Raw genomic sequence first — 72,089 nt, forward strand, 5'->3', positions numbered from 1 at the left:
TGCTTTTTGTGTGTTTATCTTTAGAACCTGAGATTTAAATTAAAAACAAACAAGCTGCAGACTAAAACCAAACACATGCACATCTTCTCCATCTCCGTTCACCAAATCCAATCCCTTGCAGGACTCCCTAGCCCTACAATAAAATACCAGATGAGGCTATGCCTCATCTCCTGTGGATCCCATAAACCATCCCCTTCTAAGTTTTCTTCCCTGTATTGTTGCTAATCTATGAAGGTGACTGTAATGAGGACTCCTAGAAATGGAGGACACAGAGTCTCAACTAGCCATTTCTTATACCCAGGAGAGGCTTCCTGTGGCAGATTTGACTTATATTCAATTGAGTTATTTGTTAAAGGGTCCCATGAAATCCCCCAAACAACCCAGGCTGCTTCTAAAAAATAAAAAGGGTTGCCCTTTGGAAACTCAGATAAGGAAACCTTCCATACAATTGGTTGAATATGGAGAATTCAAGCTGGTACCTGTGAGGAGCCTTTATTGCTGAGTTCTAGTTTCTTAGGTGCAGGTAGGTACTTAGCAAACTACTGAAAGAGAATCATGGACACCAGAACTTGTGCGAGTAGCCTACTGAAGTCTTATTTGACTTAAGCCCTGCCCACAAATAGGAACCCATATGTGGCACTGCTTGAGTAACCAATAACCAGAGACTAGATAGACAAGAGTTTTAGTGTAAAACCAAACTCTGAGGTCTAAAATACCATAAAATCAATAAAATGATTCCTAATGATAGTTTGCTATACTCATAGATAGTACAATGCCTTGTCCAGTCATCATCAGAGAGTCATCCTCAGGTAGCAGATGGTAACAGATGCAGAGGCCTCCATCAGATCCCTCCCCTCAGAGCTCAGGGAGTCCATGGATGACAAGGTGAAAGACTGTAAAACCAGAGGGAAAGGAGGACCCCAGGTGAACAAGGCTATCTGAATCAACTAAGCAAGGAGCATATGAACTCACAGATACCTAAGTGGTAAGCACAGGGCCTAATGAGCCTACACTAGGTTCTCTTCATACATATTAAAGCTATTAGCTTAGTATTTTTACAGGACTCCTAATTGTGAGAACAAGTTGGTTTCTGAAACTTGTGCCTGTTCTTGGGACTCTTTGGTTCATGTAAGGTTGCCATGTACAACTTCAATATGATATTTTTTGCTTCATTTATTGTACTTTATTTTGTCAGAATTGTTTGTTATCTCTTAGAAGCCTGTTCTTTTCTAATGGGAGACAGACAGGGAGTGGATGTGGGCTAGAGGGGAAGTAGAAAGGAACTGGGGGGAGTAGAGGGTAGGGGAAGTATGATCAGAATCTATGATATAGGAAAATATACTATATTAAATAAAAAACAAAACAAAGCTCTGGCAATTTTGTTAAAGCTTTACAAATGTTAGTTGCTAATGTCAAAATTGTAGGAGAACATCATGCTCAGTGATGGCTGAAAATACTTCATGAAATTGAAAAGTAAAACAAAGATCCTGCTGCAATTAATTAACCATTGCTCAACTGGCAGCATTCAGAAGGCATGCCTACTCTGCTGATGTCCACCAGCCATTGGCAAAGTGCTCAGCTTTTACTCCTTCAGGGAAAGATATTTTCTGTTTTCTTGTTCAGCACTGTCTAAAAAGTTTGGCAGAGCAGGCTATCAATTAATTTTGTCTGAGCTACGTAGAATAAGCTCTGGAAATTGTCTTCATATAAAAATAGACACAATCTTAGTCATCATAATATTTAACTTGTCTGTGTGGAAGGAAACATTCTATTTGATTCTCCATGATAGGAAAGTGTGAAGGGGATTAAACTACAATACCAAAGTATTATGATAACCCCTACAAAGGCTCACCACATAAGGCTGGCTTGCTCTCTACAGGCAACTCTCTCCTTTGCTCTCTGTTTGAAAGTGCTTCTATGAATGAAATTCTCTTTCATGTGTGAGCAGGTGATTGGATTCTTTCATGACTTGGACATAGTTAAATAATGAGTTGAAAGTTCAGGATTCATATCCTAGTGATATTTGCTTCTTTCAGAGGACACAAGGCACAGTAAAATGTCCTTTTTCTTAAAAAAAAACACCCCAATGCTTTAGTAAGGATGGGGAGTTTCAAGTGCTAATTAATTAATTGTATCATAGGACACCAAGGTCACCTGATGAGACATCCACAGAAAACATCAAAAATTTCCTTTTCATGGGAGGTCCTACATGCTGTTTGTTGGGAGTGCAAATTGATACAAATTTCCAGAAGAACTATATTCAAGTTATTTATTAAAAATTTAATTGACCTATACTACAAAGCAGCAATCCCAGCACTTAGAATATATTTTGTGAATATACAGGTATAAGTGAGCCAGCATAAGACTCCAATACATAACTTTTCATCTTGTCTACCATGTCATTTTCTGTGGTTTCTTTTATTTTCTAATACTGATGGGAAATATGAAGTTGAAAAATGACAGGAATAATTCACAAGTTTTAAATTTCACTATCAATAATATGATAAAAACTTTTCTTGTCTAGGATAAATATCATCTTCTTATTTAGCATGTGGAACATACTATAGCAAAAGAGAGGAGAGGGGTTAAAAGGGGGAGAGGGGAGAAAGAAAGAAGAGAGCATGACAGAAGGAGGGAAGGAGGGAGAAAGAAGAGGAGAGGACAGAGAGATTGCAGTTACTTTTATTATGTATTTTCTTTATAATTGTTCTATTTTACAGTGCTTTGTTATTAATCTTTTATCTTGTTTTACTGGAAAATATTCCATAGTTTGTATTGGTTAATTTTTGTCAACTTGACATAAACTAGAGTCTTTCAGGAAGAACAAGCCCCAACGGAGAAAATGACTCCATTAGATTGGTCTGTAGGCAAATGTATGGGACATTTTTCTTAGTTAATGGTTGATTATGAGGGCCCACTGGGGACATTGCCACTCATGGGAAGATGGTCCTGGATTGTATAAGAAATCAGGCTGAAGAAGCCATGGGGAGGAAGCCAGTAAAGCAGCATTCCTTAGTGATCTCTGCTTCAGTTCCTGCCTCCAGGTCCCTATCCTGCCCCAACTTCCCCTCATGGTGCACTTTTCCTTTCTTTCTTTCTTTCTTTCTTTCTTTCTTTCTTTCTTTCTTTCTTTCTTTCTTTCTTTCTTCCTTCCTTCCTTCCTTTCCTTTTGCTCATGGTATTTATTATAGCAATAGAAGGCAAACTAAGGCATAGATAATATATGCACAGGAAATATATAACAAATACATGATTCTATTCTGTTCATAGCTTTGGGTGTTCAGTATGGATTTTAGACTATCTTCCTTATAGAGAAAGGAGAACACTGTACATAAGATATACTTCAATTTATCATTTTATATTACCAAAATAATAGACAAAATTATTGAACATATTGTGATATTGATGAAAATTATCATAGAAGATTTGTGCCACAGAATTTATGAAGACAGACATAAAATGCCAACACTGTTGAATCTTGGTGGTGAATAGATGGGTGTTTATTTTGCTATTTTTATTTTTCTCCTGTTGAAATGTTTGATAATGAAAAGTAAAAACCAGAGTCCATTAAGAAGAAACTGAAAAAATAAATTATGGCCTTCCTACACAATGATAATTTTGTTCTTGTCAGATATGTCAAAATAAGTATTGGGTACATCTTCAGTAAGGTGATAAATTATAGAAAAGTATTCATTCCATGCAGAGCATTTTCAGAGTTACTTGTTTTAAAATAATACCGACTCTACTTTCCTTCTGGTCTTCTCATATGTGAGCAAGCAGCTGCCACACACTCTCACTACCTCAGAGCCCCCAATACCATGCTTTACCTGCAATGGTGGAATACATCCTCTCAAACCCTTAGTCAAAAACAAAAACAAAATCCACAGACAAACAGAAGAACTTTCTGCTCCCCCTGAGCTTCATTTTAACAGCTATTTAGTCACAACAATAAAATGTAGTATAGAAATTGGTACTGAGACAAATAGGATGATAGCTAGTATAAATGTGGCCATATCGATTACATGATTTTGGAACTAGATCATGGAAGAAATGTAGAAAAATTTAGAGCTGTGGGCTAGCAAAGTCTTTGAATGCTATTCACACACACACACACACACACACACACACACACACACACACACACACACACACCTTAGTGAGCAATTTTGCTAGTACAAAAGACCAGAATTTCAACAGAAATTTAGAAAATAGTCTATGCATATGAGAGTTTAGAAGGAAACAAGAACTCTATCAGTTTTATGATAAAGGCATTTCACATTGTATTTTGGCAATGAATTTGGCTGTATTGTGCCCATGTGTGGAAAATTTGTGTGAGGCACATGAAAAGAGTGAACTAATTGTTTTAATTTAAAGACAGTAGAACATTTAGGCTGTAAAGTGGTTACTGCTCAGTGCCCTTACCCAGATTTAGCATGAAAGGTAATGGAATGTAGAGGAGAATGGCATTTTAAAAAAATGTATAGTTTCATTAGGAAAGGAGTCTGATCCAGTTAAAGTTGAGAACAGGGAGGTACACATAAAAGTTCTATAATTATTATAGAGATGAGTGCCTTTAAGGAGAAATTTGGATTCTCCACTATGACAATAGGAAAGGTGCCTTGTGGATAAGACTCCATTCATTGAATGCTCCTGGATATAGAAAAACAAACCCATTTGAAGGAAAATTCTCTAAGAAGACAGAGTCCTAGGATATTCTGTGAGATAAACAGATAGCCACTGATGTGCCTTGCCAGGCTTCACTATGAAGGCATACAGAGGCAACTGCAGATGTGGGCCAAGAGAAGCAGGCTATGACATAAGCTGCCAATGGAAATACCTGATGTCCATATGTTTTTGGGTTTGCATGCATAGAAGATAAAAAAGTGATCATATTCTGCCTGCTAATACCACAGATCCAGCAAGATTGTATTCCCTGTGGGGAGATCCTTATTAGGTTGTAAAAAATTGAGAAGGTGAAACCTCCAGTGCAGTGGAGACATTCAGATATTAGAGATGACAGAAACATGGGAATACTGCAGACAACAAGCAGAGCTTACCCAAGAGAACAAACCCTTTGTGCCAAAGGCAACAAACTCGAGAGGCAAGGCTACCCAAACTTATTCAAAGTCAGATGATATCTTCAAAAGTCTCAGATGCTGGCTGGACCTGAAGCTCCAGACTTTGTTCCTTACCCTGCTGCATGCTGGTGTTACATGAGTCAGATCTTTTGTTGCTATTCACATATTCTTACCTTTTAAATCTGAATATTTAGTCTTTACCATTGTAAACAGTAAATATGGAACTTGGTTTTTGCTTCTATCTTGTTTTTTCAGTCTTTCACTCTCTTTCTCTGTTTCTACTTTTGTGGATGTACATGTGTATGTGCTGGGTATGTGTCTTTAAATGAAGATACACACACCTGTGTATGCATGGAGAGCAAAGGAGGACATTGGATGCCCTATTCTATCACTTTCCACCTTATTCCTTTGAGACAGGTTCTCTCACTGAAGCTAGAGCAGCAAGCCCCAGAAATCCCATCTCTGTCCCACCCTCACCACAGGGCCTAAAGATACTTGCAGTCACATCTGGCTTTATAAGTTTATGTCTCTGACTTGTATTCAAGTCTTCAGGATGAAACAGCAAGGCTTCTTCACTAGGAGCCAGTAATTACTTACTCATCACTTGCTTTTATTTTAATGAGCTTTCACAGTTAAGAGAATGCCTTAAGTCTCAGAAAAGGCTGTGTATACGTTTTAACTTTTTAAGTAATTTTTATGTGTCTAAGTGATTTGTCTGTATATATGTCTGTTTACCACAGACAGACTGTGCCTGGTGCTTGTTTAGGCAAGAAGATGGTGTCAGAAGCCCTGAACCTTGAGTTATAGATGACTGTGAATACCATGTGGGCCTGGGAACCAAACCTGGGTCCTCTGTAAGAGCATCAAGTTCTCTAAAGAACAAAACTAAGTCTTGAAGTACAGCATTGATATGTTTGAATGGTGTTGGAACTGTTAATCTCTATGCTGATTTCTGTAGCTGTAGTAAATTTGTTTCATATTCTGAGGCAGCCATGAGCAGATTGTCCAGGATTGGAGTTTCCACAAGCTCATATGTTTTAAGACCTGATCTCTACCTGGTCTTACAGGGGAAATTGTGAAATCTTTGGGAAGGAGTTAATGTCTGAGTTCTGGGTACCAAGTTTTATGGAGCTTTTTTCTTCCTGTCATTTCTCTGTTTTCTGGTCCACTGAGCTGTGAGCAATCATATGCCACATGTTCCTGATAGCACAGATGCCACTACCTTAGGCTGTCCCCACTCACTAGACTGCACATATTAAAACCTGAACTAAAACACATGCAGCCTCCTTTGAAATTATGAAATACAATGAGATGCTGGCCCTATGATGGAACATCATGAAGAAGATACCCCCTGATGGCAACAATTAAAAAGATGGATAGAAAACAATAACAGAATGAAGCAAAACCATAGCAACCAGGATGCAAAGTTTCAAAGTCTTAGAGAGATGAAAACCTTGAAGTAACTGTTCTTTCCTCAGGGCATTTGCTTTTCCTTAGTACTCAGCAGGGACCAGAGGTAGAAGTCAGGTGGATTTAGCAAACAGATGAAAGAGAAACTGGCAGGTGCCATAGGTGCATATAAATTGGAGTTGTGAAAGCCAGGACAGTATGATCACTGTTGCATCCTAATTCAAGATTCTGGTGAAAATAAAGACACAGATAAGTAAAGTCATCATTGTAAGTGTCAGTACTTACTTATTTATCCAGGTTCACCTGATATGGTCATGAGGACTTAAACCAGGCTAGCTGGATTGGCCACAGCAAGACTGAGACTGTGACATTTTTGTTGATAGCAATCAGACTTTTTATACCTTTATCAGAAACATAATATAATGTCAATTTCCAAGATCAATACAATTGTAGTTTCAGGATACAAAGATGTTTGTAATTTATACCAGGTATACAAGATTAATGGCTAAGAACAATTGTCCTGTCAAGCTTCCATGCTTCTTTGACTTCTGAGGGAACCATACAGAGAGAGACAAAATGGCCTGAATTCTTCACTGCCTAAGGGAGTACATCGGTCTTTCAGCAACAAGAGGGCACATTGTGCTCCAGGAGCCTTGGACTCTCACCTGAAAAACCTATGACAACTTCATGATTACCTGTGTACTATGTGGCTTGTTCTTTGTCCTTGAGACATTTCTCAGTTTCTTAAACAGCACAAGTCGTTATGTAAGTGTTAGGATGAAGGCTCTCAGATAGAACTAAGTTTCCTACACTCTCATGAGTGACATAAAATTCTTACATTTATAAGACTTCTCAGAAAGGCTATGGGTAGTGATGAGTATGAGAAAGTAAAACTTTATAAAGCTTATAACTCAAATTAAGGCAGCCCAGTCCCTGAATGGATGGAATCTAAGGAAACAGCTTCAGAAAAAAAAGGTTTATCTTGTGCAATGTCCAATAATCCCTGGGAAATTACTATACACACCAATAACTAAGAACATGAAAGAAAAAACAACCTCCTGAGGGCCTAGATATTAGAGTTATGAGATAGGGATTCAAAATTGTTGTGTCCTCTAGTTTAAAAAGATAGATAATTTTATTAAACTGAAAAATAGTTGTTGAAAAATGAAATAATCAAAGGAACATAACAGATGTCATAGTTCCTTTCCTTATTACTGTAATCAAATCCTTGAACAAACAACTTCAGGATGAGGGGTTTCTTTTGATTCACAGCCTGAAGTGATATAGTCATCACAGCTCAGGGGTGAGCAGGGTAGAGGATAAGGTGTCTGGTTACATTGCCCTGCAATCAGGAGGCAGAGGGAGATGCATGCAAGTGATTTACCTACAGTCTCTGTCTTAGTTAGGGTTTACTGTTGAGGTGAAGAGACACCATGACCAAGGTAACTCTTATAAATACAGAAAACATTTAATTGAGGGGGCTTCCTTACAATTTTAGAGGTTCAGTCCATCCTAGGATCATGAAGTGGAGCATGGCAGTGTGCAGGCAGACATGATGCTGGAGCTGAGAATGCTACATCTTAGAGGAATAGGAGGTTAACTGACTTTGACACTGAGTGAACCTTAAGAAAAAGACTTCAAGCTCACCTCCATAGGGACACACTTTTTCCAACAAGACCACACCTCCTAATAGTGCCACTCTCTCCTCTGGGGGGGCATTTTATCTCAAACCAGCACAGTCTCAGTCTCTCTCTCTCTTTCTCTCTCTCTCTCCCTCTCTTTTATTCAGTTTGAGATCTTAGACTTTGAAATGGTGCAGCCATGTTTAAGGTGGGTCATTTCAGCATAGAGAAGAAAATACTGCAAAAGATGTCTGCAAAAGAGTTGTGATGCATGACAAAAGAGGCCAGCTAACATACATAACACATGGTGATAGATAGAAAGTACAAGGCAAGCAATCCTCAGGAAATCATGGCTGTATATTTTCTAGAAATCTGAAAAAAATATAGATTTTATAGTTCTTTGACCTTCAATCATAAAGATACAAAAAAGGATACATAGGACATTATAAATGGTAAAAACTGTGGACAAAGCAAATCTGTAAAAGAAACTATAGAAAAAGGTAAACCTGAAACTGAAAACCTACAAGACTGACAGTTGTGGTCTCAAAAGAAATGAAGAAAAGTAGAATTTAATGGAAACATGTCTTTTAAACACAAATAGAAAGTAAAATTGACTTACCATCTGAATACACTAGGAATTTCTCCCCATCACCCCACTACTGGTGAGTGAACCAAGGGCATTTCAAATGCTGGGATAGTATTTTAACACCAACCTACTGTCCTGACCCCTAGAATAATTTTCAGGATAGATTAAAGGTGTTTTCACTTAAACAAAATTGAAATTTGCTTGGGAGCATTTGCTAAATAAAAGAAATACTAAGTGTAGTAGGAAAAATTATCTCAGAAATAGATACGGCCATGAAGCAAAAGCAACCTGAAGAGCCAAAATTACATATCAATGGCTACAATACATTGTGAGGTTTAAAATGTATTAAATTAATGCACATAAAAACAAATTGCCACCAGAAGGTGGTGAAGGGGACTCCAGTATATTAAGATTTAGAGCTGGTAGCATGGATACTACTTCATGACAGCCATAAAAGGATATATATCTGAAATTACATAAGGCCTAATTGACTAAACTACATAACACTGATTTATTGAATTTAAAGCAAACATCCAACAGCTTTCTGACTGCAAGAAACTTGCCTTAAGTATGTAGACACACAAGAGTTCAAAAGAAGGGTTCATAAATATAAGCCATGCAAATGTTAACCTGAAGGCTAGGTGGCATAGGAATACTAAAAATAGATAAATTTATATAAGACAAAATTTAATCTTACAGAAAACATAAGTATGGCTGGGAGACGGTTCAGTAGATAAAACATTCTCTCCACAACTGTGAGGAGCTGAATTCATATCTCTAGCAACTGTGAGATTGTCAGCCTGGCCTGGTGGCTTGCTTGTAATCACAGAAAGTAGTGACAGGGGACTCCTGTGTCAAACCAGCTGGTTAGAGTAGTTCAGTATACAAACTCCAGGTTCAATTTCAGTTAATAAAAATCCAGACCAATTGAGAAAGACACCCATTGTCAGCATCAAACTGTTATGTGCCCCTGAGCCCACACACATGTGAACATAAACACATAAATATATAAACACATACATCCATATAAATAAAGAAATAAATGCAAGTGTGCTACAGTACTATGAATATATCAATAATAGATAATTCTAAATTGTCATACTCAGAATGATGCATTATTCAGACACAAGAAAGCATGAAATTCTATTATGTGTGGCTACATGAATGTACTTGGAGGGCATTATCTTAAATGAGATAAACCAGATACAGAATAACAACTATTGCACATTATTGCTCATGCATGGAATAATTATAATTTGATTTATACAGTGGAGATTAGAGTGGTGAGTATCAGAGATAGGGAATGGGAGGTGGGCAGGAAAAGTACATGGAGGTTAGTCATAGGGCACAAAATTATAACTATATGGAGGCATTGATTAATTAATGGCCAAGGAAGATTATAAAAAGGGAGGGCTTATAGTTCCAGAGGGATAGGAGTCTATGATCATGATGGGGAGCATGGTGGCAGGCAGGCAGGCATGGCAGTAGAGTACCCAAGAGCCTACATTCCAATCCACAACCAGAAGAGAGAGCATTTAATGGGGATAGCAGGAGGCTTTTAAAGACTTATGCCCAGCCACAGTGACATACCTACCCTCTTTCAAAAAGGACACTCTTTCTAATCCTTCATAGAGAGCCATCAGCTGGAGCTGATGCCAGAGACTTATGAGGGACAATCTCATTCAAACCACTGCTGTCAGTCTAGCTATTTGTAATATATTGTGTATGACAAATTGGCTTTGAGAAAAATATGAATGTTCTTAGAAAAAAAAAAGATAGATGTCCAGGTTGACAGATACATCAATTACTCCTATTGAATCAGCCAAAATTATAGATATGTGTTGAAATATCTCACTGCACCCTCAAAATGCATGTAATTATTTTGTTACCTGAGTGTGAATGTGTCTGCATATGTAATTTCAAAACAGATAGAGCAAAATTGGAAGAATCAAATAACTAGACAAATTTGTTATCTATAATCACTTTGAAAGAATACAGAACATTAGAAAGACAAACTGAAAACATTTAGAATTAGTTAATACACACATTTAGAAATTAATACCTACAAAAGAATGATAAATATTTTCTACATGGGACACACACCAATTTGGGTGTTTGGAACCATATATTAAGACTCATAAGGATAAGATGATTTTCCTAAGGAAGTTTGTAGTTTGTATTTGCAGAAAATAACAAGATAGAGTGATGTTACTTCTAAAGGCTTTGAGGATGAACACATTTCCTTGTCTTTTGTTTTGTTTTGTTTCATCTTCTCAGATTTGTTAACTAGTAGTTCTCTTTTCCATTTCCAAAGGACACACTGTTATCATAGCTTATTCTCTGAATTGCCATCATTGCCACTAGGAAAATCTGTGAAAATGGTCACAGTTGGGATGTTTTCTTTAAGAACACATTTAATTAGAATAGGCACACATGGACTATCTTGGATCATCTCTGTATTACAAATGCTTTCCCTTTACTTGCATCTATAGAATTCCTTTTGTCTTAAAAGGTATTGTATTTACAAATTCTGGGAACTAGGTCATGGGTTTCTCTGGGACCTGGTATCTGTCTTCCACAAAGACATGGTAAGTATACTCAACATGGTACTAGAGAGCTCAGCCAGTTAAATAAGGCAGGAAACAGACATTAAGTCACAAGATATAAAAAGCAGAGCAACACTAAAACTGTCTTTAAGTAGCTGTGTGTTGAGTTTGTGTACAGGGATGTGTTTTTAAGTAAACATTTCTGAGTCAATTCTGATCTTCATATGAAATCAAGGTATTTTAATACTTAGGACACTGATGTGAAAAAAATCAATTCCAGATGGTTTGCATAGTCAAGTGTAAAGAGAAAAGCAATGAATCTTTTAGAAGTAAATACACCAGAATCGTACAGATATCTGTAGGGTATCCAAATAATTCTGAAACAGAACACAGAACTAAACCATTGAAATACACTAAAATGAAGGAATGTCATAAGAACTCACTATTAGATGGAAAGGCATATGAAGAAATTGTTGATACCAGAAAGAAAGTAGCAGAAAAGTTAATATAAATGAATAAAAGATTTTATCATATACTTAACCACTAGCCCATGAAAATGGGTGATAAAGAAATAAAGACTATTAAATTTCATTGCTTACTGGAAAATACATATTAAAAGTCATAAATTCGATCTGACGCAAATGACCTGCATGCAGGACACAGATCAGGGGCGGTGGGATCCAAACACTGAACACCCAGAGGCAGCCCAGCCTCCATCTGCCAGCCCAGGTAGGCCAGGAACTGTTTCTGGTTCTGGTTCGTCATCACTGCTCACAGTCATCTGAGGCATGCGTACTGGATCCAGTTTGGTGGTGGTGGGTTACGAACACCGAACACCCAGAGGCAGCCCCGCCTCCATCTGATTGCCCGGTAGGCCAGGAGATGTTTTCGGCTCCTGCTCATCGTTGCTGCTCAGAGTCATCTGACACAAGCTACCTGCATGCCATACCGAGTTTGGCAGCTGGATCCAATACCCCGAGGCCCTGCCTCCAACTGCTGCCCTGCGGGACTTGGCACTCCTGAACAATGCCGACACCTGGGAAACAGTGACACCTCCATCCACAGCAGAGGACCAACATTAGAGTATTGGATCTGTTTGCATCTACCAGAAGGGAACCGTGGTCCCACACCCACCAGGAGAACAAGAAACACTTGCTACATGCACCAGAAGAAAGGATGAGAAGAGGACAAGGTAAAAGCATATCCAACAACAGAAAACCCAATATGATACCACCACCGGACACTAGGAACCATACACCAGTAAGACCTCAACATCACGATGCAGGTGAACCAGAAGAGAATGACCTTAAAAACATCTTCAGGAAAATGATAGAGGACCTCAAAGAGGACCTCAAAGAGGACATAAGAAAATCCCTTAAAGAAATTGAAGACAAAACAAACCAAAAAATACAAGAAACATTTCAAGACCTAAAAACTGAAATAGAGACAATAAAGAAAACACAATCTGAGAGAATGCTGGAAATAGAAAAGCAGGGTAAACTATCAGGAACTACAGATGTAAGCATAACCAACAGAATACAAGAGATGGAAGAGAGAATCTCAGGAGTTGAAGACACACTAGCAGAAATAGATTCATCAACCAAAGAAAATCTTAAGTCTAACAAATCCCTAACACAAATTATCTAGGAAATATGGGATACCGTGAAAAGACCAAACCTAAAAATAATAGGTATAGAAGAAGGTGAAGAAATCCAACTCAAAGGTGCAGAAAACATATTCAACAAAATCATAGAAGAAAACTTTCCCAACCTAAAGAAAGACATGCCTATGAAAATACAAGAAGCCTACAGAACACCAAATAGACGGAACCAAAAAAAAAAAAAAAAGGTCACCTCGCCACATAATAATCAAAACACCAAGCACACACAACAAAGAGAAAATATTAAGAGCAGCAAAGGAAAAAGGTCAAGTAACCTATAAAGCAAACCTATCAGAATCACACCTGACTTTTCCTTGGAAACTCTGAAAGCCAGATGGTCCTGGACTGATATTCTACCTACACTAAGAGACTCTGGATGCCAGCCCAGATGATATACAAAGCTTTTAATCATTATAGATGGAGAAAACAAGATATTCCATGACAAAATCAGATTCAAACAATACATATCCACCAATCCAGCCCTACAGAAAGTACTGGAAGGTAAACTGCAACCCAGGGAAGTTAACTACAACCAGAAAAACATAGGCAATAGATAATCCCAATTTACCAACAGTCAAAAGAAAAAAGGGATAGAATCCCACACATAATCTTGCCACCATCACCAAATCAAAAACAAAAAAGAATAAACAATAATCAATGGTCATTAATATCGATCAACATTAATGGTCCTAACTCCCCTGTAAAAAGACACAGATTAGCTGAATTGATAAGAAGACAGAATCCTTCCTTATGTTGCATACAAGAAACTCACTTCACCCTCAAAGACAGACAATACCAAAGAATTAAAGGTAGGGAAAAGATCTTCCAATCAAATGGACCCAAGAAACAAGCAGGGGTAGCAAACCTAATATCCAATAAATTGGACTTTAAACTAAAATCAGTCAAAAGAGATCAATAAGGTCATTTCCTACTCATCACAGGAGAAATCCATCAGGATGAAGTCTCAATTCTGAACATTGATGCCCCAAATACAAAGGCATCCACGTTTGTAAAAGAAACTTTACTAAAACTCAAATCACACATAAAACTGCAGAAACTTATAGTGGGAGATTTCAACACCTCACTCTCACCACTGGACAGGAACACAAACAGAAACTTAACAAAGAAACAGAAGAACTAATAGAAGTTATGGTGCAATTGGACTTAACAGATATGTATAGAACATTCCACCCAAATACAAAACAATTTACCTTCATCTCAGCACCACATGGAACCTTCTCTAAAATCCACCACATACTTGGCAATACAGCAAACCTCAACAAGTACAAAAAAAATTGAAATAATCCCCTGTGTCTTCTCAGACTACCATGCTGTAAAATTAGAATTCAACAACAACATGAACTACAGAAAACCTACAAACTCATGGAAATTAAGTAACACCCAATTCCACAATTCATGAGTCCAGGAAGAAATAAAAAAAGAAATTAAAGATTTCCTAGAATTCAATGAGAATTAGGACACAACATGTCCAAACCTATGTGATACTCTGAAAGCAGTGCTAAGAGGAAAATTCATAGTGCTAAGTGCCCACATGAAGTAACAGGAGAATAATCACACTAGAGAATTAGTAGCACAACTGAAAGGTTTAGAAAACAAAGAAGCCAATACACCCCAGAGGAGTAGATGCCAGGAAATAATCAAATTGAGGGCTGAAATCAATGAAATGGAAACTAGGAGAACAATACAAAGAATCAATATAATAAAGAGTTGGTTCTTCGAGAAAATCAACAAGATAGACAGACCTTTAGCCAAACTTACCAAACAACAAAGAGTGAGCATGCAAATTAATAAAATCAGGAATGAAAGGGGGTCATAACAACAGACACAGCAGAAATCCAGAAAATCATCAGGTCATACTTTGAAAACCTATATTCTTCAAAATTTGAAAATCTAAAGGAAATGGACAATTTTATGGACAGATTTCACTTTCCAAAATTAAATCAAGAACAGATAAGCAACTTAAATAGACCTATAACCTCTAATGAAATTGAAGCAGTCAATAGAAGTCTCCCAACCAAAAAAAGCCCAGGGCCAGATGGCTTCAGTGCAGAATTCTACCAGAAATTCAAAGTACAGCTAATACCAATTCTCCTCAAAGTATTCCACACAATAGAAGCAGAAGAGTCATTACCAAACTCTTTTTATGAGGCCACAATAACCTTGATACCCAAGCCACACAAAGACACAACTAAGAAAGAGAACTATAGACAAATACCCTCATGAACATTGATGCAAAAATTCTCAATAAAACATTGGCAAATTGAAGCCAAGAGCACATCAGAGACATCATCCATCCTGATCAAGTAGGCTTCATCCCAGGGATGAAAGGAGGTTCAACTTATGAAAATCCATCAATGTAATCCACCATATAAACAGACTGAGGAAAAAAATCAGATGATCATCTCACTAGATGCCAAAAAAGCCTTTGACAAAATCCAACATCCCCTCATGATAAAGGTCCTGGAGAAATCAGGGATAACAGGAACATACCTCAACATAATAAAAGCAATATACAGCAAGTCCACAGCCAACATCAAGTTAAATGGAGAGAAACTCAATGCAATTCCTCTAAAATCAGGTACAAGACATGGTTGTCCACTCTCTCCATACCTCTTCAATATTGTCCATGAGGTTCTAGCTAGAGCAATAAGACAACAAAAGGAGATCAAGGGAATACAAATCAGAAAGAAAGAAGTCAAACTCTCACTATTTGCAGATGATATGATAGTCTACATAAGTGACCTGAAAAACTCTACCAGGGAGTTCCTACAGCTGATAAACACCTTCAGCAAAGTGGCAGGATAGAAGATTAACTCAAAAAAATCTGTAGCCCTACTATATACAGATGACACATTGGTAGAGAAAGAAATCAGAGAAGCATCACCCTTTACAATTGCCACAAACAATATAAAATACCTTGGAGTAACACTAACCAGAAAAGTGAAAGACCTGTACCTTAAGAATTTTGAGTCTCTAAAGAAAGAAATTAAAGAAGATACCAGAAAATGGAAAGATCTCCCATGCTCTTGGATAGGCAGGATCAACATAATAAAAATGGGAATCATGCCAAAAGCAATCTACAGATTCAATGCAATCCCCATCAAAATCCCAACACAATTCTTCACTGACCTTGAAAGAACAATTCTCAACTTTATATGGAGAAACAAAAGACACAGGATAGCCAAAACAACCCTGTACAATAGAGGAACTTCTGGAGGCTTCTCCATCCCTGACTTCAAGCTCTATTACAGAGCCTTAGTCCTGAAAACAGCTTGGTATTGGCACAAAAATAGACAGGTAGACCAATGGAATAGAGTTGAAAAACCTGATATTAACCCACACACCTATGAACACCTGATTTTGGACAAACAATCCAAATATATATGCTGGAACAAAGAGAACATCTTCAACAAATGGTGCTGGCATAACTGTATGCAAACATGTAGAAGACTACAGATAGATCCAAAAGTGTCACCCTGCAGAAAAGTTAAGTCAAAATGGATCAAAGCCCTCCACATAAACCCAGCCACACTGAACCTACTAGAAGATAAAGTGGGAAATACCTGAATTAATTGGTACAAGAGACCTATTCCTGAACATAACACCAGTAGCACAGACACTGAGATCAACAATTAATAAATGGGACCTCCTAAAACTGAGAAGTTTCTGTAAGGCAAAGGACATAGTCAGCAAGACAAAAATGACAGCCCACAGACTGGGAAAAGATATTCACCAACCCCACATCTGACAGAGGGCTGATCTCCAAAATATACAAAGAATTCAAGAAGCTATTCTCTAAAACACCAAACAATCCAATTAAAAAATGGGGTACAGAACTTAATAGACAATTCTCAATAGAGGAATCTAAAATGGCTGAAAGACACATAAGAAATTGTTCAACACTCTTAGCCATCAGGGAAATGTAAATCAAAACAATTCTGAGATACCATCTTACTCCTTTCAGAATGGCTAAAATTAAAAATACCAATGACAGTTTATGCTGGAGAGGATTCAGAGAAAGAGGAATACTCCTCCACTGCTGGTGGGAGTGCCAACTTGTACAGCCACTTTGGAAATCAGTATGGTGACTCCTCAAGAAAATGGGGATGAGTCTACCACATGATCCAGCAATTCCACTCCTAGTCATATACCCAAAAGAAGCACATTCATATAATAAGGACATCTGTTCAACCATGTTCATAGCAGCATTATTTGTAATAGCCAGAAACTGGAAGGAGCCTAGATGCCCCTCAATGGAAGAATGGATATTGAAAATGTGGTAAATTTACACAATTGAGTACTACTCTGCAGAAAAAAAAACAATGGAATCATGAAATTTGCAGGAAAATGGATGGAACTCGAAGAAACCATTCTGAGTGAGGTAACCCAATCACAAAAAGACAAACATGATATGTACTCACTCATATGTGGACCTGCTTTATGATACATAGTAGTGACTGTGCTTTATCAGAGCTGTTTTTAATGATGTTGCTCAGAATGGTTTCCTTCCAGATGATGACTGAGAAGCTAATTTAAAAAAAATGGTGCCAGGTACCACAAGAGTAACAGAACTGTGCTGTTTTTCTGGGATTTTGTTTTTTACTTTTTTTTTTTTTTTAAATGGAGAGTGCTGGATGTCTCTACAATTTTGTTCAAATGACTGCAGAACCTGGAAAAGCTGTTGCTGCTATTGATGCATAACATACTGCCATTATTTGTATATATATATATATATATATATATATATATATATATATATTGAAAAAATAGTCATAAATTCAATCTACTGCACTTATCTATGTTTTTGAAAGTTTATTTTTAATGCATGTGTCTGTGTGTGTGGTGTGTGTGTATACATATCAAGTGCAGATGCCCAACTAAGGGAGAAAAAGGTATCACATCCCTTGAAACTGGAAATACAGGCAGTTGTGAGTTGTCTGATGTGGGTACTTGGAACCAAACTCAGGTCTCCTGGAAGAGTAGAAAGTTCTCTAAGCTTCTGGATGTTTTTCTCCAGCTCATTATAATAACTAAAATGGTATGCACAGAAAATATTGTTGACCATGATGTAGAACACCTAGAATTTTATGACTATTGCTGATGGTATATTTACTTTGAACAATTGACAGTACCAACTATAGTTCAGCAGTTCTAGCAGTAGACACAGAATGAAATGTGCAGGTACAAACCCATTTTGCTTGTGTTTCAATAGAAAATAAAAAGCTATGTATTCCTTCCAGACTAATGTGGTTTGATCAAGCAAGACCCCCTGAAGCAGTGGCCCAACTGATCCTGCATCCAAAACAGATGCGATGATGCAGTCATAGACAACTACAGCCAGGATTTCTGTGTTTTATCATGATTTCCATTGTATGGACATTGCCCCAACTAGCAGGATGCAGTTTGGAATGAACAACACCAAAATTCCAAAATATTGTTTATAAATGTTTATTTTCATTTAAATGGGGTTGATTATAAATGGTAATGTTCACAGTCAATCTCTTTTTAAAGGAAAGAAGGGGTATATGATATAGAAATGAATACTTTGCATTGGTATGGATTTTTATTTATTGATACAAATTTAAGGTTAATTTTGTGACATGTTTATCCTCTTGTTTAGGTATTGCATTTATATAGATCTTTTAAAATGTAATGCATAGTTAAATACAGATTATGTAGTCACCTATAATAGTTAAAACTTACAGTCAAGTTAGTTAGGTTTTCTAGATATACAGAGATTTATTTGAGATGGATAAGTATTCTTCAAACCTTTCAAAGACCCCCAGAATATATGGCATGTAAATGGTTGAGAGTTTTTCATGACAATGAGACACAACTGCTCCTGGCACAGCAATTACAGCAGAAAGGAGAAAGGGCATCAAAGAAACTCGTTATGGAGTTTGCCATCAACATGTCAAGAACAGTTTGGGCAAGAAACTGTTCTTGCCTAGACTCTTTGATAAACTGGACATGCAGGACCCACAGGAAAGTGATTGCTGAAGTTGCAAAACAAGACAGTCCCTAAGGGTTCCTGCTTCACTGAGAAGTTTGCCCTGTATACATTGTGGTCTCTAGGCTGAAGATGGATGCCCCAACATTACAGAGGAACTTTAGGTGACTGTCCAGGCAGCAAGATGCCTCTGTCAGTTCTAGAGTTTATATATTATACTTTTGTGGTCTTTGATGGAGTTGAAGACAGATAGTTATGGATATAGTTCTCTTTAGTTATTATAAAAGATAAGTTACATATAAGGAACTTAGACTCACAAGGCTAGGATAGATGATAGAATATTTTCTATAAATCTTGCTAAATGTTAATGGACTAAATATTGTATCTTTAGTTCTTACTTGATAACTCTTTTGTTATGTATTTTCCTATGTTAATGTTAAAACCTTTCTTTTTATTTAGACAGAAAAGAGGAGATGATGGGGGGGGGGTCCTTCTTGGTTGATAAATAAAATACTGTTGGCCAATAGGGAAACAAGTTACTTGGGACTAGGAGTCGAGGAGAATTCTGAGAAATGTAGTATAGAGAAGTCTTCTGATCCAGACAGGAAGTTACATAGCAGGCAGACTAAGAATATAAGCAGGGACAAGCAAGAACTCATTGTCTTCCTCTTCCCCTCCACCTCTTCTCTGGAGCTGCCATGTGAGCCCGACAAGAGAGGATGCATGCCACCAGCATCCTCAATCAGTAAGCCTTTATAAAATAAATAGATTAATAATTATGGTTGATACTTAAGACAGAGATAGCAGATAAGAAATCCTAGTTTTGGCCAGGAGCATTGTAACTAATATAAGTCTCTCTGTGTTATTTTGGGGGTCCTATCATTGTGGCTGAAGTGGGTGGCTGGCAGTAAGAGTTATACTTACACCCAAGAATAATGTATCCATATTTAATCTAATGTACATATATCATATATATGTATTTTATTCTAGTATGATGTAATGAATTAGTACAATGTATTATGTGATATTTTTCCTAAAAATTATAGCTTTGGGCAAAACATATACAATAAAATACACAAGTGTTGTGGGGAAAATTAAGTGAGAAAAAACAATAAAAATTTTGATGACCAACACACATAAGATAAGTAACTTAATTATAATTGGTCATGTGATTTTACATATATAGTTTTATATCACATAATTTCATAATTAATCTGTGAGCATTATACAGTTTTCTTTCAGAGATGGACATCAAGGCCTGCAGCTTGTCTGTTATTGTTAAGTAGATGGTCGTGCCTATTTCTCTCCCAAGGTTTATATATTGAGTTATCACGAATTTAACATCCTAAAATAGCTTATCCTATCATAGTCTTAGAGACCAGAAACCCCAAAATGAGATGACTGCAGTGTGGTCCTCCCTCTAGAATTCAGAAGGGAGGATTACTTCCTGAATATTTCAGCTCTTTTGTCTCTCAGAATTCTTAGAATGAAGTTTGTTTCCCTATAACCACTGTCTTCATAATCACTTTATAGTACTTTTTCCATGTGTATATACATGTGTCTGTGTGTGCATGTGCCAGAGGGGAGAGAGTGAAAGCAAGGTCAAGATGGAGAGAGAGAGGAAGGACGAAAGGAAGAAGGGAGGAAGGAGAGAGCTGGGGATATATGCACCTGTGTGTGGCCATAGGTTAGAAAATAACATTGGGTGTCCAACTCTGTCATATTCTTCCTTATTTCTCTGAAACAGGGTCTCTAACTGAACCATAGCTAGGACTGCAGCAAGGCAATGTTGATCTCCTGTAACTCAACAGCATTGGAGTTACAGGTAGGCATGTATATGCCATCTCTTCACATGGTTCCTGGGATCTGAATTCAGATGCTCATACTTCCATAGAAATTTATTTTTATCTTTTCAGACATCTGGCATCTCTCCAGCTCCCACATGATGTGCTTATCTCTGTCTTTTCCTTCTTTGTTTTCTACAAGAACTGACTGGAAGAGATAACCTAATTGTATCTACAAAGACCTCTTTCTAAATAATGAGATTGTAACTTGTCTGGGCTTTGGGGAATGAGTACATCTTTTTTTTTTTTTTGGTGGGAGAATTGGGGCACCATTCAACACATTTCAAGAAAGTTATCAAATATAGAGTCTTTGAAAAGGCATCCCCTATAGTATGTGTTTAGCACAGACACTTGATTCATCAAAAGCAAACAATACCAGAACTCCTAGTAGGGTGCAGTTTCTCCTAAGCTGACCATTTTTCTGTGTTACTGCTGGGAATTTCCCTGGTTGGAATTTCCTTTATCTGAAAGCAGACAGATTTAAAAATTATTGCATTTTTGCAGCTATTAAATAGTTACTGTGAGCACAAAAGAGACACTTTAGTAGTTTCTGGAAATATATGCTTACTGTTTGTGGGTATAGATGGTGCTTTGTCTTGGATTGTTAGTGATGTCCCTTGTTTTTCAGTCTCATATACATTTAGAAACTTTCTTTTGATCGTTGTTCTTCTTGAATTCATAAAATTCAGAGTTCTCTCAAGCTTTATGTGAAATAAATGTCAATCATGTAATTGTCTCCCATAGTCCAAATATGGAAACAAACGATGACTGCTTGTGACTTATTTTTCAAAATGCTTACTTTCAAGGTTCTCTTAAATGTTCTTTTTTTCCTTCAGTGGTGTGTGTGTTCTGTGGTTGTGTGTGTGTGTGTGTGTGTGTGTGTGTGTGTGTGTGTGTGTGTGTGTGTGTGTGTCTGTGTGTGTCTGTGTCTGTGTGTGTGTGTGTGTGTGTGTGTGTGTGTGTGTGTGTGTGTGTGTGTGTATGCATGTGCTCTCCCTGGTGATTTAGGAGCATGGTGCTTACTTAGATTATGATTCAGTGTCTGATATGTTGAGTATATTTCTACTATAGAGAAGATCACAACTGAAAAAAGAAAATAAAAGTCAAGCTTTTGTGGTGAATTGAGGTAAAATAGATATTTATGTCATGTGCTCATGTATGTTTCGTGTGATCTTCTACAGACCTGTTTACAGGTAGATAAGTGACAGGTTTTTGACTTGTTTGGTTTTGTATTTTTGAGATGGAGTTTGTTATTTAGGCAAGGCTGGCCTATGAACTTGTGGTCCTACTACCTCAGCCATTGAATGCTAGGATTACAGGAGTCATCATACCCAATTAACTATTGTTTTCATTTTCTACTTAACTGTTTTTACAAATAATGTCTTATATAAAACACAAATGTTGGGACCCAGCCCCTACAGTGTCTCTGTGAGTTGTTTTCCAGCATAACCACAGGTACCTCCTATTTTTCTAAGCCTTGCCCACTAACATCCTGTTAGGAACTTTATGCCTTGCCCCCATTCCCTTCTTGTTTTGTTAGCTGTGGGAGGGGGTTGTGGTTTACTTGTTCATGATGGGGCATGGAAGTGCATTCTGCTCCCATCTCCTCTTGTTTATAAACTGGTAGTTGCAATAAACTGATAGCATTTGCTTCTACCGAACGACCTGAGGTGTGTCCTTCTTAATCCACAGATTCTTGCCTGGTCTGGTTGTTCAGTCGCTGGTGCTGGTGACAAAGAAATTAAAAAAAAATGTATATTTTCCTTAAAATACTAGTCAACTTAAAACATGTTGGTGTTTCCAAAGCAAGCCCTCTAGCACAATCAACTTTATTTAAAAGTTCATGGCAACATTTCTAAGAACCCAAGTTGAAATTCTATCAACAGCAAAATGGGTAAATAAAGTTTGAAAGAAATCCCTGAGAGGAAATAGTGACCAGCAAAAGGAATGAATGTTCTGGAATGTCCACAAAAAATATGGGTGAATCTGACAGCATAAAACTGAACAAAGGCAAATAAAAAAGCATATACAATACATCTTTTATTTGTAAAAGACATGAAATAGGAAGATTATTTTATATTCTTAGGAGCCAGGGTGGTGACTACCTTTGGGTGTGAAGAGGTACTCCCTGTTGGTAAGTCCACCATAACAAGTGTCTCAGCTACACACTTAAATTATGTACACTTTTATATGTATATTTAAATCCCACTACTTATACCTGGTAGACATAATCTAATCCTGGAGAGCTTAAGCAGTTATAATGCCACTCATCTATGGAAAACCTAAATTCATACCATTCAGAGCCATATCTGGTTCAACCTAGGTGCTGGGAGAACAGTTAAAACTACTTGCCTTCTGTTCTGTAGCCTGTTTTCTTACTATAATTATGTTTTGGGGTCATCTTAACTCTGTCTGGTTGCATCTTTAAGTTTTAAGAGATAAGGGCAGAACTTTAGTTTCTCTAAGTTTCCCATTCTTGATGGTAAGACTCTTAAAATTGGTTAAAGAAATAGATCAAATGGTGGGCTATGGCTAATTTTATTCAAGTTATTATTTCCTATTTCTGTTCACTATATTTTGTCCAATTTTTGACATTTTGGGTGCACTGATTTATATGGATTACTCCCTCGAAAGCTATCTTCCTTTTGGTGACTACATGCCTTTAGACCAAGTTTTTTTTACCATTAAATTTGTATGTTCTCCATAATGCTCCATTTTGTGTTCTCCTATTCCCAAATTTTTCTGGCAAAGACATTTCTATGTATTTATAGCTACCTCTACCCTTAAATTTATGTTTTCCCACTTTCTGTGTGTACTCATGTTCTTTTTATGCCAACAACTCTCACTCACTTGTATTTTTATTTTGATTTATCTTTCATTGAGTACAACTTTTTAAAGAACAACATTTTTTAGAATACTACAGGAATATTTATGTATCATTTTACATTTGAAAAACATGTATCCCTGTTGTCTTGAAAGGAAATAAATGAAGCAAGGTAATATAGCTGAAGATCGAACAACTGTGTTGTAGGTTTTCCTTCAAACTGCTATATTATTTTTGTTCAATCTCTGCTCTTACATTTGATCTGTCTTTGTCTTCCTCTGTGACACAGGCCACCCTACCTATCAGTTTGCTACTGTGAATGGGAGGTGTATCTTTGGATGTCCTTGGAACAGAAGTTGAGAAGGGGCTGCCCACTTACCAATGCTTAAAGACAGGACACAGCCTGGAGAGTGCTCAGTGTGAATGATGTATACATTTCCTGCACCCACTATTTTATGGGATCATGATTGTAGTGCTGGCTTCCTTTCCCTACCCTAGTCGTTATGTCAGTGTGAGTAATGAAATAGAAATCCAATTTATTTTCACATAATTCCCTGATAGAATATTACACAGAACTAAATTTTGTGTAATAAGGACAATTTCTAAATACAAGAAAAGTTCTGCTCCCAGAGGCAAATATTGCCTTCATTCCTTTTGATGCATGTAAGAGATTGAGAAAGAATAATCCACAGGACCTAGGATTTGGCGACAAGTTCATGGTATGGGAGGGACAGAGAACTCTATAGGAAAGGGAGGCCAGGAAAGCAAACAGAGGAGGAGCTGAGGAGTGTGAGCCCATATGTCCCCAAACAATGCCATTCAGTTATTTTCTTAGTCCTTCCACAGAGAAAGAGAGTCTGGAGAAAGTCAGGAGGCTCTACTGCCTGACTGGAAGCCACATGTCCCCATCAGCCTTCATTCAAGTTTACTGTTACAAATGTCCTCTGACATGTCTCTGTTCACTTTGGAGTATCTAGAAAAATTATTTAGTGAGTCCTAGAGAGCTACCTGTTTCTTGTTCTAGGCATAAGTGTTGGAATTTAGCTTTAGAGTGCTCCAGAGACACCTGTATGGGTAATCCCAGTTAAGACATACAAAAGATATAGCATCTAAAATAAAAGCCAATGACAATCCTACATAAATTCCTGGGCTGCAGACACAGATTCAGACACCCCTAACTGCACATGTTCACATCTAAAGTCATCAAATTTATTCCTCTCTTTTCTAGGGTTGCTTGTAACAGACCCAAAGGCAATGAGGAAGATAACCTCTCTGACACAGATGGGTAGTTAATGTTGCTGGATTTGGTTTGCTACTATTTTAGTTGTTACTCAATTTTTGTGAAAACCAAGGTAACTTATAGGAGTAAACATTTAATTGGGGGCTTGTTTACAACTTCTGGGGTCTAGTCCATCATCATCATAGAAGGGGCATAAAGTTGCATGCAAAGAGTCAAGAAGCAGGAGCAGTAGCTGGGAGCTTAATATCCTTATCTGCAGGGAGGGCTGGGAGGGTGGAGTGCAGAGACAGAAACAGAGAAAGAGACACTGGGCTTGGTGTGGGCTTTTGGCTCCTCAAAGCCCACCCCATTGCCACACCTCCTCCAACTAGGCCACCCCTCCTCCAGCATAGACACAGCTCCCAGTGCTTTCAAACAGTTCATCAACTGGGGACTAAGCAAGCAAATAGAGAGCAGTTTTATTCGAGCGATCACAGCTACAATCTTAAGTATTCTTGTTTCTTTTATTTTTTAGACAGAGTCTCATTATATAGCCTGTCTGGCTTTGAATTTATAATTCTGTTTCAGCTTCCCAAATGACATGTGTCACCAAATGTGTATAATAATAATAATAATAATAATAATAATAATAATAATAATATAGTAATAATAATAAATACTTATTAGTGGCTATATTTCTTTTATTTAGCTTTTGTTTCAGGTTAATGTCAGACTCATGATACCATTTTTGAAGTAATTTTGATAAAATTGCATCAATTTTTCTTCCTGTGCTCTATATAATTCACCAGTGAAGCCATCTAGGCCAGAGCTTTTCATGTTGAGCTTTGCTTTGATTGCAAATTTACTTTCTTTACTATAGGTTTAGATTACTATTTAGATTACTTTCTTTATTATAAGTTTATCTAGATTCTTTTGTCATCTTCTGGAGTCAGTCTTCATGGTTGGTACCTTTCTAGGAATTTGTACATTTTACATAAACTAGCTAAAATTTTGGAATGTAGTTGGTCATAGTATTTACTTGTACCCTTTATTCTGTAGGAAGATAGTAGTGTCTTGTATTTTCATCTGTAATTTCAATATTTTGAGACATCTTTTTTCTTTTTTATTCTAGCTAAATTTCTTCATTTTGTAATATTTTCTAAGAAATGACTTTTAAAAGTTTCTCTATTGTTCCTCTTCTTTCTATGTTATTTAATTTCACTCTGACGTTTTCACCATGCTTCTTCCTTTTTGTGTTTTAATTTTAATTTGCTTTTTTCTTTCCAGAGATTTAAGATGAAAATGTAGGCTACTGATTATCATTTTTAGTTGTTTTTGTGTTAGCAGAGAGTGGAACTGGGGCTTTCTGTATGCTAGGAAAGCACTGTACCACAGAGCACCACTCCCAGCCCCAGAAGTTCCATTTTACTGTAGAAATTGATTGTTTAAGTTTTTCTATCTATCTATCTATCTATCTATCTATCTATCTATCTATCTATCTATCTGTCTATCTATCTATCTATCATCTATCCTATTATCTGTCACAGTTTGCTTTTGTTTGCTGTAATAAATACTGTGACCAAAAGCAATTTTGGAAGAAAAAGGCCTGTATAATATCCAATAAATTTTGTATGCTATATCTCTATATAATTCAGCTCAAAATAATCTTTAATTTTCTTTTGAATGTATTCTTAGTCTTTGGTTGGGATGTTTTTAAATTAATATATATCAAACATTCCATTTTTTCTGTTAGTATTTTCTAATTTCATTCCACTTTTGGAATAGATGATATTTTGTATGATTTGGAAAGCAGCTTGTCCTATGTATGGCAAAGCCTGTAGACTGACCTGGAAGATTTTCTGTGTGTGCACTGCTGGTTTTGGTATTGTTCATGTTCTGTTTCCTTGTTGATGATTTGCCTATATATTCAAAGGATTATAAGAAGTTAAATATTATAATCTGTAACCTTTGTTTTTTAACTACTGTCAGAATTTGTGCCATGTATTTGATTTCATGTTGGTTTCTGCTAGCTGTAGCCTAGAAAATAAACATGAAAACCTTGGTTTCTTATCTATGCCTCTGCTATAACAGAAGAGTTTTAATGGAATTTCCCCACAGTTAGGCCACATTATCTGAATGAATACTTAAAACTTTGGCCTTTGAATGAGGTCCACTCTACTGAGACCATGGAGCTTTTAGCAAAACCCTCAAGCCCAGCCAAATAAGGCAAGCCCAACTTATTGATATCAATTATGAAATTGAACAAATAACCATACAAAAGATCTAGTTCACTGTGGATGGCTTCTAGTGTGTTGTGCATATGTCAGTTCCGAGAAAAGAGGAATTTCGCATGGACATGTTTAAAAGAAAGTTATTAATAGTCAATTTTATATAAATTATAAGCATACAAATTATATAATGGTTTCATTAATTTTCTTTCTTAATCCTCTTGCCCTTTTGTTCCCTCCGTTACAGATTTTGCTAATACGAATCTACTCATTTTTATTGTAACATAGCATCTAGGTGTCTCAATACAACTTACTTAATTCATTTATTCACAATTCAGTAATGAGAAAAATTGAGCTAACAACTGAGTTTCTACCCTAATAATGTTTAACAGTCTCAAAACCTTAGCTTAGTCATGGAAAAATATGTAAAGTTATATTTTATAGTGTAACTTAGTTTTTCTCTTATTCACGATGATATATCTTCACTAATTAACTTTTTTGCTTGTAATAGAATATTATTGTTAACTTTTATGATCTTCCTCATCTGCACCAGGAGTTCATTTGTTTCCATGCTGGAATGTTTACTGCCATCCATGTAAAATAACATGTTTCAGGAGATGAAATCCATTTCAAAAGATGATTATGGTAAATAATCATTCTTTTGAAATAAAATTTTGTTCTATTCATAGCTAACTCTATACCCAGTACCAACAACCTTTGACATTTTAAGAGATGAATTTTTTTTACAATATTTTAATTCATTTAGCATTTCTTTAAAAAACAGAGTACTTAAAAAAACACTGTTTACTTGCCTTTAAATTTATATAATTGTTTTGCTGAAGAGGAATTTAGTCTATCAAAATAACAAATAGGTTTCCTGGCATGGGTGGATTATTATAAAAGCTAACGAGAATGTTTTCAGTTACCAAAATCAAAGTTTGCCTTCAGTAGTTAAAAATAAACTAATAGTTCACTCAGATACATTTGTTGAAAAAAGACAGCATGTTTATAAATTTGAGAGTGCTACAAGCATCCTGGATGGGACAAAAAACACCTTCCACTCTTCCCTTGGAACAGTGTTGACATAAGGGAATAATTTCACAGTTGCCACCTTGTGGGGGTGGGAGGTGGTCTCTGCAAACACCTTTGCTAGCAGAGCATAGGTCTGCATAGGGCAGGAAGGAAATCCAGTTCAGCATGACTCAGTAGATGGTGTTGCTTCAAAGTACTAGAGTTTGATACTGGACAATTTGTTTTAAGCATATTTAAGTATAGTACAATTTGGAAAAAGAAAGTTTCCTGGTGTAACACCCTTGTGCAAAGTAAAGCTTAAGTTTAATTACATAGAAACTTCCCAAAGTACAAGAAACCTTTTGAATAAAGATTGGTCCTATAGATAGACTACACATGTTATCTTAAGGGCCTGGGGAGGATCTGGTGTGGTTTCAGTCATACTGATACCACAAAGGTCAACTAGGCTATTGACCACCTCTGGTCCTGATTGTAAGTGGTGGAGAAGGTGTGGCCTAGCACTACAGGTAGTACAGAGGTCACCAGGCTATTAACCACGTTCATTCTCAGCCTTCTGGTTGGAAAACAGATTATGCATTTCTTCCATTAAAGAGACACCCCTGTGAAATTAACATTCCTGGTTTCTTTAGTGCCTATCTGTAAGTAAAAGAACTTCCTACCCTCTACATCTCTTCATCATCAATAGAGAGGATACAGATATGGTCTGAATATTACTAAAAGGAATCTGGAGTAGAAGGTCTTAAGAAAATTGGACCTGGCAATACTTTGTCATTTAAAGAGAGAGTTTTCAAAGACACCCAAATTCCCTGCAGATTTATTCCCAGTTAAAGATTGATGGGGGAGAGAAAAACATTTTCTTTAGTGGCATGCCAACCAGGAAGGTGCCCATGCTACTGTAAATGAATTTTCACTCATGATCCTGTAAACAGATCTAATGAAACTCATTGGGTCACATGCACACAGAAAAAAGTACATAAACGTAGAAGCAAAGCTAGTTGGGGAGAGGAAGGGGATTAGTGGGAATGGGAAGGAGATAAGAGAGGTCAATAAGATATGAATACAATTAAAACATGTTATAAATGTATGAATATATAATAAACTTGACATTATACAGAAGTACATGCTAATATAATATTTCTCAAAAAGATTTTGGAGGCTGGGGGATGTCTGGGTTGGTAAAGTACTTGTGGAATCCTAAGTATCTAAGATTGGTTGTATAGTGATCAATCTCATATGTAAACCCAGCACTAGGGAGGCAGAGACAGGAGGATCGCTCAGGTTCGCTGGCCAGCTAGTATAGAATCAGTGAGCTTCAGGCTCACTGAGAGATCCTCTCTCAAAAAAATATGGTGGGGGAATGTACCAACTTTTCTTTAGACCACCAACCACCTGCTCTGTCCAGCTTAGGCTCATTTCTGGCTAGCTCTTTTAACTTAAACTGTTTCTCTTTATCCATGTTTTGCCTTGGGGCTTTTTACCTTTCTTCCTTCTGTATATCTTACTTTCACTTGCTTCTCTTGTCTGACTGGTTGGTGGCTGCCTAGGCCACCAGCATCTCCCTTTTTTTCTTCCTTGTTCTCATTCTTGTACTTCTCATTCTTCTCTAAGATTCTTCCTCTTATAAATTCTCTCTGTCTGCCAGCCCTGCCTGTCTCTCTCTCTCTACCTGGCTATTGGCCATCCAGCTTTTTATTAGATCAATTAGGCACCTTAGGCAGACAATGGGAAACAAATGCAACATATCTTCACATAATTAAACACACATCCTTACATCCTTCAACAAATACAGCATAAACATATGTAATAATACCTTTACACAAATTAAAGGAATATTCTACAGCACAAAAAAGTAACACGTGTTTGCCCAGTTAAAATAATATTACACAACAGGAGAGTAATTGAGGAAGACTTCCAATGTCAGTCTCTGGGCCGTCTTTTACACACACACACACACACACACACACACACACACACACACACACAGCCAACAAGTTTTATAGACATGCTTATGCTTTGCTTTAATTCTGAGTAAGCATTAGTAAGCATTATTTATAATTGTATTCATTTCCACTGAAGCAATACAAGTTTTATTAACTCTTTACTTACAGAAATTTCTACAAAGATGCTCTTTTGGTTTCTGATGCCTTGTTTGGATTTTGCTTGGCCAGCCTTCTTATGAGAAAAACATTGGGCACACAGCAGGATTTTTTTCCCACTGATTAGTGGCAATCATGCAATCATGAAAAGGTGAGACATTTGGATTTTGATAATCTCTGTAGCAGCAAGCAGAGCTCTTAACATTTGTTGTTGCAGTAGATTTCATCCTGGCACTTGAAAGTTTGCTTGCATTTGGGAATCTGAAAATACTTATGCTCCAGTATGCTCACACAGTTTTCTGAGCCCAATGACTGAGTGGAAGACATAAAACTTCTGTGATTGTCTTATCTGGAGCTTATCTTAATAAAAAAATTGCTATTTTATCACTGCCTTTGGAGGTATTGGGGAAATTGTATATCTCTTAAGCTTTCTGTAAGCGTTCTTCTGACTTGCAGTCTTCAACACTGAATAACAGTTGTTTATTGTTGAAAGAGATCTTGACTCTTTGTTTTGCATACTAGAGAATGATTACTATTTGAATCAGTGGAGAAGATATTTTTTCACCTAATAAATGTTCATTGTTTAAAATTGCATCACAAAATTTCCACATAGCTTTTGGCATTTGAGAATTCACATAGATATGTACAGAGTAGGAATTGACAATTGATCAAACTAATCTTAGCCTGCTCTCTACTGTGTGTGTCATTCTCAAGTCTAAATTAACACAGAACAGTCAGTAAACACATGTCAAACTGGTGGAATGACTGAGAACGTGTGTGTGTGTGTGTGTGTGTGTGTGTGTGTGTGTGTGTGTGTGTGTGTGTGTTATGATGTGTAAATTTGGATGTTTACCTGTGAAACCTAGGGGACAATGTTAGACATAATTTCTTTTTTTTATTTTTTATATATTTGAATTACAAACAAGATTGAATTACATGATGATCCCAGTTTCCTTCTTGCTCCCTTCCTCCTCTATCCCCCCAACTAAAATCCAACCTGTCATATGTCCTTTCTTCTAATCTACACCTGACTCAAAATTTCTGCTTCCTCATAACCTCTGCATCCTTCCTTTTCTTCCCTTCTTACTCTCGGAGCTTCCTCCCCCCTCTTCTCATGTTCTCATTTTGCTCAGGGGATGGTGACCCTTTCCCCTCCTCCAGGGGTCAAAGTTTGTCTCTTTTAGGGTCTTCCTTGTTTACCAGTATCTCTGGCAGTGTGAATTGTAGGATGGTAATCCCTTACTCTATGTCTAAAATCCACAAACAAGTGAGTACACATTATGTTTGTCTTTTTGTGATTGGGTTACCTCACTCAGAATGGTTTCTTCAAGTTCCATCCATTTTCCTGGAAATTTCAAAATTCCATTTCAAAATTTTTTCTGCTGAGTAGTACTCCATAGTGTAAATGTACCACATTTTCTGTATCCATTCTTCCATTGAGGGGCATCTAGGCTCCTTCCAGTTTCTGGCTATTACAAATAATGCTGCTATGAACATGATTGAACAGATGTCCTTGTTGTAAGAATGTGCTTCTTTTGGGTATATGCCTAGAAGTGGAATTGCTGGATCTTGTGGTAGACTCATTGCCATTTCCTTGAGGAGACCCATACTGATTTCCAAAGTGGCTGTACAAGTTGGCACTCCCACCAGCAGTGGAGGAGTGTTTCTCTTTCTCCAAATCCTCTCCAGCATAAACTGTCATTGGTATTTTTGATTTTAGCCATTCTGAAAGGAGTAAGATGGTATCTCAGAGTTGTTTTGATTTGCATTTCCCTGATGGCTAAGAGTGTTGAACAATTTCTTATGTGTCTTTCAGCCATTTAAATTCCTCTAATGAGAATTGTCTATTTAGTTCTATATCCCATTTTTAATTGGATTGTTTGGTGTTTTGGAGAATAGCTTCTTGAGTTCTTTGTATATTTTGGAGATCAGACCTCTGTCAGATGTGGGGTTGGTGAATATCTTTTCCCAGTCTGTGGGCTGTCATTTTGTCTTGCTGACTATGTCCTTTGCCTTACAGAAACTTCTCAGTTTCAGGAGGTCCCATTTATTAATTGTTGATCTCAGTGTCTGTGCTACTGGTGTTATGTTCAGGAAGCAGGCTCCTGTACTGATTAATTCAAGGGTATTTCCCTCTTTATCTTCTAGTAGGTTCAATGTGGCTGGGTTTATGTTGAGGTCTTTGATCCATTTTGACTTAAGTTTTGTGCTGGGTGAAAGGCTTGGATCTTTAACCTTGATACCCAAGCCACACAAAGACACAACTAAGAAAGAGAACTGTAGACCAATAGCCTTCATGAACATTGTTGCAAAAATTCTCAATAAAATATTGGCAAATCGAATCCAGAACACATCAGAGAAATCATCCATCCCAATCAAGTAGGCTTCGTCCCCGGGATGCAAGGATTGTTCCACATATGAAAATCATCAATGTAATCCACCATATAAACAGACTGAAGAAAAAATCAGATGATCATCTCACTAGATGCCAAAAAAGCCTTTGACAAAATCCAACACCCCTTTATGATAAAGGTCTTGGAGAAATCAGGGATAACAGGAACATACCTCAATATAATAAAAGCAACATACAGCAAGCTGACAGCCAACATCAAATTAAATGGACAGAAACTCAATGCAATTCCTCTAAAATCAGGAACAAGACAAGGCTGTCCACTCTTTCCATATGTCTTCAATATTGTCCTTGAAGTTCTAGCCAGAGCAATAAGAAAACAAAAGGAGATCAAGGGAATACAAATCGGAAATAAAGAAGTCAAACCCTCACTATTTGCAGATAATATGATAGTCTACATACATGACCAAAAAAACTCTACCAGGGAACTCCAACTCCTACAGCTGATAAACACCTTCAGCAAAGTGGCAGGATACAAGATTAACTCAAAAACATCTGTAGCCCTACTACATACGGATGACACATTGGTGGAGAAAGAAGCCAGAGAAGCATCACCCTTTACAATTGCCACAAACAACATAGAATACCTTGGAGTAAGACTAACCAAAAAAGTGAAAGACCTATACCATAAGAATTTTGAGTCTCTAAAGAAATAAATTTAAAAAGATGCCAGAAAATGGAAAGACTTCCCATGCACTTGGACAGGCAGGATCAACATAGTAAAAATAGCAATCTTGCCAAAAGCAATCTACAGATTCAATGCAATCCTCATCAATATCTCAACACAATTCTTCACTGACCTTGAAAGAACAATTCTCAACTTTATATGGAGACCCAGGATAGCCAAAATAACCCTGTACAATAGAGGAAGTTCTGGAGGCATCACCATCCCTAACTTTAAGCTCTATTACATAGCTATAGTTCTGAAAACATCTTGGTATTGCCACAAAAATAGACAGGTAGACCAATGGAATAGAGTTGAAAACCCTGATGTTAACCCACACACCTACAAACACCTGATTTTTAACAAACAATTCAAATATATACGCTGGAACAAAGAGAACATCTTCAACAAATGGTGCTGGCATAACTGGATGCAAACATGTAGACATCATTTCTTAAGATGATATCTGCCTTGTAATTTGAGAAGGGATCTTGCAGTGTCCTGAAACTTGACCAGTAGGCTAGATTGGCTGGGCAGCAAGCCACAAGGGATCTTCTTATTTCTGCCACCCAAGATCTGGTATTACAATAATGTACCACCACAAATTTTCATGTTTGCTTATAAAATACTTCATCCACTGCTCTATTTCTCTAACCTTTTGCTTAAGAACTTTTGAATAAACAATAAATTAGAATTTATACTTAGCAAAATTGTCCTGCATGTTGCCCGTAAGGAGGAACTGAGTTTGTCAATGAAGGCAGAGCTGAACTTACAGGAGATTTTGGGAAGTATGCTGTTTAGGAATTGATGGACTTCTACCTTTGTTGGTGTATTTGAAAATTAGCACTGCTCTTCACAGTTTCAAGAATAAGGTGCCCAGAGTGGTGTGGTTGATGAGTAGCATTTGTTTTGAAGGCTGGTCCTGTTTCTGATGGACTAACTCCACTAGCAAATCAGTACAGTGATTTTGTTGCTGGCTGGCTGGGATAAGAATATATCCTTAATGGTATCCCTTATTCTACTCTCCTATATTTTTCCCCCTACATGCCTTCCTAGATCCTTCATCCAGCAGCTGATTGAAGTAGAAGCAGATACCCACAGCTTAACACTGAACTGAACTGGAATCCAGTTGCAGAGAGGGAGGAGTGATGAGCAATGGGGTCAAGATCAGACTGGAAAACCCACTGAAACAGCTGACCTGAACAAGGGGGAGCTCTTGGTCCCCAAGCTGATCATTGGGAAACCAGCATGAAACTGATCCAGACTCCATCAATGTGGGTGTCAGTGAGGAGGCCTCTGAAATGTATGGGGCCTCTTGTAGTAGATCAGTACTTATCCCTAGCATAGGAATGGACTTTGGGAGCCCATTTCACATAGAGGGATACTCCCTCAGCCTAGACATATGGGGTGGGTGTCTAGGCCATATCCCAAAGGATATTACAGACTCTAAAGACCACCTATAGAAGTCCTCACTCTCTCTGGAGAGCAGAAATGGTATGGGATCGGTAGGGTTTTAGTTGGGGGAGCAAGGAAGGAGGGGAAGGAAAGGGAACTGGGATTGACCTGTAAAACAATCTTGTTTCTAATTTAAATAAAAAATTGAGAAAAATACAAAAAAGCGTCTGTCATTCATTCAAAGTTACTTTTTTCTGAAAAGGCTGCTTGTCACTATTTGACACATTGATAAGAGGAAAACCTTTTCATTTCTTGACATGAGAGGTATTTTTAATGCCCAGGATCATTAATGCCCATCCCTACCAACTCCCCTATCTCCTCCATTAGCCTCAATGTCATTAAGGGTACATCAGATCTTCATTTATATAGGTATAATGTTTAACTGGCATTTCTTAAATGATGTAGGGTCCAAATTCTGTGACAGAACAGTATGTGTAAGTGCTGACTTCTTGCAAATAATTGAAAGGAAATTCTTCTCACTGAATACTTAGGTTCTTGTCAAGTTGATACAAGATGCAGGCAAAATCAGGGACAGTATGTGTTCTGCATACAAAATCCTTGTAAAGAATAAATGTGATGATAGATGGCAGACATGGGCTTTTCAAAGAGATCTCTCTGTCCCAGTATTGACCCTTATGACAGAGTAAATGGACCTTTGTTTCCCACTGTCTTTAAGTCTGTCTAGGTTGACCAGTCTCATGACTCTTTGGCATGGAGTATTTGTGTTCTATCAGTACTCGTGGACTTCTATCAGACAAGATTACATATACATTTCATCTTAATAACAGAAGACATTTTAATGTACTCTAGGCTTGTGAACTTCCAGAGTTGACTGTGCCAACCACATTCTTTTCTTAATGGTGATTTAATTTCAGCTTTTAAAATTTTAACTTCATAGTCTTCATTGCATTCAAATCCCTTCATTCTGCTTGTTCTCTATCTTAAATCTATTGATTTATCAAATAAATTTTTATTTATTTTGTTTAGTCTACTTTGCTTTTGATGTGAACACAAAATCAGTATGAACTAGAAGACATTTATAGTTTGTATCCATAAATCCTCTCCTCTTCATGATATACTATTTTCCCTTAGTTACTATTTCTGTTTTTGTTTTTATAGAGAGTCTTGCTATATAGTTCTGCCTATAGCTTGGTATTGTATGGCAAGCTGGCATTGAACTCACAATACCTGATTCTGTCTCCAAAGTGCTGGGATTATGGGTATGCACTATCATACACAGATCACTATCTTTAATATATTTCCTTCAATCCTGTTCAAGTTTTCTTTTCCTTGAAACATTATCTCTCTATCAATTACCTATTTGTCTATTTGTCTGTCTATCTTCTATCTACCTATCATCTATCTTCTTCTTTGTCTACATTTATCTATCTAATCATCTGTCTGTTATCGACATATCTGTCTTTCTGTGTATAAACCATTTTTTCTATTCTGTTTTATCTCCTTCATTATCAACCAGACCTATTATCTGATTCTTCTCTGTGTGATTTGAATTTAGCCTTTTCATTTGAGGAAGGAATAAGCTGAGACTAAAAGTAGCCTCTGCTTTGTCTTATTCCCCTGGCACAGTTTAGTCTCTCTATTTATTGATGCTTCTACAAAGGATCCAATTTTCCATCCTGTTCCTTACCCTCATGTTCTAACACACTATATTTCCTGATTCTCATCCTCTTTGTTGCCATGGAGAACAATTTCCCTTCTTCACTTCAAAGAACTCAAGCTGAATTTCACTTTAACTACTGGTTCCTGGTACACTGAAGGGTGGATGACCACAGGCAACAAGTCTAGTCTTGATTGTTAGTTATATAAGACAATGCCAGAGGGGTGACCCTTCTTTTCTGTGCTCTCCTCCTTCCATAAACTATAATTTTTCTTCATTGAACAGTACCCGTTTTTCCTTTTTGCTTCTTTATCTCTTTCCTGTTGGAGCTCAAATCCAGGGCCTTGTGCATGCTAACCCTGGGCTTTTTTCCTGCTATGTGTGTTGATTTTCAACTCAGCTGAATGTTGTTTTTTTAAACAAGAAATTTGCTTCTGTACTTTTTGATCATAGTTATGAACCTACTTATCTTGTATGTAGAAAAAAATGTTAAGATGTCTCATAAATGAGTGGGATCCTTTCCTCAGATTAAGGCATTTGACTATTTTATATGACTATTTCAATTTTCATAGGAGCAATATTTCATATTTTGCATTTCGATTTCACTGAATATTTTGGTAGAGATCCAAACCATATTTTCCAAGATATCCATTCTGCAATGCTAGAATTGTAGTTTGTTTTCTACAAACATTAACTAGATATTATTTGAAGAAAATTTAAGGTATGTTAACTTCATAGTTCTCCTATTTGTTCCTGTTGTATTTCCTATGTAATGACCTTAAAAATTCTTTAAAAGAAAGGCCTTACTTTTCAAAATGGATCCAGTTGTGTCTTACTGTGTAGTTAGACATACAGAGAGATGATGTCCCAAACTCCTGCCTGTGATCTAGTGTGGGAGGTGATGCTATCTAAGCAGACCAAATTGATGGGAGCTGGGCAAAAACAGACAGAAAGTGGTCGTCCTGAGTCATCAGTGACCCTGAAGGCTTAATTATAGATATATTTATTAGCTTATATTTAATTTTATTTATCATTATTATCATTATTACTGTTGGTTTTAGGTACTCATTATGAAGTCCCAACTAGCTTTAAACCGCCCATTTTTCTGCCTCAGCCTGGAAAATACTAGGGTTCCAATATTTTTAACTGTACTGGGCCTATGATCTTGTTTTGTGTGAAATAAGTGGCTTTGGTTCTGCAAGGCAAGGGCTGTGTGACTGAGGAACATCCACAGCCTTTTGCAACTTGTTGATGGTGATTTGGATGAATGATGGTAGACTTTATGTTCAAAGAGTCAGATGGTAAATTCATAGGCTTTCCAACCCAACTTCTCTCTGTGCAACTGGACAGTCCTGTTGTTGTGCTATGAACACAATCAACAAGGCTTTGTGAATTTTTGAAAAGTATTAAAAACACAGATAATGAGCTAGAATTGATATGTGAATCACAGACTGTTGATATCTGATTTAATAGTTATTAACAAACATTTTAAGCTGTTAACATGGCTCATCAGGCAACACCATCTGCTATGCATGCCTGATGATCTAAGTTTTATATTTGGAATGTACCATGGAATGAGAGAATTGACTCCTGGAAAGTTGGCCTCTGACCTCCATATGCAAGCTTATTCTTCTGCTCTCTCTCTCTCTCTCTCTCTCTCTCTCTCTCTCTCTCTCTGACACACACACACACACACACACACACCAGCACCACTTCCACAATAATAAATAAAATAACACAATAAAAAAGCAATTTTTGCAGTCCTTAGAGAAGATGAAATGTACTGCTTATCTTTGGATTAGATTACTAAGGTGAGGGCCATCTAATACATATGCAGGTGGTATATGAGTGTGTAGATATGTAGACATATGAAAATGGCACTAAGGATATATAGCCATATTCATATTATGGCTCCCTTTAAGCTTTGGTTTCAAGACTATTACTTTCTTCAATGAATGGATATGCTACAAACTGATCATTTTTATTTTTATGGTTTATTTTATTTATGTACATAGATGTTTTATCTATTTGCAAGTCTGTGTACCATGAACATGCCAAGTGCCCAGTGAATCCAGAAATGAGTAGTACAAGTTCTCCTGGAATTGGAGTTACAGATGGTTGTGATTAACCATGTGAGCATTAGGAATTAAACCCAGGTCCTCTGCTTGAGCAACAAGTACTCTTAACTGCTGAGTGATTTCTTTATCACAGTACTTCAAATTATTATTGGTATGTTTTCTTAATTTTTCAAAAATTATTTGAGAATTTAATTCATGAGCACATTACATGTACATTCTTTTTAACTCTTTCTCCAACTCCTTTCTTGCCTGCCAACAAAATTCTCTCAAATTCATGAACTCTTCCTCTGTATTTATTTTTGTTTCATATTTATTATTCATATGTGTGTGTATAAAACCTACTGAATCCAATTAATGTTACTATAACTTGCATGTGTTTAGAGTTGATCCCTTGGGATTAGGGTATGATTCATAAAAGGAGAAAACCTGGTTCTTTTTCTCTTAGAAACCATTAAATGACTGTAACTCTCCATCTTAGGGTGAAGCTTTTGAAATTTTCCTCCACATGGCATGCATTTTTAGGTTTTGGAAAGGCAGCCATATTGTTGAAAGATCATGGAGCAACATGAAGAAGAATCTATCTCTCAGGAATCACCTCTGTCTTTAGGCTCCTATATCTTTCCTAATCCTCTTCCATGGCATTCCCTGAGCCTTAGATGTAGGTATTATGTTACATAAGTTCTGTTGAGGACTGGGTACTCCAATATGCTTCTGTATTTTGGACAGTTGTGGATCTCTGTAACAGCCTCATCTACTGTAAAAAGAAGTTTCTTTGGTGGAAGGTAAGACCTCTGGTGATCTATGGGTATAAGGGTGAATATTTTGAAGAAAGTTGGGAACTATGTGGCGTCATATATTAGTGCATTCTATTTGGGGACGTATGCCCTCTTCAGCCATCAACTCCTAGATAGATTTACAGTACCTGTCATGAGTTCCCTCCAATTGAGTGGATTTTAGGTTCAATTAGACAACTGCCGATTACAAAGGCCACCATTGCACATTTGGGGATATCTTGCTAGTCTCATCCTTGGAATTTTCAGGATTTGTAACTGGTAGTACTTTTGATAACTTTTCACCCTTGGCAGCTTGCATAGCACCTTTGAACCTTCTGAGAAGTAGTCCTCTGAAATGTTATCCAGGTCACCACCAAGTTGATTTCTCCAAATCTTGTGACCAGACTATGTAATATCTTCAGCAGTAAGGTCTTATCTTCATGTTCTGTCAGGCAACCAAGAGAAAGGAAAACAATATATGTTGTTTTGGGAGTCTCTTGGATCTCCCTGATGAACAGCTTGATGGGTGGTATTCCTTGCCTGGCTCTGAGGTTTTGGCTAGGCAGTCCATGGTTTCTGGAAAGGGCCATTATCCCACCATGTCCTCTCTTTTGTGATGTTTGAATTTCTTTATTGGTTAATTGCTTTTAATTAAAAAACCCTTTATTCTAAGACACACACACACACAGGCCTGATTACAAAAATCTACTCTCCAGGTTGTTCCACCCTTTCTGTTGCATCCCACCACTCAGTCCTCAGCCTTTCCAAGTCTTTCTTTTGTATACCACTACTCATCTTCTCCCTCATTGTGGGCTTGGCTGCAGGGATTTGCTCCAACTATTCTCACATAAATTCAGTATATATGTCATTTGAAATTTCAAACCTCTTGGACTCAGTTTTAGATCTTCATGCTCCATAAAACCCATTTATATTGAGCATAGTCTTCCATTGACAAAGTGTCATCCATTCCATCCCCAGGCATGAAGTGACACAATTGTGCTTTTGAAGTCCAGGAAATGCCTTCTATAGATAGATCAAGGGACTCTCATATATGTCTCAATATTATTACATACCCTTCCTTACCTTCCTTTATGACATTCAGGCTCTCTCTCTCTCTCTCTCTCTCTCTCTCTCTCTCTCTGTGTGTGTGTGTGTGTGTGTGTGTGTGTGTGTGTGTGTCTGGTCCATTTGAATCTGGAATTTTTTTAATCATATAGTGTTCCTTCCTGTCTACTCTGACAGGAGAGTAAGTTTCACATTATTCTTTTGACATGCCTAGTCCTTTGTGAAGAATTATTCACTATCTTTGTTATCTTATTCTCTTACTGACATAACTACTCATGTCATCCAGATCCTCCTACCAGCAGGTAAAAGTCCTCAGTTCCAGGCTATTAAAGAGGCACTTTAGCAGTAAACTATTGATCATTCACTCCATATAAAAAAACATTGTTTACAGAGTTGTCTGAAATCCCATGAAAGCCAGCCTTTACAGGACAGACAACAGTATTTCCAGGTATCTCTTGGCTTTTGTAGCCATCACTGCATCCAAAGAATCTCTTCAATGACAGAGAATTCATCACCATCACCTCTGCCAGGTGTGGGTCTAGGAAATGTAGTTTGTTTGGGCAGGAAAAGTCACAGGGTCATTCTGACTCTGTGTAGCAAATAGGAGCCTCTGGACTTTTTCTAGAAAATGTTAGGGGTATCATAGTACCCAAATTTTCCCTATAAGGATTCAATCGGATGCAGTCTTTAATCTCAAAAATATTGAAATTTTATGATTCAGAATATGAGACGAGATTTAGGGAAGTCATACTATACATAGCCATTTATTCAACTGTAAAGGTGAAGTATCTAATATTTTAGAAATTAATACTGGTTCTTAAAGGTATGAACATCTTCCTCAAAAGGAACTGGATGACTCTACTTATAAGTACACTCTGGTTGCATCAGTAAATATCTATAGTAAGGTGTGGCTTTCTCAGCATATGTCCCCATTTCAATGGAGTAATGTTTTAAGGAATTTCTTAAGCTTATGGAAAACACACTGTTCTTCAAAGTTCTTGGAGCCCCAATACATGAGTAATTGTATTCTAGTCTACATTTGGCAGGAGCACTTGGAGACAATCCCCAGCTGCAGCATTCTTCTTCCTGAAGTTTGTGGTTCTATATATTTTGTGTACATCTCTGGAGAGGTCACTGGAGCGATAGTTCAGTGTTTAAGAGTGTTTCCTACTCTTGTGTTAGACCCAGGTTTGGTTCCAGCATACATGGCAAATGACAACCATCTCTAACTCCAGGTACAGGGGTTTCAACCCCTCTTATGACATCTACATATGGTACATATACATACATGCATGCCAAAGCATTCATTCACATAAAGTACTCACAAATAAAATGAAGGGAAAAATTCTTGGAGAGGGCCATCAGTGAATATGAATGAATTCTCGTCCCAGAGCATCTAATACAGTGTATGAGCCTGGAATTCAGCATGGTACAGACTCTGAAGAATGTGGTCTAGACATTACATATTTAGAAATAATGGACTCAGGAAAAGAAGGATCTGGAAGTTGATGGGTAATAGACAGTGTCTTTGGAAGTGCAGAGGCCTGTGCAGACAGAGGTGTCCTGGATCATTACTAACTGAGCAAATCTTTTCTGGCATCCCATGGACATCATTTGAAACCCTCAATAGTAAGAAAAGATCTGAACAATTTCTTCTTTCTTCATTCTAAGTCAGAGGAAACAGCTAATGTCAACTCCAATGGACTTATTGACTGGTCTTTGTCTCATTAGCTCAGTGCAAGGAGGAAGTTCAGAGAAACAGCAATAACTTGAATTTGTTCTTGTTTCAGGTTGTGGTTCTTGGAATAGCTGGGGCTTCAGAAGGTAGATGTGAATCTTAAATTGTGCTGCATGTCCATTCTGTAAGATAGATGGTTGGGATCCCTGCAAATATCACAGTGAAGAATGACACTCAGGTTAGCAACACTTTAACAGACACTGCTAAACTCCCACAGTCTGACCTCACAGTTTAATCTTCTTATATATCTAAGCACAGTAAAACTTAGGAAAGAACTTTCCATGTGACAATTATCACAATAAAGCTTTTGGCATAGTTACATAGAAGCAGAGTTACATACTTAGCAAAGTAGCAAAGCACCTGTGGACTTTACAATCAGAAATAATTCTATTGACTGAAAAACAGTGCTCAGGGTAAAGTCCTAAGGAGGGAGGATTTGTAATAAGCATAAAGATAGAATGTGTTGATGGAGGATGCAAAGTACATGGGACCACATTCATGAGGATGGGTTCTATTTACTGAGAGACTAAGCTCAAGATTTTGGGGTATTCAGGAAATCGGGTGTCACCGAATAGCAAAAGAATCAGTAGGTTTTTAGACAACATCCACTCCAGGCTTCTCCATGAAAAGATGTTTTTGCTTTCCGTCAAAGAGGATAGGCTCCTTTAACAAGTCTAGTTGCTCTGATGCATTCTCTAAGCTGCACCTCCTACAATAGATAGAGAGAAGACCACAGTGGGTGCAGACCTGGGAATAAGAGAAACACTCCCATTATGCCCATGGGTTTTGTAACTGACTCTCTAACCCACATTAGCACTTAACCTTTTTGCAGTTCTCCCTACTACCTACTTGTCATGTTAACTGTGCCACCTTCTGTTTGTTCATAGCTCTGTCTGCCGTAAAGTGTTCAAGAGAGACCTTGGAATCTACACTTTGTATCTTGTTAATCATCTTAAAGTTCATAGCTGCTAAAAACAAAATCTTCATTGATGTACAGCTTTGTTTAATTTCATTTCCAGGCTCCATCATATCACAGTTCACTAGCTCACTGAGAATCTCAGGAAAATAACTTCTAATCTTTTAGCAGCTTTGTCCTCCATTCATTTGTTGCTGTCTTGTCAGAATTCACTGTTTCAATAGAAGATTTGAGATGGCAATATATTAAACTGAGTCAATTTAGAGTTTACCTTTTTCCTACTTTGCTTGCCCAAATAAATAGAAATGTTTTATATTTACATCTAGGTGATGGAGTGCCTGGAATTTAGACTTCTGATGCCCTGGGCTGAGAGCTAACACAAAGAAAGATCTGTGTATATGTGTTCAGAACTTGTAGAAAAAATTTTGAAACCGTTTCTTTCCTGGGAAGTGTGAAATTTCTCTGTTGAAAAGCCAACTAACAGAAATCATATATTGCTCGTGGTGAGTCATTCAATTTCTCACATCATTGAAGTCATTCATTGACAAATCTAACCTCTTGTTGGACATAAATAGCTCACCACATAGGACGAGAGTGTCTGTTTCTATATCTTCCATAATTTCATTCAGTTGGCAGATAAAATGAAAATATTCTCTATGCAAAGACTTGGTTAGGTATAGGGAATTCAGTATTAGGCAACATGTATTTTTGGTATGGCACATTTACTATATAACTTTACCAGTTGCTCCACAGTGTGTCAGTTGCAAATATAGCATTATTTTTTATACAAAACTTGTAAGTTCAAGCCTTTCTATAAAACTATTCATGAATGTTAAAAATTTGCAATGTATGACTGGAACACTCCACAATACAGAAAATTATTGTATATATGCTCCAGTTGCACAAGGCTATCTAGCTGTCATGTATTTGTCTGTCTATTTATGTTTTATCAATTATCTATCAGTCACTATCTCTTGTTTATCAATAACATGTCTGTATGTCTGTCTATCATCTATTTGTCCTATCTCTGTGTTAACATTACTTATAGTAATAAAGACAAAAACAACACACATGATCACTGGCAGTAAAAATCATACGTGTATACATTTGCACCCATAAAATGGTTCTCTTTATTTGACTATACTTTTACAGAAAAGAAAATGAATGAGCAAAAATGACTTACTAATATGGATAAATCTCCCATGCAATACAAAATTAAAAAATCTTATTATAGATGCATACATTATATAGATATATAGCATGCTCTTGTATTTAAGTTTTGAAATTAGAAAATAAAAATGCACCATTTAGGGATCATATCATATTTATAAATGTATATAAAATATAGAACTGATTGTCAGAAGCATGAGGAAGTACCTACTGCTGTATGAGAGCATACAGGTGGAGGGAGGAAGAGCGAAATAGTGGGTTGTAGAAAGGTTTGGTATATTTTATGAAGATTGATCCAAGGTGGCATAAAACTCATGTTCAGGTCTATTAAAGACCTCAACATGAAACCAGAATCACTGACCCAACAGAAGAGAAAGCAGGTAAAAGCATTGAATACATCTGCACAGGTGTTTCTGGATGGAACACCTATTGACAGGCACTAAGATCAACAATTAATAAGTCTAACCTTGTGAATCTGAAAAGCTTTTGTAAGAAAAAGGACAACATCATATGGGCAAAGCAACAGCCTATAGAATGGGAAAAGACTTTCACCAACTCTATGTCTTATAGAAGACTAATACCCAAAATATATAAAAACTCAAGAAACTAGACATCAAAAAACCACAAATAATCCAGTTGAAAAGTAGGGCACATATATAAACATTGGATTCTCAATAGTGTAATTTCAAAAGGCTGAGAAACAAAGAAATGTTCTTTATCCTTAGCCATCAGGAATGTAAAAATCAAAACTACTTTGAGATTCCATCTTATAACTCTGAGAATGGTGAAGATCAATAGCACAATTGATTGCTCATGCTGGAGAAGATGTAGAACAAAGGGAATACTCCTTCATTGCTAGTGGGAGTGCAAACTTGTACAGCCACTAGGGAAATCAATATGGCAGTTCCTTAGACTCAAGACCACCCAGAGACTGCCAGCCAGCACCATAGTCCCTTTCTCTGCCCACAGGACCATACAATCTTGGGCCTATTTCCAGTACACCCTCTAGTACCTTGCTGGTACGTCTAGTACCACCTGAGGCCTAGGACCAGCAGATCCCATCCCTGCCAAGTCCAGAGCAGCCAGAGACTGCCAGCCAGTGCCATAGTCCCTTACTTTGCACAGGGGATGAGGAAGAGAAGAACTAACTAGAGTATTGGACCTGCTTGCACCCACCAAAAGGGAACCTTGGGCCAGTGCCCACCAGAAAGGAAGAGACTCTTCCCACTGGAAGAAGGGATGGGAAGAAAACAATATAAAAATACTTTCAACAACAGAAAAACAAATATGACACCACTGAAGTCTAGGGCCTCTACACCAGCAAGACCTCAACATCCCAAAGCAGATAGAGTATAAGAAAATGACTTTAAAAACAACTTCATGAGCCCAGTGGTGGTGATGAACACCTTTAATGCCAGCACTCAGGAGGCAGAAGCAGGTGCATCTCTGTGAGTATGAGATCAGCATGATCTATAAGCAGTAGTTCCAGGACAGGCTCCAAAGCTAAATCAGGGAAACCCTGTCTTGAAAAAAAAACAAGCCCCTCCTCCCTAAAAATAACTTCATGAAAATGATAGAGGCCCTCAAAGAGGATATGAGAAAATCCCTTAAAGAAATGTTGAAAAAAAAACAAACAAAAATACAAGAAATAACAAATCTCTTAAAGAAAGCAAGGAAAGCCAGAAAAAAATTAAACATATTAAGGAAACAATTCAAAGAGTTAAAGACATGAAAACTGAAATAGAGACAATAATGAAAACACAAACTGAGGGAATGCTGTTAATAGAAAAGATGAGTAAACACCACTAGAGAAGTTAGGAAACAAGGAGGACCCTAAGAGAGACATACATGGTCCCAAGGAGAAGGGGAAAGGGACAAGATCTCCTAAGCTAATTGGGAGCATGGGGGAGGGGAGAGGGAGTTAGAAAAGAGAGGGAGAGAAGAGGAGGGGAGAGGAGGACATGAGGGAGCAGGAAGATCTAGTAAGAGTAAGAATAGAGGAGAGCAAGAAAAGAGATACCATAATAGTAGGAGCCATTATAGGCTTAAAGAGAAATCTGGCACTAGGGAAATGTCCAGAGCTCTACAAGGATGACCCCGACTAACAATCTAAGCAATAGTGGACAGGCTACCTAAAATGCTCTTCCTCAATAATGAGATTGATTATATGCAATCCTAGAGCCTTCATCCAGAAGCTTATTAAAGCAGAAGCAAACACCCACAGCTAATCACTGAGCTGAAGTCTGGAATCTAGTTGCAGAGAGGGGGGAGTGATGAGCAAAGAAGTTAAGACCAGCCTGGAGAACCCCACTGAAACAGCTGTGTTGTACATGGGTGCTCATGGACCCCAGACTAATAGCTGGGGAACCAGCATAGGACCATTTCAGACACCCTGAACATGGGTGTCAGTTAGGAGGTCTGGGCAATTTATGTGACTTCTGGTAGTGGATCAGTATTTATCCCTAGTATACCAATGGATTTTGGGAGCCCATTCCACATGGAGAGATACTCTCTCAGCATAGACACAAATGGGAGGGCCTAAGCCCTGCTCCAAATGATATGACAGACTTTGAAGATTCCCTATGGAAGTCCTCACCCTCCCTGGCGAGCAGAAAGGGGTTGGGATAGGGTGTCGGTTGGGGAGAGGGGAGGAGGAGAGAGAGAGGGAACTGAGATTGACATATAAAAGAAACTTGTTTCTAATTTAAATAAAAAAGTTAAAAAAAGAAAACTGAGTAAATGATCAGTAATTACAAATGTGAGCATATCCAAATGTAAGAGATGGAAGAGAGACTATCAGGCATTAAAGATACACTAGGGGAAATAGATTCATTGACCAAAGAAAATCTGAAGTCCAACAAATCCTTAACACAAAATATCCAGGAAATATGGGACACCATGAAAAGACCAAACCTAAGAATAATAGTTAAGAACACCAAATAGAATCAACTACAAAAAAAGTTCCCTTGCAACATAATAATCAAAACCCCAAACAGACAGAATAAAGAAAGAATATTAAGAGCAGCTAAAGAAAAAGGACAAGTAATAAATAAAGGCAAACCTATCAAAATTGCACCTGACTTCTCCATGGAAACCATGAAAGCCAGAAGGTCCTGAATTGATATTCTACCAACACTAAGAGACCATGGATGCCAGCCCAGACTACTATACCCAGCAAAGCTATCAATCACTATAGATAGAGAAAACAAGCTATTTCACAACAAAACCAGACTTAAACAATACATATATACCAATCCAGCCCTACAGAAAGTACTAGAAGGAAAATTCCAAACCAAGGAAGTTAACTACAACTAGAAAAACATAGGCAGTAGATAATCCCACTTACCAAAAGCCAAAAGAAAAAGGGGGAGGAAATCCACACACAATTCCACCACCAACAACAAATCTAAAACAAAAAAGAATGAATAGTCAATGGTCATTAATAGCTCTCAATATTAATGGTCTTAACTCACCTATAAAAAGACAGGCTGACAGAATCCATCCTTCTGCTGCATACAAGAAACATACCTCAACTTCAAAGACAGATGGTACCTCAGAGTTAAGGGTTTGGAAAAGATATTCCAAATAAATGGACCAAAGAAACAAGCAGGGCTAGCAATCCTAATATCTAACAAAGTAGACTTTAAACTAAAATCAATCAAAAGAGATAAAGGAGGATATTTAATATTAACCAAAGTAGAAATCCATCAAGATGAAGTCTCAATTCCGAACATCTATGCCCCAAATACAAAGGCATCCACATTCGTAAAAGAAACATTACTAAAACTCAAATCACATATAAAACCTCACACACTTATAGTGAGACACTTCAACTCCCCATTCTCACCACTACGCAGCTACAGCAGACAGAAATTTAACAAAGAAACAAAGGGACTAACAGAAATTAAGACCCAACTGGGTTTAACAGACATCTATAGAACATTCCATCCAGTCACAAAAGAAAATGCCTTCTCAGAGCCACATGGAACCTTCTCTAAAATCAGCCACATACTTGACAACATAGCAAACCTCAACAGGTACAAAAAATGGAATAATCCCCTGTATCTTATCAGACCACAATGCTTTAAAGTTAGAATTAAAAAACAACACAAATTGCAGAAAACCAACAAACTCGTGGGAATTGAATAATGTGCAGCTGCTCCTTTCCTGGGTCAAGGAAGAAACAAAAAAAGAAATTAAAGACTTCCTAGAATTGAATGAGAATGAAGATACAACATACCCAAACTTATGGGACACTTTGAAAGCAATGATAAGAGGAAATTTCATAGCACTAAGTGCCCACATGAAGAAACCGGAGAATATTCACATTAGAGAACTGACAGCACATCTGAAAGCATTAGAACTAAAAGAAGCAAACTCACCCTGGAGGAGTAGATGCCAGGAAATAATCAAATTGAGGGCTGAAATCAATAAAGTAGAAACTAGGAAAACAACACAAAGAATCAATGTAATGAAGAGTTGGTTCTTCGAGAAAATCAACAAGATAGACAAACCTTTATCCAAACTTACCAAAAGGCAGAGAATGAACATGCAAATTAGCAAAACCAGAAATCAAAAGGGGACATAACAACAGACACTATGGAAATGCAGAGAATCATCATGTCATATTTTGAAAACCTGTACTCCTCAAAACTTGAAAATCTAAAGGAAATGGACAATTTTTTGGATAGACATCACTTACCAAAGGTAAATCAAGAGCAGATAAACAATTTAAACATATCTATAACCCTAATAAGATAGAATCAGTCATTAAAAAAAAAAAGCCTGGGACCAGATGGTTTCAGTGCAGGATTCTACCAGACATTCAAAGAATAGCTAATACCAATTCTTCTCAATGTGTTCCACACAATAGAAGCAGAGGGGTCATTTCCAAACTCCTTTTATGAGGCTTCAATAACCTTGGTATCCAAGCCACATACAGACAGAACTAAGAAAGAGAGCTACAGACTTATATCCTGGACAGGACAGCAATGACTGTGGGTCTGTAAGGGTATGTAGATAAACCACTCTGGATGGAGTTTTAGGGAATTGCATCTATTTTATTCAACATGAGAGACAACTTACATAGTGGAAGCATATTGACTGTGATTGTTTAGCATATTACCTCAGATTGGATAATAAGCACTTATACCACCAGGGTCTATAAGCAGAATAAGCACATTAAAGGAGACATGGAGAATGCAGATTCATCTACGGGGCAGCTACAAGTTACTGAAAATATTTCAGAATTCAATGTTCTGTCTTCAGGAGCATGGTCTACCATGCTTCTTGTTTGGAAGCACATTGTGGCAAGTAAGATGACCATGCTTGCATTTTCTGCTTTACTCTGGCAGCAAATGGGAACAGATGCAGAGGCCCACAGTCAGACATTACATTGAGAGAGTGTCTAAGTTAGAAGTTTCAATCAAATACTTCCCCTTAGAGGTCAGGGTATCCCTTAGAAGAGGAGATGGGAAGATTGTAAGAACCAGAGGTATGGAGGACAAAAGGAGAACAAGAATCTTTGACTCAACTAAGCAAGGACTATATGAGCTCACAGAGATTGAAGCAGCAAGCACAGGACCTGTATGGGTCTGCACCAGGTCCCCTGTGTATGTATTATAGCTATTAGCTTATTATTTTTATAGGATGCCTGACTATGAGACCCAGGTGTTTCTCACTCTTATGCCTGCTCTTGGGACTCTTCTCCTCCCATTGGGTTGTAGTGTTCAATTTCAATATGATAGGTTTTTTTTGCTCCATCTTTTATTTTATTTTTAATTTTTGTTTGTTATCCCTTAGAAGCCTGTTATTTTCTAATGGGAGACAGAAAGGGAATGGATCCACAGTGAAGGAATGAGGGGAAGAAAATGGAACAAGTAGAGGGAGGGAAAACTAAAATTAGGATATATTGTATAAGAAAAGAAGACGTTTTAAGTAAATTAAAAAAGAAAAAAAGATTAGATTGTTCCAAGGTGGACATATTATTCGTCATGATAATTGATGAATATAAACTTGTGCAGGAATTGGATTTTCATGACATAAGAAAGTTAAAAGGCAAGCTCTCCATGTCCATATGACTCAGCACTGACTGAGCAGTAATTGATGATGGTGGAAGTGGAGGGTCAGATGGGGAGCAAACCAGAGCATCAGGAAAACCGAAAGCAGAAGATGTTTCCTGCCTCATCCTTTGGTACCTTGTGACATATCTAGGTCTCTTCATTGGGTATTAGTCTCTTTAGTATGACTTGATTTCCCCCTTTTCTTTCCTCAGGGCATGTAGGCTCCAACATAATTACTAGTACTTCTGCAAAGACATGGCTATATTTCATAACTTATAAAAGTTCATCCAATGGATATGTATATTTCCAAGAAACATACCCACAAATCTTTGCTGATTGAAATTACTTTTTCTTGAGCACATTATGAATTTCTGAGAGAATTTTGACACTCCGGTACCAATGTTGTATTGATTGTGGCATACATCATCTGTCTGCTGCATTCTCTTACTTCTCTGTATGATGGCCAGTTTCCTGATATACCTCTCTTAACCAGACTTTATTTCAAATTGTAATGTTTGCAGAAGTTCTCTCTGTTTCAACTTTTGCTTTTCTTCAGGGGTTATTCTTTGAACCTTGCTTTCTACAACTCCAAAAGCTGATTACTGCATTTAGTTAGTTATAGCTTCTTCTGAGGGACCATGAACCTATAGTTCAACCCATGAGTTCAATATCCTGCACTTCAGCCTCAGGGAAGCCTCAAGCAATGGCTCTACCACTTCCTTACAGCCTGCTACAATTCTGTAGCTCTATTTTATTGCCATTCTTCTGTGTCATGGTCAATTATAATAAACACTGAGAATCATTTAATAATGCATGACATCTTTCTATCCATTCCAGATGCCCAGAAAAACTTACATTGTATATTTTCATACAAGGGAGAGTCCCAGGTGTAGATAACAGGATTGATTCTGCTCCTAATGATGAATTCAAACCATGCCTGGTCATTCCCTGCCCACATGACAACACCACTGGTTTCTTTTCTCAAGCCATTTCTGGAGCAGACTGGGAGCTCTGCCATGCTTGTACTCAAAACCTTCATTAAATAACAGGAACTCCTTTCACTCTATCTTGGGATATGTAATGTCATTAATCTCAGTATCCAAATTCAGTTTGGAGTATGTGTCCATCTCTTTCTTCAAAGTGGCCACAAGACCAATAAAAAGGCACATTTGTTAGGTGACACATATTTTGGTATCTCCCGGGACATGATGAGGGAGTTGAATAGTTTTATGATTATATCAGGCTTCTAAAGTTTATTTTATTTTTATAGGCTTATTTATTTCATGTGTGAATGTTTTACCTCAATGCATGTATGTGTACCTGATACATGCCTGGTACCCAATGAAGTCAGAAGAGGGTATTAGGTCCCCTGGAATTGGAGTTATGGATAGTTGTTAACTACTTTGCTGTTTCTGTGAACTGAACCTGGATCCTCTGTAAGGGCAGCAAGTACTTTTAACCATTGTGCCATCTTTTCATCTACAGATGTTTAAAACTTATACTTTGGTGTTTTAAAGAACAGTTGACTGAAGGGATATAAGAGTGAAAGCAATAAGAGCAGCTACAAGGCAATTATGTTAGTTCAGCTGAAGACAATAAGAGTGTCATGGTTTTTCATGGGAACAGTGTAGGACAGGGATTAAGTTGATACTGGGAGCCAAGAAGATTAACTGAACATTGTCATAACAGGCAACACTGAGAATGGAGAGTTTTAAGGTTAGAATAATTATATGCAAGAGTTTTAGTAAGCTTCATTTGAAATGCTCACTAGACATCCAAATAGATATACAGAATAAGCAGATGGATACAGAAGCTGTGTGTGTGTGTGTGTGTGTGTGTGTGTGTGTGTGTGTGTGTGTGAGAAAGAGAGAGAGAGAGAGAGAGAGAGAGAGAGAGAGAGAGAGAGAGTGAGTTTGTATGTGCACACACGTGCATGTGTTTGTGTATGTGAAGCTATATATGAGTTAAGATTGGATTGGAGTTCCAGACCCCATGAACGTGGGTGTCAATGAGGAGACAATTCTATAGGGCCCCTTGTAGTATATCAGTACTTATCCCTAGCATAGGAATGGACTTTGGGAGCCCATCCCACATAGAGGGATACTTCCTGAGCCTAGACCCACAGGATGGACCTAGGCCCTATCTCAAAGGATACGAAAGACTCTGATGATCCCCTATGGAATGCCTCACCCTCCCTGGGGAGCAGGAAGGGTATGGGATAGGTAGGGTGTTAGTTGAGGGGGCAAGGGAGGAGAAGAGGAAGAGGGGACTGGAATTGACATGTACAACAATCTTGTTTCTAATTTAAAAAGTTTAAAAAAGAAAAAAATCAAAGAAATGCTAGAAAATTTTTCTGAAGATAATTTACATATGGATTTGAAACCTAATATGTGTTAAAATGCATTAATTTTTAACTTCTTTTTTGAGATATAGTTGACAACAATGTACACTTGTCTACATTTCTGTGATAATGGTCACTGTTGTATAAATTTCTATCCAATTAGAGGCTCTATATTTTTGTTTCTTAAATATCTTCCTTTGGGGAGAGTACCGTGTTTGCTTTCAAAGAGTGCATGTAATATTCAGATGCAAGAATACATCCATTGCTTTTTGATGGGAGTCATATTCTGGGAAATTCTTTGATAAGTAATTTTATTTTGGTGTGAACATCATAGAGTGTATTTACACAAATTATAATGGTGATATCACTGGGTAATCTAATTTTAGAGATCATTGCCCTGTGTCCTTTTGGCCCACAAATTACCAAAATATTAAAATGTAATTATGAGCACAAAGTTGTATACTGTGAAATGATAGGCACACTAAAACTCATGAACATATCCATCACCTCAAACTGGTAACTTTTTATTTTTACATTGAGGGCACTTTGTCCAGACCATCTCAACTACTTTCAAGTGTACAGTACAATGTTAATTCTGGTCACCCTTGTTGTACATCAACTCTTTGAAACTTACTTGTCCTGGATGCCTGAAATTTGACACCCTCTGAATGTCAATGAAATCATCTTCTTATGGGATTCTTATGAAAACCTGACAAGATTGCAAAGGATATGTACTTAAAAATTAAAGTCTTTGAAAGTGTGAGTCTCAAAGTCTTTCAAAGACCTTCCTCTATACTGATTTTACTACCACTCTTGGCATTACTTTGCTAAGTAGTAATAGTGTTAAACTATTTCCAGTGACTTGTTAGACTTACAGATTACCACATCCCTTAACCTTCATCATGGAAGCTTCTTGTTTATGAACACAGAGACTCAAACTGTTCAAAGTTCAGAGAAGAAGCTGGAGAATTCTTAATCTTAAATAAGACATCTGTCTAATACTTCCTCTGTCCAGGGCTCAGGGATCATTGGGAAAGAGGGAGTGGAAAGATTATAAGAGCCAAAGGCAAACTTCAAGGAAATGTTTCTTGGCAAGTTGCATATATCAACTTTTAGCACTTGAGCCAGCATGCACAAGACCTGTGAAAACTAATGCCAAACAAAATTCCAGCACTGAGAGAAGAGTTGGGTATAAAAGCTGTGGAGCTTAAAAGCCTGTGGTAGCTTCTGGGAGAGAGTCTGTCTTTTTTGAGGATGTGGCCACTGGTAGGTCAAGCAGGTTGCAGTGGAAGGTCACATATCCAAAAGAATATGGATATTGCAAATTAAACCTGATGGATTTCAGCACACACACACACACACACACACACACACACACACACACACACACACACAATTGGTTGGGTAAAAAAGGGGGCTGGATCTTGTAGCAGTGAGAGGGGATGAATATATTAAAAAGTATTTTATGGATTCACAAGGAACTAATATAAAAATGCAGAAAATTATTAGTAACGTTGAATTCTTGTGTTAACAGAAAGCATCATTTGTTCCCACTAAAAGAACACTTCATTAAAAGGTTTTTGGGCCCCAAATTTAAAAATTATATGAATTTCTTTATAGAACTTGGCACTTGGCTCAGGCAGGTTAAAGACACACATGGACCACCTGGAGTCCTCACAATCCAGGCTGGCTGAAGGCCTCCACAGGCCTGCCTAGCATCTTGCAGCTCTGGACAAGTAGGTAAGATTATAATGAGTAAACATATGGTAGAAAAATGAGAGAAAAAGAGAAGCAGAATGTTTCATGTGCTGTGGAAAGGGGCCTAATGGAAGCAGCAAAGGTGGTGAAGAATAGGCTGATGTCAGATGCCTGCTTGCCATCCGGGGTCAGCGTGATGTCTGGGCCCAGGCTGCTGCCAAGGGCCATGTCTGGGTCCAAGGTCCTACCACAAGTGAGATCTATAGCAGGCTTTCTTTGGGGCCAAAAATCAGCTCCCAAATCATGACATGGAGACTTAATATTAGTTATGTATGCTTGGCCCTAGCTTATGCTTGTCCCACTACTTTTATAATTTAATTCAACCTATTTCTCTTCATCTATGTTTTGCCTCAGGATCTTTTACTTTCTTTCTATGTTCTACTCCATGTCTGACTGGTTGGCACCTGTCTGGTTTGCTGGTTCTGGACACAACCCTCTGTATATCCCCCCTTCTCTACTCTCATGCTGCCCCTTCTCTCTCTCTCTCTCTCTCTCTCTCAAGTCTAGATTTCTCCTTGTATTTATTCTCTCTACCCACCAGCCCCTCCTCTCCCTCTACTGCCTACCTATTGGCTATTCACTTTTTTATTAGACCAATCAGGTGCCTTAGGCAGGCAAGAATAGCAACTCATGTTTACATACTTAAATTCAGTATAAACAAAAGCAACACACCATTCCATAACAGGGGTCTGTGTTGACATCCATAACCTACCTTGACATCAAAGGCCACAAAGTTTCCTGGTTCCGGGCTACCACTTATGGCCATGTTAGTGTCTGAGGGTCATGCTACCACTGAGGTCATGTTTATCTGTGGTGTCTTTGATGCCACCTAGGGCCATGATAACATCTGGTGCTAAGCTGGTGCAGAGGGTCATGTCTGTGTCTGTGGCCTTATAGCAGCTAGGGTCTGTGTTGTTGTACATGGCTTTGGTAACCACTGAAGGTAGTGAGGATGCCTGGGGTTTGGTTAGCCACCTGAGTCCTTGTTGATGTCCCAGAGCCATACTGACTCTAGGACCATTCTGATCTGAATGGTCTGTGCTGCTACCTGGAGCCATGGTTATGTCTGGGCCGGGGATATGTTGTAGGGCCATGTCTGGGTGCAAGGTTCTATCAAAGCCAGGACCTGAGTTGATGTTCATGCAAATACCTGGGGTCTAGGTCATCACCTAAGACCAGGTGGGTATCTGAGGGTCATGATGCTACTGGGGCCATGCTGAGCTGAGTGGCCTGTACTGCCACCTGGGACAATGGTGATGGTCAAGCCTGAGCTGCTGATGAGGACCAAGTCTAATATGACATCAATTTCTACACTGGTGGCCCTACTTGTTGCTACTCATCTGCTGCCTAGTTGAGATAAAGGAGGGATTTTAATTAAAGGTGGGACACATTAGTTCATATCAATGTTCATGTAAAGCTATCAATACTGTCCACTGACAACCTTGGAACTGTGGTACCTTAGTTTACAAAGTGAGAAAACTAGTTAGGACAGCAACTATTAGGCCACCACCTCTGAGATACTTTCCTAAGCTCAGCAAAGGATTTTGTTATCCATGGTATATGAGGATGACTGCAGTGTGGTGACTGGATTTCTGGAACTGTTTGTGATGGTGTTGCATTAATAAAAAAATGTTAAATATTTTACTTAGTGACATTAGTTATTGTATGTATCACTACACTAACATTATCATTTAGGTCAGGCAAAAGAGCAGGCCAGTCAATCTTAATACAAATGAACTGTAACAATGTCCTTAACATCTCTAGAAATGCAAGAAATTGAGAAGAGAAATAAGACTTGAATGAATAAAGGGTTAATATGTGTGACCAAGGAGAATGAAATTGTCTTACAGTTTTATCTTTTGCAGAATTATAATTATATTTGATCAAAGCCCTGATTATGAAATTCTGCCAAGCAAATGAGTGCTGTGAAATCAAATCATACCCCATATAGCAGAAAACATATAGGGATAGATTTTTTGTAGACACATTTGTAATTCTGACAATAGAGTCCCTCATTTATCTGGTTTTCTCCTTCTTTCCAGTCAATTTCATGTGTTAATAATCAGAAAGGCAAATCTCATCTGAACATGACTCTTATTACTGAAGCCACTCTTGAGCTGCAATTATTGCCTCTTTTATATTATCTTCTTTTTTTTCAGTTTTATGATGGCACTGCATAAAATAGGTAGGGACAAAGGTCATCCTTTTACCCTGATGTGTATCACTAAATCATCTCTGTTCTTTGACAGAGGAATATAAATGAGAAAAAATAGGAAAGGGACAATATTTTAATTGCTTCTCCTTCTTAGGATCTGTTTGCATGGCTAGGGACCATGTCTAACAACATGTACTTCATATACCTTCAAATGTCTGGCTGCCAAGTTATGTACTTGACCTTATCCAACAGGCCAAGAAGCAGTCTGGATTCCCAATTATCAATATTAGTTTATTTCACTGAAAATTACAACTTAGTTTGGGTAATAAATTATGTGACTCTCCTCTTTTGTTAATGATTCAATTTGTTTCTTTGACAATTTCATATATGTTTATAATGTATTTGGATCCTCCCGAATTGGTTTTTACAATTTTACAATTCAGTTTGGTAGCAATTTTATCTGAGTTAATTCTTTTCAAGTAGAAGCTTTCATAAAATTGCTTGGAATTCTGATGTGGAATGGCATACTTATTTTCCTGACTATTTCCTCTGCAGTTTAGACAAAAGGTGAAACAGGGATGTTGTTTTTGTATGTATATGACAGCATATATCAAGAGTTATGGTAGTTACATCCTGCAAAATCAGTGTTCAACTGCTAAGCCAAGAGTAAATGTTATGTGTGATATTTGGGTGTCATCCAACTCTGTTCCAAACTCCTCTATTAACAAGGCTGGGCTTGCATCAAAAATAAATATATCATATAGTTGATGCTTGAACAACACAACTTTGAATTCTGAATGTGCACTTATACTTGGATTGTAGGGCATAGTTTGAAAATTATCACAAATCATATAGCACAGAAATTTTGAAAAGAATACGACGTTTTGCATGCTGTGACTGCACAAAGCATATGTAGATAATATTTTATCAGTTTTACCATAGAATATATATAACTATTATTACAATTAAGCTTTATTAAAGCTTATGTACATAGAACAGAGACTGTACATGTTATCATTTGTAGCTGAGAGTAACATGAACAAAGATAGGATATATTATCAAGTAATAAACTGAATTGATTTAATGCTAATACATACTGTACAATTGAAATTTCCTAGTTACATCCTGTGCTGTTGCTGTGTTTTCATGGTAGCTGAAAATGTCCCATGGTCTGAATCATATTCAATAAGTTATCTACTGTACTAAAAGTGATTCGTCAGAGTTCTTACATATTTTTTTACCAAATTTAATACATTGAACATCCAAAGTGTGCTAACAGTGTTTTTGCTATTGATATGGCTCCTAGACAGGTAAAGTTTGGGGGAGACGTATGTTACTATGGACTGCCAGTTCTAAAGGGGTAGCAGCTATAATTCCTGTGCTGCTAATGATCAAGTTCGAATGAATATGCTAAGTTTCTACTTCTTTCCAATCCCAAACAAGTGGATGTGGCAGAGACCTGGGTAGTGCTGAAGAGAGTCTGTGAAAGATGGTCTTGCAAAAATAGGTGTCTGGGGAGCAGGCGCCCACAGTCCCTTATAGCAAGCAGTTAATCCTCTGCCTTGTCAGTCCTCCTCCCACTTTCTCACTGGCTGAGCTGGATGTTGTGAACATTTACCCAGATGCTGCCCAAGTTTCAGTAACTCTTTGTGGTGGATCTTCTAGATCCTTCCTCCCCTTCCTCTTTTATGCCCATTCCTATAAGAAAGACTTTCCTGTTGTCCTTCCTCTCACACCATACCCTGTTACTAGGTCTCTCCTGATCTGTGGACTCAGCTACACACCACACTGCTAGTGATTCTGGTGTGAGAGGGAGTGACCAGGCAGGCATGACAAGCAGGTGTTCAGATCCTATTTGTCTGTGTAATTCTCTAAGATACTTGTGAAAACAGACCACATTTTATCCCTATAATATGGTGGTCTTCTGGTTTCTATCTGGTTTACCCTGAAGGCTGCTTGGAAGTCAATGCAACATGGACTATCTAACACTCAAATTTGTTTTCAGAGGACAGAAATGAAAGAAGTACCAAAGCAGGAAAGTGGAAAACACATGAGGAAAAAGGGAGGAAGCTAGGAGGGAGACAAGAGGGGTAGAGGGAGTCTATGAAAGGGGAATGGGTGTGTGTAGACATTCCCAAACTCTGTATCATTCTCTGCCTAAGTCTCTGGCTGGCTCTGAATCCTGCTATCTGGGGCAGATTTCAAGCACAATAATTAAGGAAAAGAGAAGTAAAGTTAGATATAAGCTGCTGCTGGAGATGTTTGCAGTTTGAGTTTGTACAAATTAATTGCCTGACAAAATCAACAAACAAACCAAAACAACATTTTTTGAGTCATTTACCAGAATCCAGAGTCTTCAAAACATATCACCCATAACATCAGAGGAGCAGTAAATAAAAAACATACTTCTTGGGACACAGAGAAAAAAAAAACAATCAACAGAGCCCAACTGTCACACACCCCAGGTAGAAACAGAAATTGGTATTCTGGGAAGGATTGTAAAGTGTTTTTTTTTTTTTTTTTTTTTTTTTTTTTTTTTTGTGTGTGTGTGTGTGTGTGTGTTTGTGTTTGGGATTTAAAGGAAAGCAAACATTGAACACTATGGATGATAGATGCAATTCTAACTCTAATAGGTGTGATTTCTGAATTAAAGGAAGCAGTGGATGGTGCAGATGACTGGTGCTTAATCTGCTCTGCCTATTGACGGGCTTTGGAGTGACTAGTGGATACACCTGTCGGGGGAGGTCTGGATCAGTGCTCACAGAGTGATTTGACTAAGGAAGGAAGGCCCAACATTAACGTGAACAGACCTTCTTCCAGACTGGGATAGAAAGAAGGAAGAAGCCACTTGAGTACCAGCCTTCATGTTTCCCTGCTTCCTGAGACCAACTGAATTGTGGTCCTGCTACCACCCCTAAAGCCATGCTGGCTGTCATTCCCTCACTACCTTAAAAATTTCCCCCTTAAGTTACTAGTATTTTTCCACAGCAGTGATAGAAGTATTTAATGGAAGCAGATGAAGAGACTTAATGTGAAGCCAGACAAAGAGTGATATAGTGTGAACCTAGAGAACCTAATGTCTGTCTAAAACTGACAGAGAGGACCACTGTCAGGAACTTTTTAACATACAAATACAGTTGGCTCAGGAAGGCAAGAGAGAAAACAGTGCAGAAAAATTGTTGAAGACAAGATGGCCAGCTGAGAGCAATGTGATTGTGGCCACTGTGAAATTGTTTATTATTATTATTATTATTCTATTTTTTATTTTTCTTTTTTATTTAGAAACAATCATTTTACATATCAACTCCACATTCTCTCTCCCAATCCCCCTCCCATCCTCCCATGCTCCCTACCAACCACCCCAACCCATCCCCCACCTGCTCACCAAGGTTGGTGAGACCTTCTATGGGGGACCATCAAAATCTGCCACATCATTTGGGGGAGGGCCTAGGCCCTCTTCCATGTATCTTGGCTGAAATAGTGTTCTTCTGATGGGGAATGTACTGTGTTTGTTCATCTTATTAATTATTGAATAAAGTACTGTTTGACCAATGAGACAGCAAGTTAGATAAGACCAGGGGTCAAAGAGGATTCTGGGAAATGTATTAGAGGAGTGGTGATCCAGGCAGGAAGTGACATAGCAAGGAGACTTATATTTAAGCAAGGAGAAACAGGAAGTATCCCTTTTCCCCTCCGCTCTTCCTCCAGTGGCACAATGTGATCCACCAGCAAGGAGGTACACCAATGGAAGGTGTCTGATAAGTCTTGTAAAATATATAGATTTATGATAATTAAGAATGAGCTAACAGATGAAAATCCTAGTCATTGGCCAAGCAGCATTTGTACCTAATAAAAGTCTGTGTATTATTTTGTCTATCCACGTGGTGGGCAGAACTCGGGCGGCTGGCAGAGACTGCCCACGTGGCAGTAGAACTCGGGCAGCTTTTGGCAGAAAGATTTTGTAACATCCCTCCGTAGGGAATGGGCTCCCAAAGTCCATTTGTGCACTAGGAATAAAAACCACTGTTAGAGGTGCCACAGCCTGCCCTGGCCTCCTAACTGGCACTCACTTCCAGATGGTTTGGTTCAGTCCAATGCTGGTTCTCCAGAATTACGACTGGGGTCTTTGTGCTCTATCTGGGTCAGATCAACTGTTTCTGTGGGTTTTTCTAGCACAGTAATGACTACTTTGGTCATCCCTCCTCCCTCTCTACAACTGGATTCCAGGAGTATGGTTCAGTGCTTAGCTGTGGGTATCTGCTTTTGCTTCTGCTTCCATCAGCTACTGGATGAAGGCTGTTCTCCGGGCCTGGTTTGGTCCTATGTTGGTTCCCCAGGTGTCAGACTGGGGTCCTTGAGTTCCCACTTTCTCAGTCCAGCTTTTCTGCAGGTTTTCCCAGAATGGTCTTGACCCTTTTGTTGGTCACTCTCCCTCTCTGAAACTGGATTCCAGGAGTTGGGCTCAGTGCTTAGCTGTGGATCTCTTCTTCTGGGGCCGTCAGTTACTGTATGAAGGTTCTAGGATGGCATTTAGGGTAGTCATCATTCCCATTATAGGGGAAGGCCACTTAAGGTAGCCTCTCCACTGTTGCTTAGGTTCCTAGTTGGGGTCATCCTTGAAGATCTCTGTATACTTCCCTAGTGCAAGATTTCTCTTTAAACCTATAATGGATCCCTCTATTGATGTGTCTCTTTTCTTGTTCTCCTCTATTCCTCTCCCCACTCAATCTTCCTGATCCCTCATGTGTTCCTCCCCCCCCCATGCTAACAATTTGTACAGGGCCTCTTATCTTTTCTGGTTTACTGGGGAACATGTATGTCTCTCTTAGGGTCCTATTTATTTCCTTGCTTCTCTGGAGGTATGGGTTGTAGGCTGGTAATCCTTTGCTCTATGTCCAATATCCATATATGAGTGAGTACATACCATGTTTGTCTCTGTGACTGGGTTACCTCACTTAGGATGGTTTTTTCTAGTTCCACCCATTTTCCTGAAATTTCAAAATTCCACTGTTTTTTTTTTTTTTCTGCTGAGTGGTATTCCATTGTATAAATGTACCACATTTTCTCTATCCATTCTTCAGTTGAGGGGCATCTAGGTTGCTTCCAGGTTCTGGCTATTACAAATAGTGCTGCTATGGACATCGTTTAATAGATGTCCTTGTATGAATGTGCTTCTTTTGGGCATATGCGTAAGAGTGGAATTGCTGGATCTTGTGCTAGACTGATTCCCATTTTCCTGAGAAACCACCATAATGATTTCCAAAGTGGCTATACAAGTTTGCATTCCCACCAGCAATGGAGAAGCATCCCCCTTTCTCCACATCCTCTCCAGCATAAACTGTCATTGCTGTTTTTGGTTTTAGTCATTCTAACAGGAGTTAGATGGTATCTCAAGTTGTTTTGATTTGCATTTCCCTGATGGCTAAGGATGTTAAACACTTTTTTTATGTGTCTTTCAGCAATTTTAGATTCCTCTATTGAGAATTATCTGTTTAGTTGTGTACTTTTTAATTGAATTATTTGGTGTTTTGGTGACTAGCCTCTTGAGATCTTTGTATATGTTGGAGATCAACCCCTCTGTCTGATGTGGAGTTGTTGAAAATCTTCTCCTTAAACTGAGAAGCTTCTGTAAGGCAAAGGCCATTGTGAAATTGTACAAGTATGTATTGTCACTGCTAGAGTAATGGATGATGCAGAAGATGAGGGGTACAGAATGAACACTATTGAACTTCACAGAGCTCCTTTGCCAGTCTGTCAGGCTGCCTGATAGAGGACCTCGCACCAGGAAGCAATGCTGTCTATGAAGATCCACTGATCAACTGGTACTCAAGGACTACACAAAAATACAGGCACTATGTCCTAACAAATCCACCCTAATTGGAGTGGTTTGACACAGCTACAAGAGGCATGGAGCATCTTAAAACAGTCAAGTAGGGACCTTCCAAGAGAGTCACTTTGCCTTCCATTTAGAGGAGTCAAGAGGCACTGGATTTCCAAAGAGCTTTGTATGTTCACGAATTACAAGAAGAAAGAGTTCAAAGACTCTCTTTTCCTAATGAAGTTCACCACCCTCCTTTCCTTCCTTAGTAATTAATACCCCACAGCATTATAGGAAGTCATCTTGAGTAAAAGATAAGTGGCAATTCCTTTATAGAGGTCATTATTATCATTGACTTAGATGGATATAATTTGCATTTACCCTACCATTTCTTTTTATGAATATAAGTTTAAATTAAGAATGTTTCCACATATTCATTTTTTATTTTATGTTTCTACCAGCATACATTAATTACACAAAATAAAGGGTTTCATTATGAAATTTTTTCCAGTTACATAATATTCACCCCCCCCTATATTTCCCTTTCTTCTTCTCTTCACACTCCCACTAATTCCCTCCCTCCTGTTGGGGAAGGGAACTCTGTGCCTCCTAATTATCTATAGCAGTAACCTATCTAGGGCACAACTATATTCCAAATAAAGCATCATACTTTTTTCTTATACATTCTCTATGTTTATATCCTTAAGCTTCCCATTACTTATAAAAACATTTCAGGACTCCTACCCTAGGGGTTGAGGACTAATGATGGTATTTTTGGGTTTTGTTTTGAAATATGTTGCCTTATAATTGTTAAAAAAAAATCATGGGGGAAAACTGAACAAAATGACTGGTTTTAACCCCCTAAGTTTCTACTTTCTTGCTGCTCCAGATATGGGTAATAGACCAGTGGTGCCATCATTACAATGGAGCTGGAAAAAAAATCACAAAATCTTAAATCCTCTTCCATAGCATTCACTTAAGCACATTCCTGGTTCTAGGAACATGTAACTTTTGAAAACAACTTGAGTGCTTAGAGATGGCTCAGTAGTTAAGAGGCTGCCCTTCCAGAGGATCTGAGCTGGGCATTCACATTGACTGATTCACAACCACCTACAACTACAGCTCTGAGGAATGAGATGCCCTCTGCTGGCTTCTGCCTGCACAGGCACAGGCATGCAGGTGAGACACAAGTATAAAATAAAAATAAACAAACAAACATGACCCTAATTCAGTTTTGCACTTGCTAAAAAAAAAAAAAAATTGTATTCCTTTTGGGTGTGATAGCTCTTCCTGTAATTTGAGTTTGGGGAATATAGAGACAGGATGATCATGCTAGTTTGAAGCTCATCTTAGTCTATGTAATGAGTTCCAGAAGGCTAGTCAGGGCTACATAGTGGACCTTGTCTAAAAAACAAGGTATTCTTTAGACTAGTTTAATTCTGTTTTCTCATTTCTTTTTATTTTAATAATTTGTTCATTCTTATTTGCATTTGTGTTTGCCTGCATCTATGTCTGTGTGAGGATGCCAGACTTTGGAGTTACAGACAGTTGTAGGCTGCCTTATGGGTTCTGGGAATTGAAACCAAGTCCTCTAGAAGAGCAATCAGTACTCTTAACCACTGAACAATCTCTCCATTTCTTAAGTGTTAACTGTTCCCTTCTTTTGTGCAAGTTACTTACAATGCAGCCTAGGATGGAGGTTATTCTGTGAGTGTATAAGCAACAGAAATTAGGGAGTCAGAGGTCACAGGGAATATACTCTTATGTCATGAATGATTTGATGTCTAAAAGATGAGGCCTGTCCTATTAATTGGTACAAAAGATCAGTTCAAGGTAGAGATGCAGCAGGTGATGATTATATAGGAGAGATGGCAGCATTGGCAAGCTATTGCTATTTCTGTGCCAAGAAAATATGTACTGTGAATTGGTGATTTAAAATTTAAAAAGGAGCATGATAGCAGGTAATCTGATGTTCTCTTGATCTTAGCTTGCAGTGCTACCCATTGATGAAGTCCTCTGAAGTCACTCAAATAAAATTCTTTTCCAAAGGGAAAGCAAACAAACTTTAACACACATATAGCACTGATTTAAATGGATCTGGTTACTGACATAGACATAGAAGCACCACTAATGCATAACTAGGTCAATAATCATAACCCCGTTTTTCCAAACTGTGAGGCTGGACTTGTATGTCAGAGCTGCAGACTATCAATGCTGTGCTTCAATTCGTGCATTCCGCTTTTATTAACTCTAGGCCAACACGTGCCCCCACCCCTTAATTAGTCTGCCTTTAATGGAGGCTGTAACTGAATGTCAGCATCAGGGCAGGTCACTAAATGCCACTTGTGCTGTTGAAAACCAGGGAAACAGTGGGGAATTAGAATACCAAAGGCAACAGAACTGATCAGTAAGAACAGGATGAAGGATGCACTGCTAATGGGTGACGATGAAATGAAAGAGCCCAACATCTATCTGGAGCTCTGAAGTTAACTATAATCTTTCTTTGTACTTAACGAGATGGGATAGTTGTCAGGGGAAAAGGTAAGACTCATGTTCTAAGCCAAATGAATAGCTTGAGGGAGAAGAGGCAGGAGTTTCTTTGTATTGGAATAAATTACAAGTGAACACAATAGAAGAAAAAAATATGTTCAGCATTCTTTAGCCTAGCAGTTTTTAAACCATGGAATATTTAGAAAAGTGTTTCTATTATGGTTGGAAATGGTTCCTGCATGTTCTTTGAGTGCTTTGAACAGTATTTTTCATGGGGGGGGTCTGCTCAGCTTGTTTTTATGTATTTAATTAATTTGTCTGGTACTATATTCTAATTTTGCAGACAAAATAGCTGAAGTGCAAGAACTACAGGGAAGTTTTTGTAAAGGGAATTACATTTTATAGAAAATACCTTGTGTAGCTCTTGATGATGCGTTGAGACTTCATAGTTTTGTGTTACTCTCAGTAGAGGACTTTCCAGCTGACAAATGCACAGGATTTTCTATAACACATATATATTGTGTGCAATATTGTGCACATAGTAGGCTCTCAATCATATGAAAAATAAAAGCCAGCTGTTTTCTCTGTACTCACACTCAACACCTCTGTGATCAGATGAGTGGTTCCTAACCGTGTCCGCCATGGACTGTTGTAGCTGGGTCTTATGCTGACTGGATTCAGCGAAAATCGTAGTTTAAGAATTAGTTCCACTCCAACTTTAGATACTCATCTAAGTGTAAGGCCACAGGCTACTCTCACCTTGGCTATGAGAGGCTCCCATGGGCTTTCCTTTGGTATGATCACCTGCCAGATCAGCTCACAGAAGTTAAAGAGACCATTGCTATGCTTGGTGGTTTATCATAAAGGAAACAGGAGTTTCCAGTAAACAGGCAGGGGGGGTCTAGAAGGGCTTCAGGTGCAGAGATCTGTCTCAGTAAAGTTATGTTTCTTTCAGCATCTGAGTATGTGTTTGCTGATCAAAAAGCTCTCAAAAAGTTTTAGGGGGAGTTTATGGTGACTTTACTTTCTGGCACAGTTGATGGTTCATATATGCTCGAATTACTCCCCTTCCATGAGGGTGAGGATGGGTTGAAAGCTTGTAAGCTTCTAACAGAGAGCTGATCTTTTTGTGACAAGTCTCTCTTTCTGAAGCCCACCTAACATTGGCACTTAGCTCTTACCAACCAGGAAATGTCAACAGCCTTGAAACTCTGTGTTGGAAATTGGTAACAAATACAAGATATACATTTCACATTACAATGTCATATTTTATCAGTAAAATGAACTTGGAATTGTATGTACTTTTCAATGTTCATTTTAATTATGAAAATAATTTGGTGTCAGCTGCAGCAGTAATTCTCTAATTGAGTAGCATGTTTTTGGATTCTAACATCAGCTCCTGAGACTAGAAAGGATTTCTTCTTATGAAGTAGATTTATAAACTGATATTATCATTTCATCATGTTAATTTGAAGTTTTTCCAATGTAGATTAGTTAATTATGGATAGATGACAATATCATACATAGTAAGTTTGTAATTATTTTCTCATTTTGTCTCATGGCTAATGATCAATGCAGTCAAGCAAAGATTCTTTGGATATCTTGGATTTTAAGAAGTCCTCTGTGGTTTTAAAGAAATCCAAGATTATGTTTTTACTTAAACTATATACAAAACCTCTAAGCTTAGAGATATAACTTTAAGCATATGAACAATCTCCAAGTGTAGAAAGCTCTTCAAGTCTTGAGCAGATACATCGTAATTCCATATGGATTTCTCTTTAAGATTTGCATAGTAATGGTTCATAAGTATCACTTCATTTAGCTTTATACATTGGATCAAGGGTTGTCATTTCCCATTTCTACATAAAAAGCAAAACATTAAATTATAAACTGGTCTTTTAATCCTGAAATGATTTCTATCTCATATGCAAATAAAATAGGAAAATCAAGAACCATGAAAAGAGTATAGCATAGGTAGTAGTAATTACACAGATTGCCTTAATTCATGTTGTTTCTGAGTCTTTTTTGTCTTATCACTGTCTTATTAGTTCCTATTATGTCCCACATTATAGTTAAAATGAGATGTCCCTATAGTCCCAGGTATTTGGTTGCTTGGTCCTTGGTTGTTGTTTGTGTTTGAGTAGGATCAGGAGGTGTGTGTTCTTATTGGAGGAGATGTGTCACTGGGGAGTTTGAAAGATTCATGCCATTTCTAGTTTGTTCTCAGTTTCCTAAATATGGCTCAATTTTTGAACCCTGCTTTTGTTGCCATGCCTTCACCCTGTCATGATAGACTGTTATTTGTCTGGAACAAATAAGCCCAAACATACTCTTTTTTTCCTACAGATTGTCTTGGTCAGGAAACTTTACTACAGCAATAGAATACCAATAGAGAAGCTGTTCCCAGCAAATGGAATATTGCTGTGCCAGACCTGACCTTGGGGTCTTTGGGGAGACTGTGGTAGACTTTGGGATTTTATACTAGAAAATAGTTGAATGCTGCAAGCAGAGCTTAATGAATCCTAGTAGGAGCTTGGAAGACAAGGCTAAATGCAGTGTGGTCTGTGGAGGCTTAATGTAAGAGGTTGCAGAGGGGAGCAATATTAGCAATAGAACTAGAGACTGTTCTTGTGATATTTTGATTAAAAATAATTGTATCCTCTTTTGCCTAAGAACTTGCCTGAGACTAAACTAAAAAAATAATAGGTTATTTTCTTTGGTGGAGGGGATTTCACAGAGCCTAATATTGATTCTATTGCATGGTTATTCATAATCACTTTTATGCAGGTGGACAATAAAAAAAGTGCAAGAGGATCAGAAAGAAATACAAAATGTACACTTTGAAGAGAAAGGAGCACCAGGAAACAATGTTTGCAGCCAATATGTGTGCTGAAAGAGATAAGGGGAGGTGGGATCAGCATTGGAGTAAAGGGAGCTGTGTCCTCAGGGCAAATATCTACTAGCCAAACTTTTAACTTATAAAATGAAAAGCCTAAGGAATTTTCTGCTCCTTCATATGAACAACAATCAAAAACTCCTGAAAACATGATTCAAGGGGGGCACAGAGGCCACACCAAACCAGCAGCTGAACTTGACAATGTCACTCACAAGGTGCTGGCTTAGATTCATGAAGAATACACACATAAAAAGGCTATGAGAACTTCCTCCATGGTTACAGAGAGCTGTGTGGCCAGACAATGTGTGTCAGGGTAGTCCTTGTTTGAAGTCCCTGAGCACGATAGAGGCCTTGAGAGGCTATGTATGAAGTTGTGGAAATGAAACATAGAACTGGAGACACTAAAGATATTGGAGATGTCAGAGTCATGAGATACCTGCCAAGCAGTGGAACCAGACTAAAGGAAAAAAAATTGTTGCAGAGAGCAAAGTTTAAGGACAGGGTCATCAAAGCCCTTTGACATGGGATATAGAGTTACAAGATTTGATATTTGCTCTGGTAGATTTTGGCCTTGCTCTACTCTAGTAGTTCCTCCTTATGCCACCATTTCTCCCTTTTGGAATGGTAAATAGGCGTCAATATTTGTTGGGAGTATGCATTTCTATTTTATGGGGAGTTATAATTAAGAAATTGTCTTGAATCTCAGAAAAGATTTTGTAATTTTGAACTCTTGAAGTAGTGTTAGGAATTTTGAAGTTGGTCTAAATGTGTGTTATATTAGGTTATGACTAAGAGCATATGGAAGTTAGGGAATAGGATGTGATGGTGTGAATGACATATTTTCCATATTCCGGAGCATTTAAATTCTTAGTCTCTAGTTGGTGGTGCTATTTGGGTAAGATTTAGAGGTGTGGCCTTTCCAAGACCATGGAAGATATTTCTATTTTCTGATATCTTCTTTAATTTCTTTCTTTAAAGACTCAAAGTTCTTGTCATGCAGGTCTTTCACTTGTTTGGTTAGAGTTAACTCAAGATATTTATGTTATTTGTGGCTATTGTTAAGAGTGTTGTTTCTCTGAGTTCTTTCTCAGCCCATTTATCATTTATATATAATAGGGCTACTGATTTTTTTTTTAGTTAATCTTGTATCCTGCCACTTTCCTGAAGGTGTTTATCAGCTGTAGGAGTACCCTGGTAGAATTTTTCAGGTCATCTGTATAAACTATCATATCATCTGCAAATAGTGAAAGTGTGACTCCTTCCTTTCCAATTTGTATCCCCTTGATTGCCTTTTGTTGTCCATTGCTCTAGCTAGAACTTCAAGTACACTATTGAAGAGACATGGAGAGAGTGAACAGCTTGGTCTTGTTCCTGATTTCAGGGGAACAGCATTGAGTTTCTCTCCATTTAGTTTGATGTTGGCTGTTGGCTTGCTGTATATTTCCTTTATTATGTTTAGGTATGTTCCTGTTACCAGTGATCTCTCCAAGACCTTTATCATGAAGGGTTGGTGGATTTTGTTGAAGGCTTTTTCAGCATCTAGTTAGCAGAAGTACATGGACTGAAGTTTGACAGTATGGGGACATAGCATAGGATCTAACCAGGCCCCCTGAACGTGGGTTTCAGTTGGGAGGCCTGGACAGTCTATGGGTCCTCTGGCGGTGGAACCAGTATTTTTCCCTAGTGCATGAACAGGCTTTGGTAGCCCATACCCTATGGAGGGATACTCTTTTGGCTTAGATACATGGGGGAGGGCTTAGGTCCCATCCTAAATAATGTGTCAGACTTTGATGATACCTCATGGGAGGGCTTATCCTCCCTGGGGAGTGGATGGGGGAGTAGGATGGAGGATTGGTGGGGGTTATGGAAGGGAAAGGGAACTGGGATTGGTGTGTAAAATAAGATTGTTTTTAATTTAATTAAAATTTATTTTTTTAAAGGTGTGGCCATGTTGGAGAAAATAAGTCTCTAGGGGCAGGCTTTAAGGGTTTAAAATTCATGCAATTCCAAGTTCTGCTTCCTGCTTATGGTTCAAGATGTGAACCCTCTGGTTTCTTCCTGCCCCTTCTATTGTGCCTTTAATTTACATGGTATATGCTTATCCCAAATACACTGTTTCTTCTACAGATTGTGTTGGTCATGGTGTTTAATGTAGCAACAGAAAAATAATAATTACAACCCATCATTTGCCAGTGACTTTCTTAAAATCAAGCACAGACCTGTGACTTCATCACAGCATGATAATGATGACAGGGAGGTGGCTCTAAGTCATCAGTGTCCTTTTTTTCCCCCTCTCCGATTCTGTTTGTCTTCCTCATTCTACTCATCTGTCCACACCATGTGAACAGATTTAGACATGTGGATGAGGAGACAATGGAGAATGCATGAAGGCTCAAATACTAGCCAGGTAATTCTACAATGAAAGTATAGTTCTTCCTGGATAAGCTACAGTTTGCCCGGGATTCATGAAACATCTGGAAGCAGAATCATCTTTTCACTGAATATAGTCAGTTTCCAGACCTCAGAATCATAAGCTGAACCAGTTGCAGATTGTTATAAATAGGAGCTGACCATACAGGCTGGTAAGATTCGGGGAACCTGGGAACATTTATGGGTGTTTCTAAACCATATTTCTCCACACAAAAATGTAGTCTTTATCATGTGGCTGTGAGTACTTAAATGTGTGTACTACATATTGCCTTAGATGCAACTAATAGATAGCAATTGCTGCTTTTATAGCTACTGCTACTGTGGTTGCAGCCTTAGTATTACAGCTGCTTCTATTAACAATGTTTAAGTGAAAATAGTGGTATTTTACCATGCAGGGGATCACATGAAAGGAGTAGCAAATTAGCTGTCCCTGTAGTACCAAAGAGACAGAGATTCCGAGATTCCAGAGTGCAGAGGTATTGAAACAGTTGCAGAAGATCAGACTGTATTGAAAATGGAAACAAAGATAACGGCATTTGCATAATGATTTAGGTTACTCATTGCAGTCTTCAGACAGCAGAAAACTTTATCTTTAGACATGGAGAGTCTAAGCTTCCACTGGTTATTTCAAGTCATCCTTGAATCTCAGCATTTTGAGCATAATAACAGAGAATTTCCTATCTGTTGGAATGCTAATTCATAGATCATATTGTTTCAAGTGTTGAAAGCTTCTAACCTTCTAAGTGATGCATGTGTACAGACTGTAAATACACTTGTGAAAAAGCCACCTTCAGAATATACTTAGCTTTTCTGTGTATTTTCCAGGCATTTTTATAATTAATCAGAGAGGCTGGCACCATAAGCAGATTCATATTGAGAATTTACATATTTCACATTTACTTAATATAGTGTGAGTGTGCATGTGTGGGTCTGTATGTGCTTGTGTGTATGTGTTTGTGAGTGTGTGTGTGTGTGTGTGTGTGTGTGTGTGTGTGTGTGTGTGTATGCCTGTGTAAAAGGGGAGAAGGAAGGAGTGATGGGGTTGGTGGAGGGATTATGAAAATATCCCATAGCAACAGCAACTTTATGTTTCATGCATTAAAATTGTCTCAATTTTAAGAATAAATAGCTCTAAGAAATATTAGTTTAAAATGGTTAGATTACTCTTATTTTTCTTTAATTGGAAATACAGAAGAATATGGATTACTTTCTTAAGAACCAAGGAAAACCATAATTTCATTTTTTGGCATCTAGGGAAACCTAGCTGCTATGTGATAAAGGACTATCTGTTAATGACTTCAGATGCATCTTGTGACTGAAAGCTAAATAAAAGGATGGATCTGCAGTTCCCTTAACATCTTCTGAAAGGTTTATGCTACATAGTATCACAAAGTCCAGTTTCTAATGTCAGCAATTTCATTGTAAAGCACATTAAATGTGTTTTTTCCTAGTTAAAAATACCATTTACAAAGCATTGCTTCACTAGGCAGTCTTCTAGCCAAGGGTGGGCCTGATGGAGTCATAAATTTGATGAAACTTCAGCTTATTAGCAATCTCTAAATTGCACTGATAATTGTCCCAGGGTAATAGAGATTACTATGTCATTATGTTTAAATGAGTCTTTAGAATAAGCCACTGTCTGAGTTCATTTCTCTTGCTATAGAAAAATCACTGAAATTGGATAATTTATAAGATACAAAGTTTATTTTGGATCATGGTTCTGGGGGAAGAGTGGTACAAGATTGGGCCGCTGCATCCAGTGGTGGCTCATGATGTATCAATTTACCGTTGGGGGTGGACCAGCACATGGTTGCAAGAGGAGAAGAGAGAATGTGAATGATTGTGATGGACAATCCCAATTGTCAACTTGACGAATTCTAGAATCACCTGGGAGATACCACATGACAATTTTTTTATTTATACTTGCTCTTAGTTATTTTAACTTTATGTTTTAGCCTGTACAAGCATCAGTTATTCTAGTTAATATATCTGGACCATAATGTAGAGAGATTATGAGTGTGTTAGGGCAGAGAGGAAATATGATGCCAGGAAAAGATGGCATCACCTAAGCCACCTAAATCTGTCTAGGAGTGTTTTGCCTGCAGGTTTGTATGTATACCAGAAGATTGCAGAAGT

The sequence above is a fragment of the Cricetulus griseus genome, assembly GCF_003668045.3.
Source record: "Cricetulus griseus strain 17A/GY chromosome 1 unlocalized genomic scaffold, alternate assembly CriGri-PICRH-1.0 chr1_1, whole genome shotgun sequence".
NCBI lineage: Eukaryota > Metazoa > Chordata > Mammalia > Rodentia > Cricetidae > Cricetulus > Cricetulus griseus.